Source organism: Lygodium microphyllum, chromosome 23 (genome assembly GCF_053477565.2).
Source record: "Lygodium microphyllum isolate KBCC chromosome 23, Lygodium_microphyllum_v1.1.10, whole genome shotgun sequence".
In the NCBI taxonomy this organism is placed as follows: Eukaryota; Viridiplantae; Streptophyta; class Polypodiopsida; order Schizaeales; family Lygodiaceae; genus Lygodium; species Lygodium microphyllum.
In genome coordinates this window covers 111,007,645-111,079,733 of record NC_141157.1, presented here as the reverse complement: position 1 = coordinate 111,079,733, position 72,089 = coordinate 111,007,645, and the positions used below count along the sequence as shown (strand labels likewise).

General features: G+C 38.3%; 1 protein-coding gene and 1 long non-coding RNA gene across 3 annotated transcripts; one reads left to right on the top strand and one right to left on the bottom strand.

The window, feature by feature from the left end:
- Positions 1-40,015: 40,015 nt before the first annotated feature.
- On the top strand, positions 40,016-42,375 carry LOC148016617 (uncharacterized). Its single transcript, XR_015688169.1, has 3 exons — positions 40,016-40,147; positions 41,870-42,008; positions 42,244-42,375. It is a non-coding gene; the product is annotated as an uncharacterized LOC148016617 (long non-coding RNA).
- Positions 40,133-64,255, bottom strand: LOC148016616 (kinetochore protein NUF2 homolog). 2 transcript variants are annotated; one of them, XM_087664687.1, is made up of 11 exons: positions 63,983-64,252; positions 42,971-43,189; positions 42,805-42,895; positions 42,211-42,390; positions 41,977-42,066; positions 41,768-41,875; positions 41,391-41,444; positions 41,180-41,291; positions 40,952-41,097; positions 40,767-40,862; positions 40,133-40,638 (listed from the first exon to the last, which is right to left on the bottom strand). In XM_087664687.1, exons 1-11 carry the CDS (start codon positions 64,147-64,149, stop codon positions 40,507-40,509), a joined length of 1,395 nt encoding a protein of 464 aa, XP_087520813.1. In that variant the 5' UTR covers positions 64,150-64,252; the 3' UTR covers positions 40,133-40,506. The 2 variants fall into 2 exon arrangements, with proteins under 2 accessions (XP_087520813.1, XP_087520814.1); XM_087664688.1 differs by having other exon boundaries at positions 40,496-40,655; positions 63,983-64,255.
- Positions 64,256-72,089: the final 7,834 nt, after the last annotated feature.

Below are 72,089 nucleotides of genomic sequence, written 5' to 3'. Positions count from 1 at the left end.
AGTCAAAGGGAGAATCACATTTTTAAAATGCAAAGGTGTCACCAAAATTTTGTAAAAGAGTATCAAGTTCCCTCCTATGCAAATTGTAAAAGGTAGAAGAGCATGGGTAAAGAGAAAGAGCAACTAGAATGGAATGGGAAAAGAGGGCCTTGCCATGATGGCCAGTCATGTAAAAAGGGGGATGGGTGCCCAAAGGAATGAGAGCTTTGTATATAAACTCAAAAAAGAGAATGAGAAGCTCATTCTTTGGTGTGTGGCAAAGTGGACTCTTCTTCTTCTCTCCTTCTCTTCTCTTGCTTGCTTGCTTGTGAGTGCTTGAGGGAGGGAGGGTGAGTGAGTGAGGAAGTGAGTGTGGAAGGGTGAGGGATCTTGGAGGTGAAGCCCTCCACCATCTCCTCTTTTCTTCTTCTCTTCTCTCATCTTGCACATGGCTATGGAGAAAGAGACTTGAGGATGCTTGAGCCTGCATCACAAATCATGGAGCTATCGAAGTGCTTGAGAGAAGAAGAAACTCAATCAGGCATCAAGGTAAGCTCACTACACTCATAGAGATGGATAGCGTGTTGGCTACGTGAGAGGTAGCCATTAGTGTGTTCTTAAAATGCTTGAAGGAATAAGTGGTCCCTGTGGGTCTTAGCGGTCGCCTCTATAGGGTTATACTCTAAGCACGCATGACAATCCATGTTTTGAGGCCTAATGCTTATGTGTGTAATGTAGGTCAGGACATCATCTAGGAAGTCACCAAAGTTCATCCTACTAGTGATGTCCAAACTCTTCCTCAATCAGGAGTCGATCCAAATAGGAATGGCCATAATATACACTTCTAATGGCCAATACTCTGAATGAGGTAGAAGCCACATAGGTTAGATCATACTTAGAGGTTTTGATTGTGCATCTCTACTCAACATTGGTCATAATTTGGCAACCCTCTTACTCCCATTGGAGACAAAGAGCAGACCATTTTCACAAAAAGGAAGAGTTAGAGTCGACTAACCATTTCAGCTCTTCTAGTTCCTTGGTTGTTGCAGAGACTTTGCTCTTGCTATAGGAGATGAGAAACTATTGTTTAAGAGCTTGCTCTTGAGGAATCTCAATGGTAATTAAGTCCTTGGCAATCTCAAAAATCTTGATGGACATGAATTCATATTCCTCCCAAATGCATGACAAGGAACATACTTTTGTTGCTAATGGCTCATTGAGGAGGCCTAAATCCAACCGTTTGTAGCTTCTAGCAAACATGGTAAAGGTGGCGTCCAAGCATCTGATGCAATTGATTAGGTCATCCCCTGTATTTGCAGCTAGGTCTAACACTAAAGTAAGGATAGATCTCCGCTTATAGGAGGGTTTAAGGCCTATGGGAGGTTGGAGTTTGGTTAGTAGACTAGATAACTTAACTATTGATGTCTAGTGCATGGGCTGGTCATAGGGGGGTGTTTGGCAGCCATTTGCATGATGGGTTGATCTTGTAGCTCAATTGATGTATTGCTTTCTGCTTATGGAGTAGCTCAAATAGTAGAAGTGTTAGATTGAGTTAGTTTGAATGCAGCAGATGGGCTACAGTCTTGGTCAATAGATCTACTGAGGCTTGATGGGTTTGGTTCCTTTCGGGTCAACTTGATTCTCACAGCTAGCTGGCTTACAGTCTCATGGAGATGGATTGAAAGGCAGTTGCTAAGGGATATGCATACTACTTGTGGTCTTGGGCAATCAAATCCCAAGTTTTGCCATCGTAGTAGCCTTGTTGACCGTGGAATAGGGCTTTGGGTGCCCATCACGGCTTGATCATTCGTCAATTCCTATAGCGCAAGCTTTTTCTCCTAGGTCTAGGACATGAGGTTCTAGGATTATGGGTTCGTGTGGGCTTCCAAGTGATTGGGATCATCATTTGGGTATCCATTTGAGCTATTGCTTAGTGATTTTGGAAGCATTTTCCTAGTGGTTGTCATGGCCAGTTTGTTATGGTGGGTTGGGATAAGTCACAACCCCCCTCCTTATGCTTAGCACTAAGTTGCTCTATCAGTGGCACTGTGGCCTTAGATGGGACCATGCTACCCTTTTTTGAGATGGCAAGCTCAACACATGCGAACATTGATGATGGATTGCTTGGCTAGATGGGTCTGCATGTCTACACTTGGCATGTCGGTAGTCATTATGATACTCACATGGCCACTGACTTATCACTTATTATATTTAGTTTGTTACACCTACCTACAGCTGGCAAAGATATAGTGCCGGTCTATTAGTGTAGTCTGTTACGCATTGTTTGACTTAGTGGGCCATTTTTCTTTATGTTGTATCTTATCTATACGTTGCATACATTATATAGTGTGTGGAAGAAGAAGAAGAAATTAGTAAGAGAATGTTTTGGCCTCCATCTCTCTTCTTGTGTTCTTGAGTGAGCTTCCTCTTGTGTATACAGTGTGTATTTGGTGCAGCAGCTCAAGCAAGTCCCCCCACCGCATGGACAATTTTTTAGAAAGGCATGAAAGATTCAACTCAAGTAAGAGTTGAGTACCTTGAAGAAAGGGAAAATGTTTGCCAATGAGTGTGTTTTGAAGGTGAGGAGCATGGAAATCATTTATCACTTCTGTTTACGTACGGAAGCCATTTCTAGATTTTTATGAGCTGGTCTCTCTCATGAAAACTGAAGAGATTAATATGCAAGGTGACTCATCTGAAAAAAATGGTGAACAATCCCAAGCATTTTACTCAAGCTCAAGAAGGGGACGTGGTAGATCTTGGTATGGGACATGCCGGCGATAACTAGCAAAACAAGTTCAATCAGCAATTTGGTGAAATGCAGGTTTCAAGAGACCAACGAAACTTTAGAGGCAAGAAGAGATCTAGAGGAAGAGATAGATGGCAATACAGAGGTTCTGAAAATTCTGCTATTGTTTGCTATTATTATCGTAAAATAGATCATATTGTAGTCCATTGTTATGTTAAGAAGGATGATATTTGCAATGATAAATTGCAGCAAGGAAACTATGCATCATCTTCATGACAAAATGAAGACAAAAATGAGTGTTCGTTTGTTATGCAGTATATGTTGAATGCAGTTAAAGAAAAGGGGACACATGATAATGTATGGTATGTCAATTCAGGTGCATCTAATCATATAACCAATCATGTTGAATGATTTGGAGAGATGCAAGACTTACAAAATCTAGGTTATGTGCAGACGACGGGTGATGATCCATGCCACCCAATTTCACACACTGAAAAGATTTCCTTGCCCTTGCATGATGGCCAGACAAAGAGTCTCATAGATGTATTACATGTGCCATCAATCACAAAGAATCTAGTGTCTATTGGCCAAATGGTAGAGCAAGGGTTGCAGGTTTGATTCAATGCAAATGATTATTTTATAGAAGACTTTAATGATAAGTGCAGAGGTTGGTTGCAAAAGGAAGTAGAGTTGGCTGATGTTCACTTTAGATGCTAGAATTCCTACAATGGATGTTGCTATGTATGCTAAAGGAAAAGGAGTGGTTGTTGCAGACATTGAAATATGGCATAAACATATTGGACATGCAAATGTGCAAAGGCTAAAATTAATATAGTCCAAAGGGTTTGTTACAGGGTTACCTTCTTTTAGAATTGTAAAATTTTATAAAGTATGTGAAGCATGTTAGTTTGGTAAAAGCAGGTGAGACAACCCTTTTCGCATGACAGAGAAGTGAGCAAAAATATACTTGATGTAGTGCATACAGATGTTTGGGGGCCTACACAAAATGTATCTCTTGGTGGCAGTAAATACTTTGTCACGTTTATTGATGACTGTTCAAGGAAGCTATGGGTATATTTCATGAAGGAAAAGAGTGATGTATTTGAGCACTTTAAATCTTTCAAGGCAGCTATTGAAATAGAAATAGGCTTGAAAGTTAAGTGCTTGAGATCGGATGGAGGGGGAGAGTATCTCTCTAATGAGTTTAGTGGCTTCTTGAGGACTCATGGGATAAAGAGGCAATTCACTTGCAAGAATACCCCACGGTAAAATGGGATTATAGAAATAAAAAATAGACATATTGCAAAAGTTGCACTCGCATTAATGGTGGCAGAAAAGAATATGCCAAAATATTTTTGGTCTAAAGCTATTCATACTACTGTCTTGAACAGAACTCTCACAGCTGTAGCTCATGGGATGACCCCTGAAGAATGCTTTATAGGCAAGAAGCCCGATGTATCACACTTGAAGGTATTTGGTTGTGTTGCATATGTTCATGTGCTAGATGAGCTGCGGAAGAAGCTTGATCCAAAGGCTAAAAAAAATTTATTTTTATTGAATACTCTTTAGAACAAAAAGGGTATCGTTGTTATAACCCGTCAACTCACGTGAGTTTAGAGTGAGCAAGAATGTTATTTTTTATGAGATGAGTAGTCGATATGCACTTGCTCTAGTGATGTATTAGATGGTGATAATGATCATGATAGCTATGTGCAAAAAGAAAAGTAAGAATCATGGAGTCTTAGTGGACCAGAAACATCATCTGGTAGCACACCTATAGTGAGGCCTTGGTCTAGGAGACTAAGGAGTAGCCCCAAAGCTTCAGGTAGATCTATAAGTGTTGCAAGCAAAGACAAAGGAAAGAAGAAAGTGTTGGATGGTAATGATGTATCTACTAGTCATTTGGGACTTGATGAAGATTCTAGTGGTTCAAAGAGTTAAGATGATGAGCTTGATATTCCTTCGGTCAGGACAACAGGTGTACAGAGAGCTCATAGTAATGTAAAGGCTCCATTGAGTGATCCAATGGTATGCAGGTCTAGCAGGGTCAAATACCTTGTTAAAAGATTTGGTTTTTAAGGTTATGCAACTCGCCATTATGCTTATATGGTGAAGGTAGTTGAGGATGTTGAGCCAACTTGTTTTGAGAGGATGCAGTTGGTCATGCTCATTGGGATGCAACAATGGATGAGGAGATGGTTGCATTAGAAACCGATAAGACTTGGGATTTGTTACCCTTGTCTAAGGGTAAGAAATCTATTGTCTATAAGTGGGTTTACAAAGTCAAGCATAATGTAGATGGTTGCTTTAGCAACACGTATAAGGCTAGGCTAGTTGCAAAAGGCTATGCTCAAACATATGGCATAGATTATGAAGAGACATTCAATCCAATTGCTAGGATGGCAATTGTTAGATGTGTGATTGACTTGGCAGTAGAGCCAAAGGTTGGAGTTTGCAACAAATGGATGTTAAGAATGCCTTCTTGCATGGTGAATTGCATCTCTCTCTCTCTCTCTCTCTCTCTCTCTCTCTCTCTCTCTCTCTCTCTCTCTCTCTCTCTCTCTCTCTCTCTCTCTCTCTCTCTCTCTCTCTCTCTCTCTCTCTCTCTCTCTCTCTCTCTCTCTCTCTCTCTCTCTCTCTCTCTCTCTCTCTCTCTCTCTCTTATTTTGGATAGCTGGACCTCATCAGTTGTATCACAGTTTGTCTCATAGGCCAGTTTTGGTCTTTAGAAGACGTTAATATATATATATATATATATATATATATCTCTCTCTCTCTCTCTCTCTCTCTCTCTCTCTCTCTCTCTCTCTCTCTCTCTCTCTCTCTCTCTCTCTCTCTCTCTCTCTCTCTCTCTCTCTCTCTCTCTCTCTCTCTCTCTCTCTCTCTCTCTCTCTCTCTCTCTCTCTCTCTCTCTCTCTCTCTCTCTCTCTCTCTCTCTCTCTCTCTCTCTCATATTAGAGATATATTACATAAGTCTCTAATTATGTTTGAATTCCCACTATCAATTCTTATAGGTATAGAGACAAGATGAGAGAGGTGAAGCAAGATAGGAAACACAAAATCAAAGAGGAAAAGCCTAACATGCAAGACAACATTAGAAAACCCTTTAGCTACAAATGGAAAAAGATGAGAAGAAAATGAAGAGGCAAAAATTAAGATGGTTATGTGGCAAAATAACAACTTGCAATCTGCATGCATGAAGGAGTTGAGAAAAATAATTTCTTGTAGCAGAATCCTAATATGGGTCTCACACTTGCCTGTATGCATGAGGATCTATCAAAAATGCACCTAGAATTGTTTTTATGCAGCCATGGCTCCAATGATCTACAAGAAAGGCAAGATCTAGTTGGTTACAGCACATTGATGCATGCCAATCCACTATTTGAAGGTGGATTTCAATGGCACCTACTCCTATCACATGGCAATTATGATCTGCCGACTTCAAGCAACTCTGCCCTCTCAAGGCAAGATTTCAAACAATGCAAGTGTCTCATAATATTTGCAAGAATAATTGTAAACCATATGTATGGAATTATTACAATTTATGAGCTAGTGAAATGTCACTCAAAGTTAACACCATGGGCATAGGGTAGGCCCAAAAAGGGTTAATAATGAGGAAATAATGCATGAAGGGAGACATCTGACAATATGTAATGCAAATGGGAGTAAAAATGAGAACAAGAGGACATGAACGAGATATGTGGTTGGAACAAAATTAAAAGATGGCTCTTACCACTTAGATTTATGGGATGTCTCGTTATGGTCTTTCTTCTAGTGTGATGTCCCACAAAGGATTACTACCCAAGGGTTCCTTAGAAGGGTAACTTTTGCAGAGCCATGACTTCAATCTCATTGCAATGGTAGTATAGTAGCTCATGGCAATTGAGTACAGAATTGGATTGCCTCAATATAAGGAAGGTCATGAGAGTAAATAGCAAGTTGTTCTTTTTCTCCTCTTTCATATCTAGAGTGAGAGATGCACTCGGAATAGAAAAGAAGAAAAAAGGATATTAAAAGAATTAGCAAGATTAGAGGACATAGGAGGAATACATGATGACACATAGATAATAAAGTAGAATTATTGCTCCTTTGTCCATAAAAAACATCTTGAGACCCTCAAGGAAACAAGTCCATTAAAAGCAAGTTTTTTTGTATGCCTCTCAAGATCCAATTAATTGAAAGAGTAATGGATGAAATTTGAAGCACATACAATTTCATTGCACACCCAACACCAAGCATTGCCCTTGAGAAAAATACATCATGATGGCTCCTTTAATAGTTTAGAATTCTCAGTCAAAACAATGGCATGCTCAATTTGTCAAATCTATGTTTATTTCACACAAGATGCATGAACTCTTGTGGATTTCTAAGAGTTGGCATATCATCTTGTATGGGATAAAATGTACCCGCAACCCTTGTTTTCTTCTAAATAAGATGTCATGATTTGGACTTTTTTTTTAATTAATCCCTATCAAAGCTTATTATCCATCTTCCGTAAAATCTATTCTCATTTATCAAATTCATGGTGCCCTTGTTGGAATCTTAGAGGGGTGTCACCTTTCTAATAGTCTCTTTAGTCCCTTTTGGGAATGATGGACTTAGCTAAATGTGAACGCTTGAGTCCTACCTAATAGGGAACAATGGATGATCACCCCAACAACAATCTACCACCCATGTAAAAAATATCACTTTATAATGAAACAAAGGCAAAGATGAGAGTGGCTAACATTACACTTGATTCAAAGAGTGTGAAACAAGGGGGAGCTAAGCATCAACCCCTCTAAAATTGTGTAGTTACATACCCAATCTCTTAAATTAATATTAGCTCAAGTTTTAATCCACTATGTCAATGTCAAAAGCCACCCAAATAGTCATGTACAACCATCCATATGGGGGAGTTATTGGGACCTCCATCCTCCTTGTTTTCACCTACTCATAGCATTCTTAAGTTTTTTATTTACTACCACACTATGTTTAACAAACATGTTTCTTCATTACATCCTTGACACTAGTTCACTAAAGCACTACCCTTAAACAAAGATGCACAAAATGATCCTTAATAATAAGATTTTTTAATAATAAGAATCTTTACAAAATTGGCAATCACCATTGGTTATACAAAACTTTATGATAATCCAACTACTAGTCTAGTATTGATCTTCCAATCTATCAATGGGTATATCCTAAGGAAACACACACCTCATCCTAGATAGTCATTAAGGCCATGACTTGGCCCAAATGTAAAGAAGAGGAAATATAAATGAGAGCTGATTTTTGACTCCGAGAAGTGCTTAAAATTAGTCAAAGATCCAAATTTCAAGGGAAAAATAGACTTCATCGAAGCTGTAGTTAGTATGATTTTAAGTGGAAATTCGGTAATTTTTTACTCCAAGAAGTGCTTAAAATTAGCCAAAAAATCCAAATTTCAAGGAAAAAATAGACTTTGTCGAGGCGAAAACTGCAATCAGTATGATTTTAAGCGGCAAGTCAGAGACGGGTGCCAAAAGTGCTTTAAAGACCCATCGAGTGATGGTTGGGGAATTTTCATAATTTCCCATGATTTTATATTGGATCCCGAGAGATGCCATGCAATGCAGGACCTCGAGACAGACACCCTAAATTTTTTAGAAGTCGATTCGGACGCTGGACACGAGAATGGGGGTGCCCGGGGTCCAAAGCCCAAAAGAAATCAAGTGTAAAAGGACTTGGTCGGAAGGGAGGTGACCCTTGGGGTCTCCCAACCCCCCAAATTTTCACGAAGGGGGGGGGGAGGGGGGCCGTTTTCTTGATGGTGTGAGGAAAAATGGAGGCGTTTTGAGATAGGGTGCCGATTTTTTGTTGTGGAGGGGGCTATGGAGCTTCAACACAACCCCCCATACCGATTACATACATGATCTACACTCTTTCTTTGCCTTCCATTGCCACTCTCCACTCCTCCAATGGTTGCCTAGATGAAGAGATCATGTTTCAGTCTTTCTCTCTCCTCCCTCTCTCTCCCCTCTATGGGCTGTTCACCCACCACATAGCCTTGCAGCTAGGAGCATCATCTGAGACTCACTCTACACTAAATGTTAACGTCGATTCTACGTTTGTATTAGGTCATTGTCCAACTTTTACCATCCCTTCTCCTCAGAGGGGGATCCCTTAACATATAGGCATAACACCTTGTAGCACATAGGGAAGCACCTCTCGGCTGACTGCCGCGGCTCCACTATGACTCTCCTACACCTCGGGGATTGTCCCCAAGATGCGTCACCCTAACATAAAGTACACATGATACAAGCTCCACTCTTTCATTTTGAACGTATTCTAGGAGATACCATGTGTCCTTACCAAACAATTCCCAAAAACGATAGACTAGCCTACAGATTAAGTTGTCTTCCACACTCAAGCATAGGTCATCATAACAAAAAACAACTGCTATGCATCCAATTCTTCATATTTCAATACCATGGTTGATATGCACAAGAAAAAGTGGATGATCCTAACTTGCTCAAACATAAATTTCAATCAGAAATGTGTCATGCACAATCAAGCTTTCCAATGCTCATTTACTAACTCATTGCAGTGAAGTAAGGATAGCACCGAGACAACACTCACGCTACTATCCCCTTAATTAAAATACAAAGAACCCTATATCATGCTATGCATCAGCAAAATCAGCAATAATCATCATCCAAATCGCATCATTCAAACACCCACCCCCTACTTTTAGGTAGTGCTTCCGTTGCATATGTGTAGGGGTTCATTTTGTCATGTTTTGATGTATGAAAAGCGATAAATCACAAACTTTGACAAAGAGATAGGGAAAACTGAGGCTAAACCTCATGCTCCACCACTACAATACATTCACAAACACTCATGATATTTTTCTTTGTTTTTATGAAGCGTATTTCTATTTTTTTTTCTATTTTTCTTATTTTCTAGCAATTATTTATCAATAATCACTATTATTTTCTTATTTTTCTTATGCCAATCATTTCAACATACTATAATTCAATGTTATTTTCCATTTCTCCCCATAAGAACACATTTCACCCACTCGAAACGACAAAACCATCATTTTACCTTTAAAAACCGCATTTCGGGTTTGCGGGAGTTAAATAGCGCATGTAAATCATTATGAAATCAGAATTTTTTTATATACAACAATTAAACATGATGCAACCAGCACTCAAACAAATTTTCATCGCATAAGAATAGTATTTCCATCGTAAAATGTCAAAAAAGCTTTATTTTCTTCATAAAAAATAGTCATATCATGTTTCTACTAAACCCGAGACGCATTAAATGACTGCATGCGGCCTAGCTAGTGCCATAGCTAGTGTCGGCCTATTTTAGGTCCAATCAATAAATATCCACGAAAAATAGGGGAAGACATTGGCTACACGGTCAGGTATATAAGATGTATAGGGTTTCATTTTTAGATCACCAATTAAGACAAATACCCTTCACCTTCATCTTCTTCTCCTTTAGCTTTCATGGCTTCCCCCTACCTTCTCTCCCGTCTTCTTGACATTCTTTGTCTTTCTCTCTCTTCTACTAGTCTTTCTCTCTCCTTTTCTTGTCTCTTTCTCTCTCTTTTGCTTATTCTCTACCTCTTCTTAGCCTCCTTCATTACAATTGGTATCAAAGCTTAGTTCTTTGGTCCCTTCTTCTTTCCCTTTTTTGATTTCCAACTACCCCAAAAAAATTCCTAGTCAAATAGGTACAACAAGGACAAGAGCTCTAAGGAGCAATCATGGAGTATCACAAGGTGTTGGAAACCTTTCTTAGAGATCTCGCATGAGCCATGGCTAAGTTGGAGGTACTCATACCATCTTTAGCAACTTGTCACTAACCTTGAGGTAAAAGTTTAGGGTTCTTGGAAAAAGAAGGCTCACGAGACTTGGAGAGGGTTTTATCTATGGTTACTTTCCAAAATAGGATTCTTCTTCTTCTTCTTTCAAGCTTTTGGAGACCTCCCATGGAGTTTGGCATGAGGAAATTCTAATTATATCTCTCCATTCTTTGATCTTTGGGAACAATGGCATGCTCCTTGGAATTCTTGGTAACCTCTAGATGACATAGGGGACCATTCTATTGGCCACATTTTTAGTGATCCCTCCTTATGACGTCCTCTTGGCTTAGGCTGTTTACATTGAAATCTACAACAATCTCTATGTTCTAAGGATTTACATTTATGACTCCATCGAGAGAGGGAGAACAACTAGTGAACTCAAACACAATCAGCATGCTCTTTTTCTGACATGCCATTACTTTGTGGGCAACTGTTTCTAGTTTGGTCATAGTTGATTTATAATGCAAGTGCCGATAAAGGCACCTTCCTCCATTGCTTTGAGCTAGTTGGAGAGCTACTTGGATAAAGGCCCTCAAAGACACTACCACTACAATAGCTACTTCTCTTGCATTGGCTTCAAGTAGAAGTCAATGACATGCTTGTTTGTGACAAGTACATGCTACTCTTATGTCATAAAGTCTGATTATAGCTTATTTGACAAAGATACATCAAAACCTTAGATCTTGTTCTCTATAGACAAGGGATGGAGAAGGCTACTAAAGTGTTGTTTCCAAAAGGATAGATTGAGATTTCTTGAATACACCAATGCCAATAGACAATCTACGCATCAGAACAATGCACATTTAGCTAGTCTTACAACCACCTCCTATAACACGTAAAGTGCCAAAATCGACACCAGTTATTGCCCATCGTGTGCATATGAAAGTGTCTACATAGTCAAAGAATATACTCACATCCTAGACCATTTGTTGAAGAGATGGAATGTTGGTGGATACTTAATTGTGAGAGATGTTGTTGGTATGGAGTGTGCATGTATGCATAACGAGGCAGGACACATTGGTATCCAAATATGTTGGTGGCAAATGGTGAAATTTTGAGACCTGCATGTTGTTCATATGCATAAGGTCGTTGTGCCATTGGTAATGATGTTGTGTGTGTGATAGTTGGATTTTGTGACAAGTACATGCTTTTTATGCAATTTTTAGTAGCTCAATCTTTATATTCTCCCATTTAATTGGCTAGAAGGGTGGCATTGACATCGGGGGAGTTGCTCACTTTCTCTCTCTGATAAGTGAGAAGTGAGAATCTCCTTTCCTTCTCACTTTCTCTTTCTTCTAATGATTCTCTCTCTCTTCTTAGCCTCCTTCATTACACCAAAATCCTCATTGGGCCTAAATCTCGATCCTTTTTCTCCTCTAAGAGCTGTCACACACTAGACTTGGGCTTTATTACCAGCTACATTGTGCCTATGATACTAGGTGATTAATATAGAACCATAGCTCACTCAAAGTGATCATACAATCCATACCACCAATAGTCATCCTAATCTTCTTCTTCACTATATGAGTCTACTGAGAATAAGAGAGAGTACAACATACATAATATACAAGCAGTCCATAGTGTGGACTACTTGTATATGAGTCTACTAAGAATAAGAGAGAGTACAACATACATAATATACAAGTAGTCCATAGTGTGGACATGAAGAGTAAAATGATAACTAGATAGATATCCTGTAACTCATATAGGTAGACTAACTGATGTCCAACTATAACGTATCATTGGAATGATATGCCAATGTAGGTACCAAGCACGTCAATGATATGAATGTAGAAACAATCATCCAAGTATGTGAGTGTCAACTTGTATTGAGCTTGACATCTCAACACTCCCCCTCAAGCTCAACTCCAACAGTAAAGTATCGTTGGAATGATATGCCAATGTAGGTACCAACTACATCAATGATATGAATGCAGAAACAGTCATCCAAGTACATGAGTGTCAACTTGTGTTGAGCTTGACATCTCAACACTCCCCCTCAAGCTCAACTCCATGACCTGTAGTCCAAGTAAGCTTCAAAAACACCAAAGCTTTTCTACTCCTAGGGCCTTGGTGAAAATATATGCAACCTACTCCTCTATGGTCACATATATGAGATCAATGTTACCTACCAAGACCTACTCTCTAATGAAATGGTAATGAACTTCAATGTGTTTCGTGCATGCATGAAACACTGGGTTCCTACCCAATTGTATACTACTCATATTGTCATAATAAATGAAAACTCTCCTATCTATATGTATCCCCAAATCATCAAGTAGCTTTCACATCCAAGCTACCTCATAGGCTGCCATAGCAACACCCTTGTACTCTGCCTCTACTCAATAATGTAACGATGGGCTATTTCTTATTGCTCCTAGTCACAACTCCACTCCTAAAGGAAAATATATAGCCAATGGTGGACTTCCTGTTAGACACTATTTGCCCAATTTGCATCAGTGTAACCAAATGACTACACCAACAACTCGGCCTCATAAAAGATATCATAATCCAATGTGGCCTTAGGGTATTGCAAGGTACATCTCACACTGTCCAAATGAGGCTAATGAGGTACTTGCATAAACTAACTCTCTAAGCCGATCGTGTGGTTATAATCTAGCCTAGTAATAGTAGTGAAGATCAAACTTCCTACAATCTTCATGTACATTGTAGAATCCTCCAATATCTCAGTCAGATCAGCACTTAGTTTCACATTTTGATTGAATGGCACTAAGATTGGCTTGCAATCACTCATACCATACTTTGCCAATATATCTAAGATACTTCATGAGAGCCATATCTCCTTAGATGTTTGTATCACCTCAATACCAAGAATGTACTTCTGCTCTCTTGAATCTTTCATGTCAAATTTTTGCTTGAAAATACTCTTCACATACCCCACCTCTTGCACATTATCACCCCCAACAATCAAATCATCCACATATAAGGTGATCACAACAATGACCTATCACTCTGATGACAATAAATCAAGTCATATGCATTTCCAACATGGAAACCAATAGAGATAAGATATTGTGCTATCTTTTCATGCCATGCTCTAAGTGCCTATTTCATCCCATAAAAGCTTTGTGTATCTTACACACATAGACGGGGTGAACCATGCTCTCTTAACTCTATGGCTGCTCCATGTACACTTCTTCTTGCAACTCACTATGCAAGAATGCATTCTTTATATCCATTTATGCAAAATCCAACCTTTTGTTGTAGCACAAAAATGATAGCTCTTATAGTTGCCATATTTTCCACTCGAGCAAACGTCTCCTCATAATCAATTCCATGTCTATGTATAACCTTCGATAACCTGTCTTGCCTTATTATATTTTACTTTGTAAATCCACTTGTAGCCTATAGATTTCTTCCCCTTAGGTAGTGGCACCAAATTCCAAGTCTAATTTACATCCTATGTAGCCATTACTTCATCCATGGCTTTCTCCTAATGCACATAACAAATAGCTTCCTCAAAGGTAAACATCCTTCACACACGTGTGCCTTTTACATCCAATTTATATCTATTTTTAAAATCTTCGCCATTATGATTGAACTTTACTTGCAATCCCTAGTCAACCACACCAATGGAAACCAAGTTCTTTTGTTAGGCACATGCAGCATATCAACCAGATACCTCACTTTTCATCTTGCATAGACAATGGGACACTCCCAACATGAGCAATAGGATGCATTATATTGTCATCTATTTCAATAAATTTTGGCATTTTTGAATTTTTCATTTCTCTAAACTGTTGTCCAAGAGACGTCATATGGTTAGAGACACCTAAGTCTACATACCATACATCATCAATCATTACAACGGATGCATCTACATTTAGTGCCTTCATCATGTACTGCGTAACAAACAACTTCTCATTATCAACCTGATTTTACTAGTAGATTCATAATTGTTATGATGTCTTCTCCCATTCCTATTATTTCCACCTCTTCTCTTTTTTGGACAATTATATAAAATATGATCTTTCTAATCACAATTATAGTATTCTCTATTATTATAACTTGCATTATGTCTGCCACATCCTCTATGGCTTCCCTTGCCTCATGACTAGCCTCTACCACCTATATGTGATTACTCTTGTGGGTCATGAGATTGCCCTTGATTTTGTCCATAGTAGCCACCACTGTAGCCTCTACTACAATGACCTCTACCTCTACTTGTATTAGAGTAGAGAACTTGTTCTAGAACTGTTCTTGCTTTGTGACAAAGATACAACAAGGCCCAAGTTTTTCTCTTCTAATATCAACATTGATATTAGATTTGCAAAATCAAGGATGGTGTCTCGTGTTGATGGAGGTTTGAAACTGCTTGTACCCATCACCCAAGTCATCCAAATACGCAGCCACTATATCATCATCGACCTACCTTTAATAGATCAGAGAGCTTCAACAATGCTCTTAATCTTCGATGCATAGTCATTAATAAACAAATTGCCATGCTTGACATTGTTTAACACAGACTTCGATTGCAACTTTCTAGCTTTGGTATTTGTACCAAAGAGTTTGACCAGGTTATTCTATGCTTCTACAAGACTACTTTCATCTTGCATATGCCCAATCATATTGTCTAAAACACTTACGAAAATCCAATATATAACTTTATGAGCACCCTAGTTCCATTCCTTAAATAACTTGGCCTACCCAAGCATGGTATGTTTATTTTAGTAATGATTGAGCCTCAGCATTATCTCCTTCAATATAGTCCCAATAACCTTTATCCATAAGGAAATTGATCAATCCAAACTTCCAAGTATGGAAATTATGCTTCTCAAGCTTGTCGCTAAAAATTTGATTAAATCCCTTAGGGATTATGTAGCAAAATCCACAAATCTGCATTTATCAATAACTTGATAATTCAATTAAACTGTCACCTATACTTACCTCAACACATAATCATACCTTGAGCAACACCTATAATGTTTGACAGTATCCAAATGTTGTCTACCACACCCAATACTTGCAACTTGTTTGCAAAATGACAAGGTTTGCAAATTTCTCAAATCTTACCATATTCACATACGAATAGCCTCAAACTCTCAAACAAGAGCTGAAACATGCCAATAACGTGAATCCGAACATACAACTGTAGATCGGAGGTCTACAACACTCCCTCAAGCACTTAAAGCTCACAAAGGTAGCTTGTCAATCAAAGATCATATGAGAGAGATCTCCACAGTAGGGTTTCCTTATAGACTCTTGTGCTTACAACTCATAGCTTCTTACTTGAACATTGCTCTAATACCATGAAAAGATGGGGGGGAGAGAAGGAGCTTGAGCTCTTGTAAGATACAAAACACACAAAGAGAATGCACACAAGATAGGAAGATGAAACCCTAGCCTTTCTTATTCTTTTTCTTCTTCTTCTTCACTATATGCGTCTACTAAGAATAAGAGAAAGTACAATATACATAATATACAAGATATCTATAGTGTGGACATGCTAAGTAGAAAGATGACTAGATAGATATTCCATAACTTGGGTAGGTGGATGCAAACCTTGTCATTTTGCAAACATGAGTTGACACCCAATACACTTGTAAAGTATCACTAGAAGGATATGATGATGCAAATACCATTCACATTAGTGATATAAATGTGAAAACATTCATCTAGGTACATGAGTGTCAACTCATGTTGAGCTTGGCATCTCAATAATGCACATTCCCTTTCATATGAAAAATATCCCTTTCCAAGAATTTGCTCTCAATTGTAAATTTGGGATACTCCCTAAGATTACAATGCTAGATCGTTATCCTATACAATGCACATTCCCTTTCATATTAAAAAATCCCTTTCCAAGCATTTGCTCTCGATTGTAAATTTGGGATAGTCCCTAAGATTACAATGCCAAATTGTTATCCTATACAACCGGCATTCTGTATAGATGGGGGTGGCACAAGTGGATCTTTGATATCCAAGCTTGATACATCATTCATGGAGGATCTTGCCTTTTTCTTGAGGATGAAACACATGTGGGATGAGGCTAAAAGATCATGCAACAATCCCACTTAAGCTTGGATTAAGTAATTATTGTGCCTGCTAAAAAGCACAAAACACTATTGCATAATAAAAGGAGAGCTTTTATGGATAGTGCTTCCTAAACCTAACTTTCTCTTCTATCTACTATCCCCCTCTCTTATAGCCTTGTGTTGTGCAATGTGATATGCCCTAATAAATCCATAGTGAACTTTTTTGTGATGTGTATAAATTTTGGAAATGGTTTTTGGTCAACTTGAGTGTATTGACAAATTTTGGTCAAAATTTTTCTAACACAGGGATATGTCTTATGTTTGAGCTTAATTTGTGATCAAACGGACCAAAATTTGGCCAAAATTCCTCTCATAGAGTTTAAAGAGGGCATCAAGGAGAATATTTTGTACTCTCGCTACCTCAATCAAATTTCTTGCCATTTTCAAGGTACGAGCCTTTGAAAATGAAAAATAAGATTTTTTTCAACACTTTTTATAAAAAACCCTTTTCATGCTATTCATGCTTTCTTTCCATTTTTAGTAGGTTTGCATGCACGTCCTAGTTAGGGAAGATTGCATCAATGTTTTATGTGTACTTTTCTTGAAAAATGTGCCATTCATGAAAAATCATCTTTGAAACGCATAGATTTGTTTTCTAGATAGTTGATCGAATCAAATTCTTCTTCCAAAATTTTGAGATTGTGACTATGAATGAGAGTGAGATCCTGTCATGTACATGGTATAAGCTCAAGGGTGGTCAGGTTGAACGAGCTACTAATTGGAGTGCATATTTTGATCGCATCATTGGCTATTGCTCCTTTGTCTCCCCATCATATTGTATAATGCAAGTTCCTCTTTTGCTCTTTGCTTTGTGAAGAAGGCAATGAATTTCTCTAGTTTGTGGATTATCTCCACAAGCCATTGTCCACAAAGCTCTGATTCCACTACCTTAAAGAATAAGCTAGGCCAAAATCCTAACAATAGTAGAGGTCGGAATACTATACAAAGAGGTCCTATGCAAGGTTCTCAAAAATACTAGTGCAAAATCAAAATGTCTCTAACAATAACAACACTTAGGAGAAAAGACTGTCTTTCCTATGACAACAAGACTCAAAATTCCTTGAATGAGTAAGAAGAATGGGACTGTGCTACCATTGTGGGGAGCAAGGCCATCATACTTTCAAATGTCCGAATAAGGTGGTGAACAATCTATTGCAAGCTAAGAAGACTGAGACAAATACAATGATTGAGGAAGCGAATGAACAAGGGACTAAATTCTCCCATCATGTGCCCACGATTTCTTCTACTCAACATCTTAGGGCTTCCGTTATGATAATTTCTAGTAAAATTGACAAACATAAGGTAAACTTTATTATTAATGCCAAAAGTACAAATTGCTTTGTGTCCCTAAAACTTCTTAAAAAGTAAAACCTAAAATTGAATGAAACAATAAAAAGACCTACAGAATTGGCTAATGGGAAGATTTTAGAAAGGGCTTGATACTGATGGGACCTAAAATGGGCCGCCACTGGCTATGGCACTAGCCAGACCTCATACTCATGACACACAAACACCCTCACAGCCTCGCGGACCAAGAGCGTTAATCTAATGCTAGAGGACAAACTGCCCTAAAGCCTAATCTATGCGTTTATAGTTTATAGTCCAACGTTCCCTTTTTATAAACTCCTCAGAGGGAGAACCCATACACATTGGCAATGCCACGATCACATACATGGAGGCAACCTCTCGGTAGAAACACCGCGGGCCCACTGCAGCTCTCCTATATCGCAGGGATTAGCCCCTTGATGCGCTGCTCAACATATAACACAAACGAACACAGACTCCTCTCTTTTATAGTTCTCGTATTTCCAAGAGATATACCATGTTTCCTCACTTAACAGTCCCTTAGGAAACCGCCCCTCTATCCTACAACAAGGGATAACCTCACACTCTCAATCGTGGGTCAAATTCCTAAGAAAACAATTGCTATGCAATCCAAGAGCTTTTCCTTTGATACCATGAACTATGCATAGTGCGTAATGTGAATGGTTTAGTGCACAAACAAAAGAAAATCAACATTGTGCACTGTGCGAAACCATTCTTTTCATGACTTCCAAGCTAACGTTTATGCATTGCAAAGACACCGAGCCTTATGCTCATGCTGCCTTTCCCTTTATTTTAGAACAAAGTCCTATAGGCATGATGCAACACATAAATCAGGTTTTTATTTATATTTTGATGCTCAACCTCCCCTCTCACCCTACCATTTAATGTTTTGCATTCGTTGATAGGTATAAGGGTCATTTTATGTGTATTTCCTTACAAGGAAAGCGATAAACACAAACGAAAACATAGAAACGAGGGTAAACCAAGGCCAACCTCATGCTTTACCTTCATTATACGTTGCACAAACACACATGTAATTTTTTGGAATTTTCCTTTTACCGTTTCCTAATTTTCTCCCATTTAAAACCCATTTTTCACCATTTTTTGGTATAGTTCCTCTATTTTCTTCAATAAAAAATGACTAAAAATTAAGATTGATTGTGGGCTGTGGCCCTTAGGTTCCTTGATAGCAAAATTTCAGGTTTTGTAGGTATTATGTCTCATATTTCCCATTTATTTTGGAAAAAACCCATTTTTACCCCTTGAACACGTGTTTTACGGGTTTTATGACATTAATTTCAGCCATATCACTTATGATTTTCTGATTACAAACTATTAAAAATCATGGAAAACAACATCATAATGCATAATCAACCCATGGGGACAATCTTTCATCAATCAAATAGCATAAAAACTCATTTTTTCTTCATAAAAATTGAATTACCGCTTAGGCTTCATGTCTTGGGATCTCGGTTTTGGTGCAGGACTGCGGGTCAGCCCTCATTCAATGTCCAGCATCTTCACAATCAGCAATCTTCATGTCTACATCGATCCGGAAGCAATCCGATTCCAATTGAATAAGCTTTCCTTCACCATTCTTCATTTTCCTCTTGCACACAAGAACAGCCCCTTAGGGGAGAGAGAGGGAGGAGAGAGAAAGACTAGAATTCCATCTCTGCATTCAAGCCACCATTGGAAGGGCGAAGGATGGTGATATGATCAGCAAGGAAGGAGTAGACAAGCCCCATTGTCAATTGGGTAGCTTGCTTACAGCCAGCCATCTCCACCATCATGAGAGGGGACACAAATTTCGGGCGCAGACAGGCATCTTCTTCTCCACGTTTTTTCCATCTCTCCATTCACCATGATTTGATTTTGGCATAAAATGTCCCCAAGGCCCCAAAGGTCACTACCCAACTTGGCCAAAACAAGTGTCCACCCTTTCATATCTTGATCGATTCTTGGCTCCTTCCCCGTCCGGGCTCCGATTCGAGTGTTGTAAATTTCTGGGCGTCCGGCTTTACATCCCGCATTGACTGGCAACTCCCGACAATCCGCACGGCAGTCTGAAAATTTATCAAAAATCCACAAGTGTCACTCGGGTGCCTTTCAAAAGTCGTCTTTCACTTGGTGCTTAAAATCGTCCTAGCTGGAGCCGCCGCCTTCGATGTTAAATATTTTTCCCCTAAATTCTAAATTTTTTGGCAAATTTCAGGCATATCCTGGGCTCAAAGCTCCGCTCTCATTGGCGACCATGAGATAGGGCGACTCAACCCATCGAATCCCACAATAGACCTGCACAAAACAACCAATGGAAGCATCAAGCTGATACAAAATAGATACATACTAAAACACAGCACAATGCTCAACCTACCCCCTTACAAAACCAAGGCATGAAATCCACAAGGAGTAGGCCTAGCATAATCTGATAGAAGGTCTGAAGCTAGCCACTAATCGACTGCTCCAACACGTCCAACCTAAAAAGAACTATCAAAGAGGTTGCCCTAAGTGGTGGTCTGAACTACCTACCTAACTAAGGACAACACAACCAGGAGCTCCGACTAGGCGAGGACTCCTATAGCCTGATCAAGAAGTATTTTTTTTCAGCACATTTCTTCTTTGAGATTTTTATTCTTCCATACTCGGGCATATAAAAAGGAGGGAGCTGAGCGTAGTGACCCAAGGATAACAAGGCATCCGCCTCAGATCCTGTCTCGGTACCCAAGAACCTACCAAGCCCTCGCAAGGCGACACTTAATCCTTTTCTGACGCTCACTTTTATTTTCGCTCCAACCTTCCTTAATTTCGTCTTTTTTCCAACAAGACGCCACCCCCTAGGAAGACAAGGCATCGGCCCCGGGTCTGACTCGTCCCCAGGAACCTACCAGGCCTTCGCAAGGCAATGATCAACTGCTTATAGATTTTCCTTTCTTCTCTTTTTAATTGTTTTAGGGGTTAGAATCCCTTTTTACACACCTCCGTATATATCTATTTTCTTTAAGATATTCAGGGTTTTTTTCCTCTATCATCATTATTTTCTTCTTTCGGCAGGCTTCTCTAACTACCTCACAACTAACAAGAACTCCTAGAATGGCTGTCTAGCAGGCTAGCAGAACAGGGTCACTAGAACTATCTTCTAAAACAGGTCTTCCAATGCTTGGCAATGTCTTTACAGGAGGCAACGACTACTTAGACCTCCCTCAGACATACCTAACCTAAACCTGGGACTTCATGCCTTGGACGCTAGTCCCCAATAAGAAAAGAGAATCCCCCACAAGTACATAGACACATATAGCATAAAAACACAGTACTCGTAAAGGAGAGATATCACTTGGATAGGGCCACGAGAAGCTCCCACGCAACAAAGGCTCCTTCCAAGCTCTTCTTCGAACCTGTCTAGCACAGAACTAAAACAAGAAACCATTAACCGCACATGTACTAAACAAACAACTGGTCCTCTTGGCCTAACGAAATAAACCATTTCACTACAAAAACGGATCGGCCCTCTTGGTCTAATGAAATAAAGCATTGCACTGCAAAATTGATCGGCCCTCTTGGCCTAACGAAATAAAACTTTTAAAGCCTCACAAAACTGGCCCTCTTGGCCTAACGAAAACAAATAGAATAGCCCCTACACATCCCTCCCCGAAAGAGTATAGATATACAATAATATGCTCCTTTCCAAGGAGGAAAAACCAGGGCTCACAGTCCTAAACTAAATGCATAAGGTTATGACCCATCTCTCTTGCATATATAGCAAGAGGCGTACGCATAACATGTTGTCTAATCAACCTATGGGTCCAAGATAACAGCAGTAGATTGGTCTCGGTTACTCTTTGCATCACCCATATCAACCATTGTCTGCCATATATTGCATGCTCTGATAACATTCCCCACAAGCGACCGGGTCCTGTCTCATTATTGATAACAATATCTAAACTAGGACCACAATTGAAGAAAATGTCTTCTTCATAAGCAAGATTTGCCAGTGAATCCACAAACTGATTCCAGTAACATGTAATCAGCTGAAAAGACACTCTCTCAAACTCCTCAAGTAGGGTCATGGCAGTTCGATGATACATACAAAGAATGGGATTCTGCACTGTGCAGGTCCCATCTAGCTCATTCGAGATCAACTGGGAGTCCCCTTTTACTAACAATCGCCGAATACCAGCTTGTTTGGCAATATGCAGTCCCACAATCAAGGCTTTATACTCCGCCATATTGTTAGTAAATCCTACCCCGAGATAAACAGCTAACTTCATCATAACTCTACGTCGAGGATCTCGGATTACTACTCCAACACTCCCTTTTTTATTAGGGCCCCTGGACGCTCTGTCAAAATATAATGTGTACGTCCACAATGGGTTTACATAGCCTGCCATCACAAACTCCTCTATTCGTAATTATGATAATCGAAATTTAGCATGTTCAAAGGGTGAACTGACGGCTCCCTCCCACCTTCTTCATTAAACTCAACAGGGATACTTGTCAACAGTCGTAAGTAGTGATGGCAGAAGACTTTGATCTCCCACACAAAGGTTCCGTCTTCTTGCTCAATCACTTTGTATCCTTTGCTCCACCAGATAAGTCTCCCTTGATGGTATCTCTGCTCCAGATATGGGTGCTCCAAATAAGGAATTAACCGCCCCATCAACCAACTTTAAGCTCTTTTGTAGGTCTCAAATCAGCCCCCCCAACATGGACCTGCAATGTATTTTCCTGTATTAGCATACTTAGAAATAATAAGGTTTAATCTTATTAAGATTAACCTTATTTTTAAGCTCTACTCCCTGATGATCAACTAGTAGAGCGGTAGATCTATTTTCCCCTATCCTGACAATCTTGTAGGGGCCATCCCATCTAGGTTCCAGCTTTCCTGGAAACAGCTCCCTACGCGCATCGTAATATAGAACTAATTGCCCTTTTTTAAAGGTATACTTCTTTGCTTTCAAGTCGTGCAACTGCTTCATCCGACATTTAGCTACCTCCTGGTGTAATAAGCTTTGCAATTTCAGTTCATCCAGGTGGGCTATAGTCGTAAACCGCTCAAAGAGCGAATAATCATCTCCCAAAGAGTGGTTAATTGCAAACCGTATGGTTGGCAGCTCAATCTTGAGGGGTAACACACACTCTTCCCCATAAACTAATTTAAATGGAGTATGGTTGGTAGCTCACTTGAATGTTGTATTGTATGCCCATACTGCCACATACAACTTCCTGTCCCAGTCTCGTTTCTTCTCAGAGACTATTTTAGACAAGATACCCACAAGCTTCTTATTAGTACTTTCAACTTGTCCCTTGGCTTGCGGATTATAAGGGGTCATTTTATTGTGCTTGATTTGCCAAGCTTCAGTCAGCCTTTTAATCACTTTATTCAAAAAGTGGGTTCCACGGTCCGACACTAGTTCCTTCGGTGGACCGAAACGGCAAATAATCTACTCTAATAAAAAACTTGCAGACTCTTTTGCATTGTCCTGCCTCGTCGCCCGCACTTCTGACCATTTTGTAAAATAATCAATTGCTACTATAATATACCTCTTCTGGGTAGTAGACGACAGGGTGATAGGACCTACAAAGTCAATGCCCCACTTCTCAAATGGAAGGATAGCCGTAATAGGCGTAAGTGGGCGTTTCCTATTCTCTTTGCTGCCATGTCTTTGACAGGTATCACATCTCTTAACATACTCAAAGGAATCTTGGAAGATGGATGGCCACCAATATCCAGCTCTTAAAGCTTTCTGTGCCATCAACCGTCCCACGAAGTGCCCTCCACATGCAGAGTCATGGCACTCTTCCAAGATGAAAGGAACCTCGTCAGGCATCACACATCGGCGATAGATATCATCAACACCCTGTCGATATAATGTTCATGTGATCAAGGAAAACTTCAAAGCTTGTTGCCTAATTTTCCTCTTTTCTGATTTTGATAAACCAGCTCCAGTCTCTCCTGTTGATAGATAATGCGTAATAGCAGCATACCAGGATGGGATAGAAGCTGTATCAATTTTAAACATTTCTTCAATATCACTTCCTTCAGCCAAAGTCTCTTTCGGCTCCCCGAAATCCACAATGCATTCCACAATCCCCTACAACCTAAGTGGCTTACTCTTAATCTCATAATCGAACTCTAGCAAAGTGATTAACCACTTTGCTAAACGATCAGGTGGTTGTAGCTTGTTCATAAGCAATCTAAGCCCTTCCGCCTTCGTATAGAAAACGACCTTCTCATAGAGAATGTAGTGCCTGAATTTTTTAGTCGCAAAGACCATCGCAAGACACAGCTTCTCCATGTAGGTGTTGTTAATTCTGATATGCCCAATTTCTGACTAGCAAAAGCTATCGGATGACACCACTTTTCCTCCCAGATTTGGGCTAAACAGTAGCTAATACTATGCATGGTGGCTGCTGAAAATATGTAAAATACCTCACATCTTTTAGGTGCTTTTAAAACTGGTGCTTTTACTAGCTCCTGTTTCACATCCTCGAAAGCTACCTTACAAGGGTCGCTCCATACAAATAGACAGCGAAAGGATAATAAATTTGTTAATGGCAACGTCATTTCTGCCAAGGCATTTATAAACCTCTGATAGTACCCTATCGATGACAGAAAGCTATGAACCTCTTTCGGAGTGCGTGGTGGACTCATAGCAACTATAACCTTGATCTTTTAAGGGTTAGTTGCGATCCCCACTGAACTGACTACATGGCCTAGCAGTAGCCCATAAGGCACTCCAAAGACACACTTTCGTGGGTTAAGAGCGATACAAAATTGTCTGCAGTGCTCAAAGCACTTTTGTAAAATAATCAACATCATTTCCCTTACAATGGCTACCCCTAGGTCATTAATAAATACTTTCAACTCATCTGGGGAGATATCACCAAAGGTCTTGTCTGATATTCGTTGCCATGATCCAGGTGCATTGCACAATCCAAAGGCCATCACATGGTACACAAAAGTACCAAAGACAGTAATGAAAGTTGTTTTCAACTTGTCCTCTTCTGCAATTGCCATCTGGTTATATCCTGCAAAGCAATCCATAAACGAATATATTTCCCTACCCGCTAACTGGTCCAAAATCTGGTCAATAAATCGCAACGGGTAGTAATCCTTAACCATCTGCTTATTCAGCTCTCTAAAATCTACACACAATCAGATCTGGTTGTTTTTCTTCTTCCTGATAATAACTTGTGAACACCATTCCGTGTGCTGAACAAGAAAGATTAAACCAGCTTTTTGTAACTTCTGTAACTCCTCAAACAGCCCGTCCCTCAATTCAAAAGGCATACGCCTTACCTTCTGACGCACAGGACGACTACCTTCTTTTATAGGAATAGTATGAACAGCCAGACTGGGAGGAATGCCTCTCAGCTCATCATAACTCCAGGCAAAGATGTCGCAAAATTATTGAAGCAAGGATACATAGTCCTACCTTTCTACTGAACTGAGCATGGAACCTAATTTAATTGGTCGCAAATCATTCGGCGTGCCAAGGTCCAACTCAATCACATCTGTGTCTCTTATCCTATCTTGCGGCTCTATCGGCTCATTTAGAGTTATCTGATAAATATCCTCTATAGTGGACCCCTCTTTAGATTCATCACTGGATGATGTCTCACTACTAGATGGATCATCTATTGTTTCTAATTCAATAGAGGATAAAAGAGCTCTCTCACTCTAAGAAGACTCAAGGTCAGCATCAACTATTACTCAATTAGCACCTCTACCTAGAACCACTCGACCGGCGGGTATATCGACTTGACAGTCTGTTCGTAAGATCCAAGGCCTGCCTAAGCAAGACTCAATAGCTAGGACGCCCTGCAAATCTTATCACCCTAAAGTCCAAGAAGAATTCTACACTTGCAACTATAACATGGACTCTAGTAACGCAACCTTTCGGTTGTCTTAGACTATCATCAGCCATTGTAAGAAGGGTGGAGCTGTCTTTTTGGATGCCTAGACCCAACCTCTCCATCAACTCTGAACTCATGATATTGATGGAGGACCTAGTGTCTACAATAGCATGCTCTACTAATATTCCATCCACATATACTGGAACCCTAGGGCAATTCTTCTCAGCATGATCAAACCAATCTTCCCCTACTTGTGCTATGCCCAAAGGTTCTACAATATACCCAATACGTAGGATCTTCTTGAATTCCTTGCGTACTCCTGGAGATAATTTAATCAACTCTAAGAGGTTTACATCTGGTTTAACTTCGCAAAGAGAACTCGCTAAATCAAAATTATGATAGGTAGCCAAAGCTCTCTTTTCTTGCCAAACCATCCTTTCTTTTGGTCTCGAGACCGGCTTCGGTGCTTCTTTTTTAGCTCTTGCCTTCTTTCTTGGCACTTCCTCATCCTTCTTAGGATCGACTTTTTTGTCAACAGGCCTTAGAGTTCCACCTTCCATGCCAGGATTCAGGACTTGCGTCCCCTTATCCCCTTGCTTAGGGTTTCCCTCGATCGGTTTTGCATTATCTTTGTTAACCTCTTTAGCCTTTTGGCCTCTTGTCACAGCTCATAGGTTAGAGGTTTCTACATCATTGACACGTACAGCCTCGATAAGGATGACTCCATTGCCTTGTGGCAACTCTTCTATAGTGGTCTTTCCCCTTTGCAATATTTGTCTTGGTCCATCATTTTACTGGAGGTTATTACCTTGTGCTCTATGATTAACTGGACCTAGCTGTTTACTCCCTTGTTGGAGGGAACTAATCTTACTCCAACAGGTAGCGACTAAGTGGCCCGACTTCCACAAATATCACATTTAACATTTGGATAGTTTCTAGGGAAATGTTGTCCACCATACCACTTACAACTGAATCTTGAGGGTCCACCCTCTTCAGGGCGTCGACTCTCTATCAAATTCTGCTGCTTCTTCAAAAAATTGACGTCAACAGCTATTTGCCAATATTGTTCAGAAATCATGTCGGTATAATGCTTCATCATATCCTTAACTTCGCCAAGGACATTAGAGGCACTCAACTCATAGCCTTGATCGTCTATCCGTCGTTCCATTGGTCTAACAAATTGATTGGGCATTGGTTGTTGACTCACAGGAACAGCATTAGGGTTCGAAACTTGGCCTCCAACATTTGGTGGAGCCAACTGACTAGCCATAGGCATAGTCACACTGGGAGGAGATGGCAATAAAGGTACATTTTGAACCATGGTTCCTCTCCCATTAGGGTTATTCATAGGCATCCCTTGACTTCCATTCGTCAATGGTAAATTGCCTCCATGTACTAAACCCGCATTAAGATTTACTCAAGAGGAGTAGGCCGTTTGTAATCGTGACTCTACTCCTTCTGCCCGCGTAATGGTGATGTCTATATCAGCCAATGCCACACTGCTTAATTGTACCTGAATATTGAAATCCAATCCATGCAAGAAGTATTGCAATTGGGCAGCCGGCGGAATAGGAATGTAAGCTTGTAACTTACGAAACACTTCCTTGAGCTTCTTGACGTAGGCTTTCACATTCTCATGGGGGTCTTGGCGTGTTACATTCAAAACACACAACCAGTATTGGCCACCTCTTTCAGGGGATATTCTCCTCGAAAAGCTATATAAAATTGGTCGATTGTAGTTATGGTCCCAGACTCTATGCTATGATACCATACCGCAGCCCTTCCTTTTAATGTCATGTTAAAGAATATCATGAGATGTCCCTCATCTTGGATATGATAATTAAACATTAGTCTTTGGAATTCACAAATGTGAAACTCCGCATCTTCTTCAGCTAACCCATTAAAAATGGGCAAAGGAACTCCTAAAGCTGGCAAATCCGACGTCCCTGCAGGAATTGCAAAGGGTTGTGCCATGACGACAATCAGATTCACAATAGGAGGTTGAACTGATTGGATCACACCCCCACTTGAAGTGGGTTGACTTGGTGGAAGAGAGGAAGAACTTACACTTCCTCCTGCACCTAAAGGACTATGTGCAACAGTTGGGTTACTAAGACCACTGCCTCTTATGCGTATCGGGCTACTCCTTTGAGGAGAATAGCGACTTACGATCTCCAACCTCCGTCTAGCCCTCTCAACACGTTCTACTTTTTGTATTTCGTCTTGACGGTCCTTGTCAGAAGACATAAACCAACTTTCTTGGTCCCTAAAAACCCTAGATTCGAGAACCACCACTTATTGGTAGCTCCCGGAAAACGCACTACTGATGGGACCTAAAATGGGCTTGCACTGGCTATGGCACTAGCCGAACCTCATACTCATGACACACAAACACCCTCATGGCCTCGCGGACCAGGAGTGTTAATCTAATGCTAAAGGACAAACTGCCCTAAAGCCTAATCTATGCATTTATAGTTTATAGTCCAACGTTCCCTTTTTATAAACTCCTCAGAGGGAGAACCCATACACATTGGCAATGCCACAATCACATACATGGAGGCAACCTCTCGGTAGAAACACCGCGGCCCCACTGCAACTCTCCTATATCGCAGGGATTAGCCCCTTGATGCGCTGCTCAACATATAACACAAACGAACACAAACTCCTCTCTTTTATAGTTCTCGTATTTCCAAGAGATATACCATGTTTCCTCACTTAACAGTCCCTTAGAAAACCGCCCCTCTATCTTATAGCAAGGGATAACCTCACACTCTCAATCGTGGGTCAAATTCCTAAGAAAACAATTGCTATGCAACCCAGGAGCTTTTCCTTTGATACCATGAACTATGCATAGTGCGTAATGTGAATGGTTTAGTGCACAAATAAAAGAAAATCAGCATTGTGCACCGTGCAAAACCATTCTTTTCATGACTTCCAAGCTAACGTTTATGTACTACAAAGACACCGAGCCTTATGCTCATGCTGCCTTTCCCTTTATTTTAGAACAAAGTCCTATAGGCATGATGCAACACATAAATCAGGTTTTTATTTATATTTTGACGCTCAACCTCCCCTCTCACCCTACCATTTAATGTTTTGCATTCGTTGATAGGTAGAAGGGTCATTTTATATGTATTTCCTTACAAGGAAATCGAAAAACACAAACGAAAACATAGAAACAAGGGTAAATCGAGGCCAACCTCGTGCTTTACCTTCATTATACGCTGCACAAACACACATGTAATTTTTTGGAATTTTCCTTTTTACGTTTCCTAATTTTCTCCCATTTAAAACCCATTTTTCACCATTTTTGATATTTTTCCTCTAATTTCTTCAATAAAAAATGACTAGAAATTAAGATTGATTGTGGGCTGTGGCCCTTAGGTTCCTTGACAGCAAAATTTCAGGTTTTGTAGGTATTATGTCTCATATTTTTCATTTATTTTGCAAAAAATCCATTTTTACCCCTTAAACGTGTGTTTTACAGGTTTATGACATTAATTTCAGCCTTATCACTTATGATTTTCTGCTTTTCTGATTACAAACTATTAAAACTCATGGAAAATAACATCATAATGCATATTCAACCCATGGGAACAATGTTTCATCAATCAAATAGCATAAAAACTCATTTTTTCTTCATAAAAATTGAATTACCGCTTACGCTTCATGTCTCGGGATCTCAATTTTGGTGCGGGACTGCAGGTCAGCCCTCATTCAATGTCCAGCATCTTCACAATCAGCAATCTTCATGTCTACATCGATCCAGAAGCAATCCGGTTCCAACCGGACAAGCTTTCCTTCACCATTCTTCATTTTCCTCTTGCACACAAGACCAGCCCCTTAGGGGAGAGAGAGGGAGGAGAGAGAAAGACTAGAATTCCATCTCTGCATTCAGACCACCATTGGACGGGCAAAGGACGGCGATATGATCAGCAAGGAAGGAGTAGACAAGTCCCATTGTCAGTTGGGTAGCTTGCTTACAGTTAGCCATCTCCACCATCATGAGAGGGGGTGCAAATTTCGGGCGCAGACAGGCATCTTCTTCTCCACGTTTTTTCCATCTCTCCATTCACCATGATTTGATGTTGGCATAAAATGTCTCCAAGGCCCCAAAGGTCACTACCCAACTTGGCCAAAACAAGTGTCCACCCTTTCATATCTTGACCGATTCTTGGCTCCTTCCCCGTCCGGGCTCCGATTCGAGTGCTGTAAATTTCTAGGCGTCCAGCTTTACATCCCGCATTGACTGGAAAATCCTGACAACCCGCACGGTAGTCTGAAAAATTATCAAAAATCCACGTGTCGCTCGGGCGCCTTTTAAAAGTCGTCTTTCACTTGGTGCTTAAAATCGTCCTATAGCTGGAGCCGCCGCCTTCGATGTTAAATATTTTTCCCCTAAATTCCAGTTTTTTTTGGCAAATTTTAGGCACATCCCGGGCTCAAAACTCCGCTCTCAGATACAAAAAACCTATCCTTCATGTTAAACAATCAAACACATAGGGGAGATTTTGATGTACTTAACATGGGGAAAAGAGATGTGATAATTGGGATGGATTGGTTGATTAAAAATCATGCCTTAAATGATTGTGAAGAGAGATCTTTAATTTTCAAAGAAAAAGTTAGCATATTTCACAAAATTCAAGCAATTTGCAAAATTCAAAAACAGAAATTGCAAATCGTTAATTATTTCAACCACAAAATTTCTTAGGAGAATCGAACAAGGATGTGAAACCTTCTTAATCTTTGCTAGAGAGTTAAAGCTAGAAGAGACAAGGAGGAATCCTAAAAACATAAAGAAAATGCTTGATGACTACAATGATGTTTTTCCCAATGACCTGTCAGGTATGCCTCCTCCTAAATCAGTTTGGCCATGCTATAGAATTGTATCCAGGAATAGAACCCTACTCTAGAGCATCATACCAATTTACTTTAGAAGAGCTAAAGGAGCTAAAATTGCAACTTGATGATTTCTAGAAAAAGGACTTTGTCATGCCTAGTATTTCTATTTAGGGTGCTCTTGTATTATTCTAGAAGAAGAAGGATGGGATATATAGACTCTATATTGATTACAAAGGTCTCAATAAGCAAACTATAAGGAACAAATATCCCCTTCCATACATTGACGATTTATTGAGCCAACTTAGTGGTGCAAAGGTGTTTTCAAAGATAGACTTATGATTATGTTAGTATCAAATCCATACAGAATCTAAGGATATTCCAAAGATTGATTTTCGGACTTGATATGGTTAATATACAAATTTACATATTTGTCTTTGGATAAACCAATGCACCTGTCACATTCATGCATTTAATAAATAACATTTTACATTCGTATCTTGATAAATACGTTCTTGGATGATATCTCTGTATATTCTAAAGATTATCACAAACATGAGGTATAGCTTAGGAAAACTCTTTAGATTTTGAGGGAATGTAAACTCTATGCCAAACTACGGAGTAAATTTTTCTTTGCAAAAGATAAGATTTTTTATCTAGAAAGAGTTATCTCTAAAGAGAGAAATCATGTAGACCCAAGACTGTAAAGGTTGTTGCTATTTGTCCTATACTAAAGTGTATGAAATATGTGAGAAGCTTCTTAGGATTAGCTCAATATGAGAGAACCCATATTCAATACTTTTCTAAGATTGCAATTCCTTTGATTGAATTGACTAAGAAGTCTAAGTGTTTTGTTTGGACACATGCATGTCAAGAAGCCTTTGAAAGATTCAAACTGAAAGTGATTGAAAATTGTACTTTAAAATTTCCTAAGAGGAAGAATCTTTTGTATTATCTTGTCATACTAGTGGGGAGAAATTGGGATGTCTATTGACATAAGAGAGGCAAGTAGTGGCTTATGAATCTTGGAAATTGAGGAGGCTTGAGCTAAAATATATTGTACATGACCTAGAACTTACTATTGTAGTTCATGCTCTAAAACATTGGAGACATTCGTTGCTTGGAATGAAATTCAAGCTAAGAACTGATCATCAAAGTATATGATACATTTTATGTCAACTATTGTTGAATAACCAGCAAAAGAGATGGTTTTCATTATTATGTGAATATGAGTTGGATATCAAGCATGTATTTGAAAAGGAAAAGAAAGTTGTTGATTCTTTATGTCGTAGACCTATATGTAGTAGTTTATCTATTATATACACTAACTTAATTGATGATGTGAGAATTGAAGTACAAAATGACCCTATGTATTCTAAAATCTTGTTGTTTCTAAATGAAAAATTGGGGGAAATGTATGATGGAAGATTTCATGTGTATAAGGGGAATATTTATTATTTGAATCATTTGTGTATCCTTGCTACCTCCAAATTCAAGAAAGAATTTCTTAAGGAATGTCATAATTTACCTTTCTATGCTTATCCTATATTTTCAACAACTTACAACAAAGTTAAGAACTCGTTCCTTTGGCCAAGGATGAAGAAGGACATTAGAGCATATATGAGGCGAAGTTTGGAGTGTTGACAAGTCAAAAATGAACAAAAATGCATGCCTTACAAAATGCAACCGTTCGATATACCTAACCAAATGTGAAAATCCATATCTATGGATTTTATCACAAAGGTTCAGCTAGGGGAAGATATGACACTATCTTTGTGGTAGTGGGCAGACTCCCAAAAATGGCTCTTTTCTTTCCAATGAAAAAGAGTAACACCACTTTAATGTAGCCAAATTGTTTGTGAAAAAAATGTTCTATATGGATGGATGGTATGCCCAAAAGTATTGTTTCTAACACAGATTCAAAATTTACCTCCAACTTTTAGCAAGCCACATTTAAGGCCACTAGAACCAAACTAAAAATGAGTATTGCATTTCATCCACAGACTAATGGAGAGATAGAGAGTGAGTCAGGATCTAAAGGACATGCTTAGAATGTATGTGAATAAAAAACAAAACAATTGGACTGAATATTTAGCATTAATTGAATTTACATACAACACTTCATGGCATGCATCAATTAAAATGACTATGTTTGAAGTAATGTATAGTTACAACTATGTGTCTCCTATTCATTTTTCTAATGCTTCAAATAAAATAGAGGTTTCAAAATAAATGCTTAAAACAATGGATAAAGAATTAAGAAGAATGAAGCAACACATTAAAGAAGCACATCAAAGGTAAAATAAATATTATGAAAAGAAAAATAGAGCATTAGAGTTTAGTGAAAGCAATATGTTACTCTTCAAAGTTAAACTAACTTGCTTCTTGGGAAAGATAGAAGGTTGTCTCTACGTTTTGTAGAACCATTCAAAATTCTAAGAAATATTTACTTGCTTGCATATGAACTTGAATTGCCATCTCATGTCAAGGTTCATCCTATTTTTTATGTAAGTCTATTGAAAAAGTATATTGCTTACTCTAATCATGTTTTGCAGGACAAGTTTAGAGTACAAGAAGATGGGACACTTGAAATCGAACCAAAGTTAGTATTAGATCGCAAAGTTAGACATCTTAGAGGTAAAGATTGTGGAAAATTAGAGTTTGTAGCAAGAAGAATGTGCACAAGAGGGAGATGAGAGCTCAAAGTACAAGAACAAAATCTTGCTTACTAAGTTGCTCAAAGTACAACTTGGATACACTCTATCTCACACATGATAGTGACCCATAGGCCATTTATATAACCTCTACCAAGCTAGGGTTAGGGTTTCCCCTGCCCCTTTAGGCCATTCACATCCATATGCCCTCATAGACCCTTGCTTAGGGTGAATTCCCATGCCTATATTGTAACACCCCCCTCAATGTCAGGGTGGCATTGCATCACAAGACATGTTAAAGTTCCCCCCCCCCCCCCCCTTCAATCAAATGGGATGCCTTTATAAATCAGGCTACAAGGATATTCATAGGTAGAGGATGTTACAAGACTCAAAAGAGTCGAGATCATTTGTGGATTAGAAGGCAAAGTTAGCCTCCAATTCCTTAGATACTAGTGGAACACTGGGACACTTATTGGTGATATGCCCGGTCTTTTTCCATTTTTTGCACTTCCTTTTGTCAGGGTATTTCTTCTAGCAATTGCATACAATATGCCTTTTTTTGTGACAGAATGAGCACTTAGTAGAAGCAGTATGGACTAACACTTGCTCACGGGAAGTGACTGTTGACGTTCCTTCAGTATGGTTTCTCTTCTCTTCATCTAGGCAAGACTGGATGGTACTTGCCAAGGTTGGGTTTGGGATATTAGTTAGGGTAGTCACAAGGGTTGGAAAAACCTTTTTCATAGACTTTAGCAGGATGGCAATGGCATCTTCATCATGGATGGGTGCTTGACCGAAGACCGGAGGCAAACTATGCCATAAGCCCCTTCATATGTGAAATAAACTTGCCTAGATCTTCTCCCTGTTTGTATTTCAAGCTGAAAAACTCAATCTTGAGAAATATCTTGGAGTTCTTCCCTATAGCACCATAGAGCCTTTCAAGCTCATCCCACTTCATATGTGAAATAAACTTGCTTAGATCTTCTCCCTATTTGTATTCCAAGTTGAAAAACTCAATCTTGAGAAATATCTTGGAGTTCTTCCCTATAGCACTGTAGAGCCTTTCAAGCTCATCCCACTTTTCCTTGACAGTGGAGAGTTGGTCAATGTGATGAATTAAAGATTCATCTAAATGAAGCATAATGATGGCCTAAGCTCCATCATTTTGTATTTTACCAAGACTTGACAATGATGGAAATCTTTTTCGTTATATGTGAATTTGAGGCCTTACATCTGCATAGGCCATGGCCATTATAGGAAGGACTTACCACTTTCCTCAAGCAATGGCAGTGTCTAGTCCTTTACAAGTGGCCAAGTACAACCGAATAACAGAACTAATAGCCAAGTTTTAAAGTTGTAGAGTTGAAATCGGTTGGAAATCATACATATGCAATATCTCAAGATAGGATTTAGGAGGTTTTGTTCTTCGAATAACCCTTGATTTAGGCTTTACTATTTTTCTAGGTTTCAACGAGGTGAGCTTTGACTGGACTTCAGGCTCTTCCCAATAATGTGGCCTATTAGAGGAGTTCTTGGTGGAGCACGGCTTATAGATCAACTCTACGCTCTTGGATGAATCAGAGGAGAGTACAATAACACTCATATCTCTGATGTACCAACATTGGGATATGGTCTATATGTTTATAGTTGTACACATAGCCTTATAACCAAGCAAGAAGAGATAAATTTTATAAAGTGCTTGATGGATTAGAATCACTATTAGTACTCAGAAATTGAAAATTTTGAAAAATGGAAAAGCTTGAAGCTTCCTGGCTATGGCTACCAAGAAACAGGCAGTTAGGGTTTGACTAATTGCAACCACGACAGGAGGAATTTCACAAAACCCTCTTAGAGGGAGATAGCTCAGTTGGGGTGGCTTTGAAAGCCCTATGGTGGCCAGGAAGATTGTGCTGCCTGCAACTCACACCATGCCCTGGAACTTCACGATGCCTAAAAATGCATCATTTTCTGGAACTAAGCAATGCTACCCTCCACGTTGACTAATCCCTGCGTTTAATGTTCCATGATGAAGCACCTTTTGTTGGAGAAGAAGTCCTCAATTGAAGTCAGGAGCTAAAATGCTCTCCTTTGGCTTCCCCAAGAAGGTCCAAGATGAGAGAATGAAGCTTTTCTTGTGCACTTAGTGAAGCTAAGGTTAGAGGAAGCTGAAAGGATCAGAGAAGGCTCTAAAACCATGTGGAAAATCAAAGTTTGCAACAAGAAGAATGTGCATAAGAGAGAGATGAGATCTCAAAGTACAAGAACAAAATCTTGCTTTACTAAGTTGCTCAAAGTACAACTTGGGTACACTATCTCACACATGATAGTGGCCCATATGCTGTTTATATAGCCTTTGCCAAGCTAGGGTTAGGGTTTTCCCTGCCCCTTAAGGCCATTCACATCCATCTGCCCTCATAGACCCTTGCTTAGGCTGAATTCCCATGCCTATATTGTAACAAAGATATTGTGGAAGTGTTGGTAAAATGGAATACATATCATATAAAGGATGCCCCTTGGGTTCATTTAGATGTTTTGCAAAACAAGAATATCCTTCTTTCCAATTATGAGGATAGATTTTTTAGGAGAAGAGAAAAAGAAATACAAGAAGAAGGTGGTGAAATTCTCTAGTGCATAGGTTATCTCCACTGGCCATTGTCTACAAAGCTCCTATTCTACTACCTCAAAATACGCTAGAATCCAACAACAATAGAGGTCAAAATACTATATGGAGAACCTATACAAGGTTCTCAAAAAGCACCAATGCAGAATCAAAATATCTCAAAAAATAATAATAATCTGAAGGAAAAACAACCTTTTCGATGGCAACAAGACTCAAAATTCCTTCAATGAGCAAGAAGATTTGGATTATGCTATCATTCTAGAGAGCAAGGCCACTGTATTTTCGAATGTTCGAATAAGGTGATCAACAATTCATTGCAAGCCAAGAAGATTGAGATGGATAGGACGATTGAGAAAGCAAATGAATCAAGTGACTAAATTCTTCCATCATGTATATGATTTCTTCTACTTAGACTTAAGGCTTCCATTATCACAAATTTTAGCAAAATTGATAAACATAATGCAAACTTTCAAAAGACCTATGAAATTGGCTTATGGAGAGAAACATTTTATGAAGGGTTTGATACAAAAACATGTCCAATATCTTAACAAATTCATTTTTGCCTTCTTGAATGATACCTTTGTATATTCTAAAGATTGCCAAGAACATCTAGTATATCTTAAGAAAACTCTCTAGATTTTGAGAAAACATAAAATCAATGCTAAATTGAATAAATATTTCTTTACAAAAGATAAGATTGTTTATCTAAGAGTTAACTCTAAATAGGAAATTCATATAGATCCCAAGAAGATAAAGGCTATTATTGATTGGCCTACACCAAAGTGTGTGAAAGATGCAAGAAACTTCTTAAGATTAGCTCTATATGAGATAATCCATATTTAAGAATTTTCTAAAATAGCGAGTCCTTTGACTAAATTGACTAAGAATACTAAGCCTTTTTTCTTTCCCATGCATGTTAGAAAGCCTGTGAAACATTGAAATGAAAAGTGGCTAAAATTTACACTTTAAACACTCTTAAGATGGGAAAAACCTTTGTTTTGTCTTGTGATGCCAATGGGGATCAATTGGGATGTGTATTGACACAAAAGGGATAAGTAGTGGCTTATGAATCTTGAAAATTAAGGAGACTTGAGATGAACTACCTTATACATGACCTAAAACTTACTGTTGTAGTTTCTACTCTAAAACATTGGAGACATTAATTACTTAGAGTGAGCTTTGAGCCAAGAACTGATCATCAAAATCTAAAATACATTCACTCAACCATTGTTAAATAATCAACAAAAGATATAGTTGCAATTGTTATGTATATATATAACTTTGATATCAAAGATATATTTAGAAAGGAAAACAAAGTTGTTAATGCTTTGACTCATATATCTGTGTAATAGTTTATCTATTATACCAACTAACTTGATTAACAATGTGCAACTTGAAGTGTAGGATGACCCCATGTATTCTAAAATCTTGTTATTTTTAAATGAAAATTTTCAAGATCTATCATCATGGTAAAGATACACCAAAAAATGTATTTCAAATTACCTCTAGTATTCCAAATATGCTCAAAAGTTTTTTTTTTACAGATTCAAAATTTTTATATAACTTTTAGTCAACCTCATTTAAGGCCATTAGAACTGAATTAAGGATAAATATTATACTTTTTCCATAGATTGATTAAGAAACAAAGAGTAAATCGAGATTTGAAAAACATACTTAAAATTTATGTATTCAAAAACAAAACAATTAGATTGTATATTCAATATTAATTAAATTTATACATTTATAACCAATATTTTATAACATACATCAATTAAAATGGCTTTATTTGAAGGAATGTATGATTATATATGTGTATCGCTTATTTTTTTTATATACTTCAAATAAAATAGGGATTTCAAAACAAATGCTTAAAATAACGAATAATGAATTAAAAAGAATAAAATAACACATTTTAAAAACACATGCAAAACAAATATTACAAGAAAAAAAAAGCATTAGAGTTTAATGAAAGTAATATGATTTTCATTAAAGTTGAACCCCACCAAACTAACTTACTCCTTGGAAAAAATAAAAGGTGTCTATGTTTCACAAAACTATTCAAAATTCTAAGAAAAACTAGCTCACTTACAATAAACTTAAATTGCCATCTCATATCAAGATTGATTTTGTTTTTCATGTAAGTATATTTAAAAAGTATATTACTAACTTTGATCATGTTTTGCAAGATAAGTTAAGATCTACAAGATGGAACAATGAAGATAAAACCACACTTAACATTAGATCACAAAGTGAGATATCTTAAAGGTAGAGATATTATAAAAGTGTTGGTAAAATGAAAAATATGTCCTACAAATAATACATATTGGGTTCATTTAAAAATTTTGCAACAAGAATATCCTTCTTTCCACCTCTAATATAACAAAGTTTTTAAGAGAAGGAAAACATGTGATATCTTCATAAAGCCATAGTTATCTTTTCAATGACATGTAAATAATGTTTAAAAATGATTATTAGATCATTTAAAGTGTATCAATAAATTTTGATTATGGCAAATTTTTTATTGAATTTTTTAACACAAACATATGTCATGTCTTTGAGCTTCATTTATGATCAAACATAGTAAAATGTAACTAAAGTTTCTCTCACAAAGTTATAAGAAAATATCAAGGTCAAATTCCTCATCATTTTATAAATAAGCCTTCAAATATTTTTTTTTAAATTAACACTTGTTTTTCAAAAAACCCTAGTCACACTTTTGCACTTTCTTCTCATCTTTAGCAAGTTTGTATACAAGTATCATTTAGAAAAGATTGTCGAATTTTTTTTTACACTTTTCTCAAAAAACATACCACTGGTAAAAAGCCTCTTCCAAACACATGAAAATTTTTTCAAATAACTAATCAAAATAATTCTTATTTCAAAAATTCAAGCTTACAATTATGAAGATTGGAACTCCTTTCATGTACATGATATAAGCTCCAAGGTGGTTTGGTGAAACAAGCTCTAGATTGAAGTTCATATTCTAATCGCACAATTTACTTCTACTACTTGGTCTCCGACATATTATGATAAAAACTTCTCTTCCACTCTTTACTTCATAATTCTCTATCAAAAACCACATTGATTCATGTCAAATTGTGACTAATATTTCATGTAATTTATTACAATAGGTTGACATAAACATTAAGACTCAAGATAAGATATACATGAAAACTCAAGAGGTCTATTAGATTCAAGCTTTAAAAATAGAATTGACGTCAAAGTGAAAAGCCATAGATGATACCCCATCTACATTCTACTTTGATAAGTGAAAGAAATAAAAACAAGCAAATCAATTGCATTGAGAGCTAAAGGAACAACAAACTTTTGGATGACATGAAGGTACTACGAACTTTTGAAGATCATCTAGTTATTTTTGGGGGCCAACATTGCAATAAAGCCATGAGATTTTGATGCAAAGGATATGGATGCGAGCTATCCAAAGCGCAAGCTAAGAGGTTGCAAGCTCATTTGCAAAGGATGAGCTAAGTATAACCTCAAAAGCATGAAAAATGGGAAATCTCTTGGTGTGGATGGCATGTTGATTGAGTTTTGTAAGTGCATTTGGAACTACTATGGCAAAGATTACACAATTAACACCAACTAATACAAAACAAGTCATTTAGAACAATACTTACCACAAAGCAATTGCCCTAAGAATTAAGAGTCTCCTATGAGTGGTCCATCAAAGACACTATGGGTTCCTTTACCAATAACACATTCATAATGCAATTGCAAACTTAATAATTGGCCACAAACTAGGCTATCTCCAATGGTCAAACGGAAATGCTAGTTGATGAGGCATATGATTATGTCACTTAGGGATTCTATCACAAGCACTTTAAAATCTATGGGTTGCAAGAGTAGCTTCTAGCTACACAAGTTAGTGTAAGTGGTGCTTTATCAAAGAGGGTGCCCCCTTGGCGGCGCCACTATTATTTACAATTGTGCTTGAACCTCTTCTTCATAAGTTGGATTGGCTAGTCGAGAAGGGCTCTTAAACCACTAAGGTTACCAAGCAATAATTATTTTGTTTCTTCCAAGATTTGTATGATCTATGAAGCTCACTCATAAACCACCACAAAGAGTGTGGGTAACATCTCTTTTGGGACTGTAAAAATGGGAAGCATTTAGAAAGCTCTCAACAAGTGGGTCGAGAAGGCAGGACTGCAGGCAAAGACCGATGCAAGAGCAGTGTTTACAAACTATGGTCAACTTCAAGAGGCGAAGGTATGGCATTGGAGTATCATTAGAGCCATAGGAATCAGGGCTCTGTGGAATCATAGGATCGCAAAGGTTTTTGGGAAAATAGCTAGAGACATGTGCCCCTTAGTTTTCAGCTTTGTAAATCAGAGATTTTGACTGTCTTTAAAGGTTTAGGTGAAGAAGGGTGGTTGCTGGTATTGTACAAACCATGTCATGCTGTGTACAGAAGATCACAAAATCACAGCACATGACATGACAAGCTGCTGGGCAACTCTGTGTAGGCATTGATACGGAGTGGGAGTGCAGGAGTGAGGATGGTGTGCTACAAGAGTCTTTTGGATGGCGTGATTGTTTCTTGTTGCCTGTTTGTCACCATTCTAGCTCTATTTTCCTTCTATATCCATTGGTTCAATTTGTGATTGAGGCCCTGCTCTTGACTCCACTGCCTGCGGCTCAATTTGTGATTGAAGCCCAAGCCCTGTTCTTGACGCCACTGACTGTGAAAACTTCAAACCCTGAAACACCATGGACCCTATCAGACATTCCAACAATCAATGTATACTACGTACACAAACTAGACTTTCTGCAACTTTCTACTCGATTAAGTGTAACACCCTTCTGGAGTGTACTCAAGAGCCATTACCACTTCCATTAATTTTGATGCGCGATCTTGAAGTTGGTCTTTCTTGTCTTCTTTAAGGACGACTAGATCTCTGCTTTGTCTTTGCAAGGCTTCTATCTGCTTGTCGAGTCGTCAGAAATCCCACATTCATGTCTAATTCAGCATTAATTTCACATTAGTGAACATGTCAAGTCCAAAAAACTCACTTGCTTCTCTATCTCGGCTACAAGTTGACGCCTCGGTCCCTGTTCAGCCCTGCATCGCTCCTGCTTTGCCTTGATGTTCTCCAGATCTTTCGAGGCCGCATTGCACTGGTGAACATTTTTCTCCACAAGCTCCTCCAACCTCTGCACTGTTATGCAGAACATGGGAAGCAAATCGTCAGAAAGGTTGATATTGATGATCTTCAAAGTCCACGGTGTTGTACGAAATACCTTCTAGATTTAGTTCCACTCTCTGTGCTTCAATTGACCATTCTTCCTTCTCAATCGCTTTTAGTCGTGCTTTGCGCTCCTTCACAGTTTTATCTGTGTTCCGATCATTTACCTGAAGAGACTCTGATTTTTAAGAGCATTCAAACAGAAAGAAGATAACAGAGTTTTATACTGTTATCTTCATCAGTAAGGAATCTCAAAAGTTCCAAACCTGTTCTTCTAGAGATTGCAACATTCTTTGATGCTTCAAAAGCTTTTTCTCCGCCTGTCAAACAACAGTCTACTGTTACAAATTAAGCAACAAGTGTACCAGACTCCATTGAAAACTCTGAACAGTGAGGACCTATGTCTTCAACATAGATTCCGCATTTATCTCGTTTTCTACATTAACAACTTTCAGAAGGGTTGAACGCCTATAATGCCTAATACCGAGAAATGTTTCGAGATTGAATGATCATCTTTACAGCAGTTAATGATCTATTACATGATAAAGGAGTGCATACAGATGGAAGGAAGCATCTTGACAGCAGGTAATGTTCTACAACAGGATAAAGGAGTGCATACAGATGGAAAGAAGCCAATGCTCACCTTTGCAACAACTTCCGCTTTGGCCTTAAATCTCCGGCTGCTCTCCAATGCATTCTTCAGCAAAACTTCTTCCTCAGCTAAAGCTGCTTTTTTTTCTTGCAGAGTTCTCTGCGCATGGACAGACGCTCAAAAACAGCATTAGAACACAGTTCAAGCTGCTCCAGGGACAGCTTCAGCTGCTTTTATTGACTGAAAACATGGACAGACACCTGAAATGCTTGAGGATTATCCACAATTTGAGGTCTTAATTGAGCTTCTTCTTTTTCTTTCTGCATCTTTTCAAAGTCCAAATTTGCAATCTGTATAGCAAACAGACATTGCCGCAGGTAACCAACTAGATATCCAACCATTTGATAAATATGATAACTTGTCATACTGTCTCCACACAACCAAATGTGGTCTAAAATGGAATAATTTAAATAGGGATCTGAGTGATTGCATGCCTTTTCATTGAGACTGTTATCTTCTTTCTTCAGATTGTTGATGTCAGATTGAAGAGCAGCCTGCTGCTTGTTCAATGCCAAAATCCGGTTATTCAGCTCTTTTATCTCCAGCTCTAGAGCCTGCACTTGAGGCTGCTGTGCAGCTCTATCTTGCTCTATTAGTGCTATCTCACTTTGAATCTGTATCAAAACGCCAAAAACTGCTGTTAATTATTAGAAACAGTGTGAAAACCTGCAAAAGCTGGCAGCCTTTCAAATACCAGCAAACGCTATCAATATAAAGGACATCTCATTGTGTGACTCCATATATTCAAAATCACAGTCACACATAAGTTGCTGATCCGCTCACTGGAGAATATTTTACTTTCTGATCCACAATCTCAACTCTTCGTTGCATCTCTTCTCTAGAGCTGTAAGTTGTCCGTACTTAACTGTCTCTTGAATCATTGTGTCAGACTAGAGTCTTGACGAATCACAGTAAGAAGCCACCTCTTTTACCGAAAAAGGTTTCTAAGCCATTCTAAAAAACCAGCAACAGCACTGCAGGCACTAGTGATTAGAACATTATGCAGTAATTTAGACTGAACAGTTTACCTTCACTCTCTCCTCTGCAACTTCCGTTACCTTCGCCAGCTCTGCATCTCGAACAGCATTGAGCTGAGCAATAAATGCCCACTTGTGATTGCTGTTTAAAAGAGTCCCATTATGGACTTGGATACAAAAGCAGAAGAAAACAGATGTTTGTGATAACAATTCTTACCAATACATGCAGAAATTAATTGCAGCTGATAAAAATCGAACTGTTCGCTGAGGTTCTGGACGGAAGAGATCTACAACGGAAAGATCTTCTGCCCCTGCAGCTGTCATGAACTTCTGCAGGCGACGAAACGATCGTAGAATTCCGATTGACTCGGCATGAAGTTCCGGATAATCTCCCAACATCTGAATGGCAGCAAACGGTGGTTGCGATGATTCTTCCCTGGGGAAGAAGTGTACCCAAAACTTTAGATTTGTTAACGTATGAAAGTAAACTCGTGAGCACCTTGAACACCTAGAAATCTATGGCTTTGAGATCAATCAAATAATTGAAATATTATAGAAACATTGCTATTGCAAGCTTTGAAGTGCGGAACTGAGGTGAAAATCTGATTTAGAAGTGCAATGGGCTACACACTAATCTCTAGGGGCAAATATGTTCACTCTAAAGTCAATGTTTGAAGTGCTGAGTGTATGTTCCAATTCATCAAACATACATCAAGCAAACATCAAAATGATGACAAAGTTGTCATTGACACAGCCAAATTAGAGGGAGATAGCAATCAAACTCAAACATACCAAGCAATAGTTGGTGTGTCAACTGGTACAAGGCAAGTTTACATGTGCTGATCATGTTACCTAGAGGCAAGTGTTTCTTGCTAAATCCCACCCCTTCTAGAGAAATTTGCAATCGAGCTGTTACAAAGGGTTGTTAGGTAGGCTGATTCCTAAGCATAAAAAGGTAGAAGGTTGTCTTAAGCTTTCCTAAGAAGTTGTGCGGCGTGGCAAATCCCAATATATGGCACAAAAATTCTCAACTTTTAGAACCTACGAAAGGTAATGAAATAACATGTAGCATGGAATGGACATGTTCTTTTTGAAGGAAAATCATTTAAGAATAGTATAGCCTGATCATCTTGCTTTGGAAGCCCAATACTATTGAGTCAAAAAAAGCATTATACACTGAGTAGCTTTTTTTGTTACAGCTCCAAAACTTTACTGTTACCAAATATTTCTGGAGTGAATCTATGCCCATAAGCCAAATCCTTATTTGGCTAGATCCACTCATGTATAACTAGGAGGCAGCCTGTCTACTCAGTCTATCGTCACTACACATTCATTATCAGTTGGCACCCAATCTACACTACTCTTTACAGCCCTCCTTGGTGGATACCTTAGTTTGTGTTGCTGCCAGCTCTTTCCCAGCATAAGCCACCCCCTAGCAGCTGTCACCATCACTCCTATTATGAAGAAATGCTCTAAACACAAAAAACACAAAACCAATCATACAACAAAACACAAATTGATAACACAAAACACAGTTAGGGTTAGGGTAACTCAAAAACAATGAACACAATGAATAATGAAGTGAATGACTATTGAATACAAGATATGCATCAAACACACTATGCAATCAATATTGAACCCCGAACTCTTGTATCTCTAGGATCAAGACAAAGGTTATGAGTTGGAGAGTGTGTCGTACTTTGAAATGGATCCAAAATGCAACAAGGCAACCTCCCTGTGTCAAGCACGAACAAACGCAACCTAAGAGGCTAGGTCTTATGCGAACTGCAATAGAGGAGAGAGAATATACAACAAATGCAAACTGTGGAGAAAAAAGAATACCTGGCGATAATTGGAAAGGCAGACGCAAACAATCTGATGTGGACAATAAGGTGTAAGGTGCAGGCGATAGTGTAAAAGATCTTGTGGAAAAGAGAAAAAATCAAAACTTGGGCTGTCAGATATGGGTGACATCACCTGGATGATGGCGACAACTCCAAAGGCCCCAAATGACAATAATGCAATCTAGATGTCGTCACCTACAACTAGAAAGGAACGCTTGGTAACAAACACAAGTCTGGCAGTGACTAGATCAATAGCGATAGCTAGATGTGGACGATGGAGACTCAAATTAAACACCACATGGTAGCAAACAATGGAAAGCTCCAACCACAATGTCCTTTGCGAACGGAGTGTGGGCAACAAAGATACAGCTCCTGAAACCTACAAAAACGAGATTGAGATACAGTGATAGGCAACATGCCCATTTATAGAAAGTTTGGAAGCACCCAAATTAGGGTTTCACATGTGGAATACAATTACTCTCTAGAATCACTTTTTCTTAATTCTTCATTAATAAAGCATATTTTAAGACTATTTAAATCAAGCTAATGCATTTTTAGCTCGACACCTCCTCTTAGATCCAAAAGTGAACCACAAAAAGTAAACAAGCCAAGCCCCTTCATTTATATTTCTTTTATCCCAAGGCATCCACTCCAATGCAACCAAGGCATCAAGCAAAGGATACATGACAATTGCCTAGTAGCCTACCAAGACTACAAAGACAATGGTTATCTTTCCAAGAAAGCCCAAGTGATCACCCTAGAGAGGCTGGGGAATCGGACTAAGGGTGCACATTGACTGCCTAAGGATCTATCAAATCATGCAAAAGCAGATGGAGTGAAGGTGAATAAATTGATCGAACAATTGTGCATAAAATATGGACATTTGAGGCTATAAAATGTGGGTGAGTCCAAGAAGTGTCAATTGATACAAAGGTACCGAACTGTCATGGTTCCATATGGTACCGTAGATGGAGGTGAAGCCTAGTTGTCCACGTCCGATGAGTGGGTCAACTCATCCAATCTGTCCCATCCAATACGACACATTCGATGGCATCCGATGAAAATTATCTGACTGTTTCAAAGTGCCTTTCTGTGACCATTTGGGATCACTTTTGGGGTAATTTGTAGGCGTTGTTTAGGCTTCCTCTCCATGACACACCTATACCTACCCATGCCCCCTATTCTAGCAATATATTCTTCCTCTCCCTCTCCCTCTCTAATTTCAAATTTAAATTTCAAGCTCAACTTTCAAGCTCTCTATTCTCAAACTCTCTCTCCTCAAGCTCTCCTTCGCCACATCTCTACCCTACCTCCACTTTCAAGCTCTCAATTGGCCATCCTCTCTATCCTTAGCCTCTTAATATGTAAACTCTTGGTATAAAATCTCTAAATTTTTATATTATTTTGAGTCACAACATTAAGCATAGACATTAAAATTATGTATACAATTTTTTTCATCAAACGTAGCATTGAATGTAGCTCTAAGATTTATAAGTTTGATTAGTACGATACTAGTATCGGACGGTACTAATTGGATGTCATCAAACATGACAACCCTAAGGTGGAGACATTGGGACACGATCGCCTTGTCCAAATATCGATTGAGACAAACATAATGATCAAATGATCCAATTTAAAAAATAGAGATAAACTACAATACCAAACAATCCACACTCAAGTATATTTGGGATACACTCCCAAAGAAATAACCTGAAAGTGTTTGGGAGATCTAGTCTCCATCATAGGTACACCACCCAAAAACGAATATGTAGAGATCTTAAAGGTCGTATCTAAGTGTCTAGAACCACTATCTAGTGTTTCCAAAGCTTTATAGTGGTTGCATAGAATGGTCAAAGCCTTACAAATGACGAAATTGCTAAAAAGAAATATTTCTCACACGTGTTTTTAAGGAGAGATGGGTTTCTCACGAGTGCTTAAAGGATAGGCTATTGATATTATCTTTCCCTTGGAGTGGAATTTCTATTATCTCTATAATCAAGGCAAAGATTATGAGATGGAGAGTGTATTGTACAACCTCTGTATATCGAACACCAACAAATGTAACCTAAAAGACTAAATCTCATATAGACGATAGTAGAGGAGAGAGAATATACAACAAACGCGAAGTATGGAAAAGAGAATACTTAACGATAGCTAGAAAGGCAAATACAAATAGTCTACTGTGGATGAGTGGATTTAAGATGTAGATGATAGGATGAAAGACCCTTTCAAGAAGAGAGAATATCAAAATGCAAGCTGTTAGATGTAAATGACAACACCTAGATGATGGTGATAGCTACAAAGAAGCTAGATGACAATAAATGCAACTTGAATGTGATCGCTCTACAATTGGAAAGGAACACTTGGCAAGAAACACAAGTTTGGTAGTGACAAGATCAACAAGCAAAAGCTAGATGTGGATGATGGAGGCTAAAATTAAACACTAGATGGTAGCAAACAACTATGGAAAGCTATGACCACAATGTTCTCTGCGAACGGGGTGTGGACAACAAAGTATAACTCTTGAAACCTGCAAAAATGAGATTGAGGGAGAGTGGTGAACAACATGCCTATTTATAGAAAATTTAAAGACATCCAAATTAGGATTTGACATATGGAACACAATTACTCTCTAGGATCACGTTTCTTTTAAAATAATAAGGTCTTCAAAGACACTAGAGTTCAAGATTTAGTATTCACTTTGTATAGTGTGTCAATTGCATTGAGCGTTGTATTTATTCATTTATTCATTCATCTATTGTATTGATTGTCTCTGACTTATCCTAACCCTATTGAGTTCTATTATCAATCTATACTTTGTTGTACGATTGTGTTTGTACTTTGTATTTGAGTATTTCTATATATGGTATCAAAGCTAGAAACCCTCTAAAGAAACATAGACCCTCAAAAAACTCATCATCAAAAACAAAAACTCTCAAAGGAAAGATGACTTTGAAGACTTTCTCACCACTTCAATCTCATAAACAATGCATCTTGAGAATCAAGCAAGAGTAGGTCTCTCAACTTACTCCATAAGATTCTGACCAAGAAGAAATATATGGTACCTACAAACTACATGAGTTTTTATGAGCCAAGTACAATTTAATCTTTATGGATTTAGCCCAATAACAACTACAAGGTAACATTGATTATTTACCCTTATATTTTATACACAAAACTATTGATTTTACAAGAAGGACGAAATCTCCATTTGAAACTAGTCATCCTATCAAAAAAACCAATATGCAATACAAACCTACATTCTCTTCTCCTCCTACTCCAAAATCAAATACATGTGCTTTTACTTCTATATCAACACCGTTGTTTTCGTGAAACTGTCCTTCCTCCTTGAATAGGATGATACTAACTTGATTTAACACTAATTACAACAAATAATTAATTCACATAAACTAAATATACAAAGTTTACCACTTAATCTTGGACGATGGACAGCTTGTTGACTCCAAGATTGACATCCCTTACAATATTTCTTCCAGTTTAATTGCAAATGAATGGAGTACAAATTGAGATCCTCTAACCTTCTCCATTAATTGAAGTGACACTTCTTGTCAAAACTAACCAACAAGCTTTCAAACCAATTTGCCCTTGATTTTGACCTTTACCCTGCTCCTTGAAAGATAAATTCAATCCCAAGTTTGATATTGGATGGCTAGTCTCTTCAATCTTTCTAAAAGTATTCAATTTCGACTGCCAGAATTCAAGTCCTAGACTCTCAATTGTAAGCATCCATCTTAAGGTGGTTGTCAAACCCTACTTTCTATTGTAAGGGTTTATAACAAAGATTGACTAAAATCTCTTTCTCTAATACCCAAAACTATTGGAAAATGCTGAGATGACTTCAAAGATGATGGAAAAATGAGAGTGAATATTGTGGAGAGAAAATTTTTAGAGTTTCATCATAAAAAATGCTAGAATTTTATTGTTAGCCTACTCAAACAACCATGAAACTTGTTACCTACAACTTAGGTCTACCAAAAAAACTGTTGCCCCCTCCTATATGCTATCATCTGCACGAAAAGGACCTTGGACTACTATCATCTACTCATGGAGACTTTCAAACTACTGTCACATGTTGTAAGATTGATCCTTAGTATCTGCAAATCACATCAACCACCTCTCCTTGCTCTCTAACAACCTTCTATCTCACAATGTCTAAAATAGATTTCCACCAACTCCTAAAACGTTTTTCCTTCTGCCTTACAATAACTAGAATAAACTTTCACCAATCCTTTAAAAAGTTTTTCCTATTTGAATGGACAAGTTTTATCAAGTGACAACCTTCTAATCCCATTTTTCAACATTATTCAACTTATTGAATTAATTTTTAAAATATTAATTTTAAAAATTAATTTAATAATTATTCTAGTATCCAAAAAAATCATTCCACCAACCAATAATTAAATTGGTTAGGTAATTTGACTTTCAACTATCATTGAGTAATTATTACTCTTAGATTGGTATTAATTAATTAATTAATATATAATCTCTAATATCATCAGGGACATCAATGGCCAATAAATTAGTCTAGGCCTAAATCGAACACCAAGTATCACCTTATATCTATCAAGTATAACTTATTATAACTTTTATATTTGGCACCAACAACTGATATCTTGGGGTCTTGGGTTCCACACTATGAAATAATTAACTTGCATCTCACATGTACAAGTGATATTAACATATTTGATTAACTTTTAATCAAATGCTAAGCAAAGTAATAAAATTTCACATCCTCGTAACAACTCTTCTCTTTTCTTCAAAAGCTCATATAATCGAAATCAACATCAAGTTCTCTCTAAGATACCTAGGTGATAGCTTAATCACCCATTGCTAGAATATCCATGGTTCTAGTCTGGTGATTCTTTGTTATATGGACTATGATTAGCCTTTATAATTGTATCCTTGTATTATATCAAATCACCCATGATATAAGAGAAAGTGTTAGTAATTTAAACAACTCGTGTGAGTAAAGCGTGGCTAGGTTATAGGTGAGAGAGAAGTAGTACACCTTCTTTCTCTGCCAAACCTAGCCAAAGACTCAACATCCATTTAGCCTACATCAACACGTCTACTGCTTGCATGTCAATTTCAACCTGCGTTTTAGTGCCTCTATCTCTCCCCCTGGCTAGACAACTGCATTATCAAGCTGTTTTTGTTGTTTTTGGCAATTTCTCACTGATTTTTTAACTTTTCACAACAAATTTCTTCTTGTTATGATCGACTTTTGGTGAATACTTGTTGGGATAAAGGATAATGTTCGTACTCGCCCATAAGGGCGAGGTTGTACATAGTACATATGCCTATCTAAAATCATTATTAAGATACACTCTTCAATACCACAAATCGTATGTCTCTATCTCTTCTCTCTCTCAACCTGCATCTCTACACAAAAGCTCCATTGTAGCTAACTCAACAAAGAGGTATAAGAGCTTAATTTAGGCAATCAAGAGCTTGTCATTTCTTCAAGTGCAAGAGCTTGAAGTTGAAGAAGAGTTCATTGTGAAGAGTCTACAAGCAAGGCAACAAGGTTTGAAGCTTCTTCTTGAAGCTTGAAGCTTCCCTCTTCATTTGAGCTTGTTGTCAGACATCATTAGCCACTTGAAGACCCTCCTCGTCATCGTCAACACTTGGACCAACATTCCAATCTCTTCAGGGCTGAAGGCATGAACATGGATGTGCAAATCTGGTTTTCAATATGCTCTGGATCTACAACCACTGCTCCTCTTCATTTGGCATCATGATTGTGCTTCAAACTTTGCATCTAATGCTTAGCATTGAGCATTAAAATATAATATTACACTTGGGATTGATATACATTCAACTTCAAGTCTAAAATACACAATATTCAAATCTGTAATAAACAAGATAGCAACTATTTTGAGTGAATAATGCTTATGATTCACTTATGTGATGACTATCTGATATCCATTTGGTACTACAACTTGGAGATGTTATATCCATGATTAAAGATCATTTTAGGATGATTAGAGTCATCATTTTACTTGGTTTTGACAAAGATTTGGCTGCTGGAAAAACAAGGCTGAATGACATTTTGACTGCGTATGCATTATATCTTGCTTCTAGACTTGGTCTCGAGCATTCTAAACCAAGTATTCATACTTATGATTGATGTTACATGCTTGGATTTGATTCTAAAATGCATTTAAGCAATGATTAAAGCTCATTTTTTAATCAACTTTACCTGCAAGTCTATTGCTATACATTCAAGACAGTTTCTTGCATATTCAAGACAGCATATCTCACTGTCAAGAAATTTGATATGTTTCTATACAAGAATATTATGGTGATGTTTTGAGCAGCTTTCCATGATCTTTGAAGCTCAATCTCAATCAATCTAAGAGGTTAATTCAATTCCAAATTTTCACGACAGATTTTTCTTAAATGTCGAGATTGCACTCCTGAATTACAAGACAGTCACATGTATTGTCAAGAATTTCAAGACTACACTCTTGAATTGCAAGATAGCCATCTGTATTGTCAAGAATTTTAGGAATTGCAGGACAGCCGCCTGTATTGTCAAGAATTTCAAGATTACACTCTGTTTTTATCAAGAAATTGGTATATTTACTGTCATTGAATACTTTTGAGGCATTTTGGGCAATGAATTGATGTATGTTCTTACTATTATATACTTGGGGATATTCATAACATATTTCTAAGTGGATTTTGGAGCTTCCATTGCTTGGCACTAGCTATCATTTACAGTCATACAATTAATTGGCTATGAATCATGGCTAGCAACAATGACAATCATCTTATACATATCAAGAAGCTTGAAGGAGCACACACCTTCGCAGTTTGGCAAAAGCAATGCTATAATATCTTCTTGCAAAAGAAGCAAGCAAAGCCGATTAAAGTAAAGAGAGCAAAACCAATTGATGTACAGCAAGACAACTCGGATGAGTTGAATGAGCTTGCACGCTCGACCATTGAGCTATTGATTTCTGATGCCTTGTTGTTTAACATTGAAGGGTTGAATTTTACTTATGACATTTGAAAGTGACTGAAAGAATTGTATACCCAAAAAAGTGCTACAAGCAAAGTCTATTGATTGAAGAAACTCATGGATTTACATATGAAAGAGGATACTACAACGTCTACTCACCTTAGTGAGTTTAACTCCATTTTCAACCAACTTGCCGCTTTGAAGTTCAATATTGATGATGAGTTCAAAGCTACATTTTTGCTTTGCACTCTGCACGCCAGAGAGCTGAGATACCTTTAGGACTGCTATGAGCAATTCTAATAATATGCTTTTATATACTGATATAGAGAGTGCTCTACTCATGGAAGAAATGAATCAATAAAATAATGCATCCAATAAGTCTTCTAGGGCTTTGCATACTAGAGACACATCACAACAAAAAGACAAATTTGATAGCAATAAACACAATAAATCACGTAATAAAGATGTTGAATGCCATCACTGTGGCAAGGGTCACTTCAAACATGACTGCTATAAATGAAAAAAAGAAAAAGGAAAAGACAAGAAGACGAATGACAATAAAAAAAAGAAAAAAGAGAGTCATATTGCTAAGAAAAGCAATGTAAAGATCGAAGAGGTGAATGTAATTAGCCATGAGAGCGACAATAGGAATGATGTACTCTTTATCTCTTCATGTTTCAGTGCACATGCTTGGATAGCCAATACAAATTATGACATGCACACTTGGATTTTGAATTCGGGTGTCTCTTTTTATATCACTCCTCACCGTGAGTGATTTACAAATTGTACAAAAGGTCGACATGGTGTTGTCCATCTTGGGGACAATTATACATGTGACATTACAAGCATTGCCAATGTGCAACTACAGTTTCAGTATGGATCTGTCTTCACTCTTCAAAATGTAAGACATGTATCTCAACTCAAGAAGAGCTTGATTAGTACTGGACAGCTAAATGACGACGAATTTCATACCGCCTTTGACAATGGAAAATGGAAGATCTGCAAAGGATCTAGGGTTATTGCCAGAGGCTCAAAAAGTGATACTTTATATCCTCTCCATGTATCTAGTGTGCATGGCCATGTTATTGCTTTGACCGAGCAACCAAGTGTTTTCTTGTGGCATGGCCGGTTGGGACACGAGTCAAACAGAAATGAAAGTATTTTCTCGTTTGGGTTACTTGCCTTATCTTCATTATGCTAATTTTGAGCACTGTGATCATTGTCTTTATGGTAAACATGCACAAACATCTCATAAAAAGTCTCTTTCACTAAAATCTTTACCTCTAGAGTTAGTACATTCCGATGTATGTCAAATGCCAAGGTTATCTCTATGAGGAAGAAATACTTTGTTACATTTATCAATGATGCTACACGAAAGGTATGGGTTTACCCTATTCATAGCAAGGACGAAGTGCTTGATAAGTTTTAAAAATTCTTGGCATTGGTAGTAAATCAAGCTAATAAGACACTTAAGTATCATTGCTTTGACAACGGTGAAGAGTATATGTCCAAAGCCTTTCAAGCATTTTGTGACAAGGGGATAAAGAGAAAGCTCGCTGCCCCTCATAATCCACCCCAAAATAAAGCTACAAAGCACATGAATTGGACTATACAGAATAAAGTCCCTACGATGTTGTATCATGCTACATTACCCCATGGCTTTTGGGCAAAGACTGTTATGACAACCATTCATCTAATTAACAAGTCACCGAACAAGTCTTTGGAGGGGAGAGTCCCTCAAGAAGAGTGGTCGGACAAGCCACATTCTTATGCTCATTAGCGAGTGTTTGGCTACGAGTTTTTTGTGCACATATAGAAAGAAAAACGCAACAAACTAGAACCAAAGTCCTATTAATGCATGTTCCTAGGATACAATGACGAGGGTGTGAGATGGGGGATAGACTTTGGGATCCTGAGAAAAAAGATAGTACGCAACAATGATATCATCTTCCGTAAAGATCGCATGCATAAGCAACCCGAGAAGATTGAGAAAGTCAAGAGGGTTGTTCTTAGGGAGGATGTACCTTTTAGACAGCCATTTATGCCCAATGGACAGCAATGTATACCTACTATAAATACTCTTAAAAATGCAAGAAATAGTGCTAGAAATGACCAGCAAGGTATTGCCCATGATACACCACAGTTTCAGTCTGAAAACATGCAATTAGGACAGCCTAAACTGTCGAGACAGCATACTGGAGTTTCAAGATAGCAACCTGTACATACAGAATTGTAGGCTTATATTTCGGGACAACAACCTATACTTGCAAAATTACAAACCCGTATTTCAAGACAACAACCTATAATGCAAATTTGCAAGCCCCCCAGCAAATGCAAAACCTTCGCTACATAGGTCAACCTGACCTTCAAGACAACCAAATAAGTTTGTTCCTAGTAGACAATATGCTCAGATTATGTCATGGTTACTGATTGTGGTGAGCTATCGTACTTCAAGGAAGCAATGACTAGACTAAACAACAAAAAGTGGTTCAAGGCCATGCTATCAAAAATGAAATCACTTGATAAAAATGGTACTTGAAACTTGGTGCAGTTGCCTAAAAGGCAAAAACTCTTCCATGCAAGTGGATTTACAAGATAAAGGTCACTTCTAGTTCTTCGCCAAAGTACAAAGCATAGTTAGTTGCAAAGGGATACAAGCAAGAACATGGAATTGACTTTGACGAGATCTTTTCTCCCGTAGTCAAGATAACTACTCTAAGAACCATTTTGGGCTTGGTTGCAATTGAAGATACGGAGCTCATACAGATGAATGTAAAGACTGCATTTTTACATGGTGATCTACATGAGGACATATATATACAACAACCTGAAGGTTTTGTTACTAAAGGCAAAGAGACAATGGCCTGTAAACTAAAACGGAGTTTTTATAGGTTGAAACAAGCACCAAGGGAATAGTATTATATGTTTGATACTTTCATGCAGTCTCAAGGCTTTCAAAGAAGACAAGTTGATCACTGCTTGTACACCAAGTATTAGAGAGTCATTCCTTGGACAGTAGTGTGCAAAGCAGTACAGCCAAAGTGCCACATCAATAGTCGCAAGAGCCACATCAACAAGTGCAATACGACCAAACCAGTTGAACAGTTGCCACATCAACACAATCGATCAAGTACAACAACAATCAAGACTGTTTTATGTAATCGGCTGCATTAATTGCAATCGACTTGCTTCTGGCCATTTTTGTGATATTTTTTCTATGTTATTTATAGCAGTCTTGTCCAACAATTGGACACACACATCTGACATCTGACAAAGATAGCCTGTTGGTGACTGGCAACCCGCAAGCTGACAAAGATCAAGATCCTCAAGGCGGAGACATACGTACATATTCTCTCTACACCCGTGTATATTTCTACATTCCTATACAACATTCTACATTGCAGATTTTTTGTGTTTTACTGTCGTTTTCTCTCTTCTCTCCATATTCACTCTCTCTCAGTCTTAGTCCCACACTTCCGCATCGCTGCACTCTGACATGGTATCAAAGCGATGAAGACAAACTAAAAGATTGAAGAACCTACCTGAAGAGGAGATTTCAACGTGGCACAAGGCTACGTTTCCAACATTCGAGGGCGAGCGGGAGGGCTATGTATCAAAACTAGACTGAAGCAAGTGTAGACGTGTGAGAAAGGAGTCCAGTTGGTGAATTTACTACAGGTTGCTGTTTGAAGAAAAGAAAGGCTGTGTTTTAGACCTTCCATTGCAAATTTTACCTTTTCATCATCTCCAACGACTAAAGAAGGTTCGAAAAGCAAAAGAAAGAGCCCTAACAAGCTATGTTTTCACAATCAAAGGCGAGTTGTTTTTGTATTTGTGCAAGCATTGCAGGTAAACATGTCTACAAAGACTGACTTGGAGTTCTAGGTGATCATGGACAAGAAGGTGCCTGTCCTACCAACTCTCCCATCAAATCAAAAGCTATTGAACATTCTCAACGGCCTTCTCATGTTCCAACCATAGTAGCAATGAAACAAGAACAGGAACGAGAACGGAAACGGAAACACGGCGTCCTAAGGGAACGAAAACAAAGCCCCAAGAGAAACGAAAACATAAAGGAAATGACTTGTACTATATATATGATTTGTATATATTAAACTATTCGTTTATATATTTCATAAAAGCTCTTTAAAAAACACATGCACAATTTGCAAAATATGATTGTCTTTTTCATAGATGAAAGGATGATTACATTGAAATAGCACATAACTTATAAGATCTAAAATAGATGACAATCTAGGATTATACTACATAAAAGAGTCAAGAAGCATCAAGTAACAAGTATAGTTAACAAAATATGGCAACTTGGAATTTAAAAGTCTCTCAAAGTAACCATTGGATCATACATGGCTGCCATTAGCAACAAGACTATCCAAAGACTATCATCCACATTGTCTAAGAAAGCCATATCATCATCAAAATCAGCATTTGCAAGTTCCAAAGCATCTTGATCATCGGCCATATATGTAGACATAGGTGTCTCTCCATCCTCATCATCAAAGGACTCTTCTTCATCAAGAGCTATAAACTTTTCTACCTTGAGGGAAGCCACATCTGCAAGTAAGCGCAAGTTTGCACTAACAAATATCAAGTCATTCACTTGTTTTGTCCCAAACCTATTCCGCTTTTAAGATACAACATGCCCAAATACACTCCATAGTTGCTCAATGGGAGAAGGAGAGGAGCTTGCACCTTGAGACAAAATCCACACTGCCAATGTTTGAAGCTCAGGTGTACGTGCCCCATAATCTTTCCACCACAAGGCAGTCCCAATCTTAAACCAATCTATTTATGCATCAGCTAACCCAAACCTTTCTAACTTGTTTCTATAAAAACCAAGCTGATCTTTCACCAATCTTCTCTTAGTATCAATGGGAACCAACCTAGAAAGCACTATCTCCCAACCCTACATTACCTCTTCATCCTTCTCTTGACCACACCCTTGGAACTCTGGATCTAATACATATGCCGTTGCATGCATAGGTGAGTGATAAGCATTCCATCTTGCCTCACATAAATCTCAGACTTTTTGATACTTTGCATCATCCAAACCAAGCTGTCCTAGCTTCTCAATCATGCGATCTGCCCCCTCATAGACCTTTCCAATGCATGGCTCTTGTCCATTTGCAATTCGCATCAAGCACATGATTGGCTTCATGACAATATTGATGCTTTTCAATTCATTCCAAAATGCATCTTGTATGATGTTCTCCATTGCTATACCAACCCTTGATCTAAAAGTAGCCCATCCCATCCACTCATTACTTACCACCAATTGCTTCAGGGATAAGCTTACCTTCTCAAGTCTCTTTATCATAAAAAAGTTAAAGTCAAAGCGCGTCTCAGAGTACTTTAAGAGATCTTTTTTAGGTGATCTACGAAACTCACTAAGAATGAATTGATGGCTTTGGATGAAACCAATTATATCCTTGCCCTTTTGGATAAAGGAATCGATCCATGACAAGCTACCAATGTCTTTCAACAAATTGCTCAAACAATGAGCAAAGCATGGGCTGAATGTGATGAGTGGATATCTCTCCTCAAATCTCATACCTACTATCCTATTTGTTGCCTCACCGTCAACAATAAACTGAATTACATTTTCAGCCTTGACTTTTTCAACACCTTTCACCCATTCCTCCACAAGTTGATCTGCACTTTTTCCTATACTTGAGGCATCATGTGAGGAATGAATTGCATCTTTCCTCAAGAATAAGCAACCATCCCATGGATGGACCGTTTCGAGTATCACTCTACCCATCTGCTATCAATGAGATACCATTCTTCACCCAACTTTCTTGCACAATTGTCAAAGCACGTTCAATTGCATCATTTTCCTTTTGCAACAAAGTGGTACACAATGTCTCATATGATAATGGCTTATAGGTTGGACCATACTTGGCAATCTCTTGGACCATCTCAAGGAAGTAGGAAGATCTTATAACATTGAATGCAACATGATCATGGTAGAAAAACCCTGCCATAATTGCATCCACCCTATTCTTCTAATGAGAATCCCAAGTTGTTCCCAAGGTTTGTTGCTTGCTGCATTTTTAATCATAGGATTGTGAGAATGCAAAAGTTCCAAGTCCCCCATGCATGCTCCATCACCCATGACTATATCATCAGCTTGTCCACTAAAAAAAGATGCATCAATTGCTTGCTTTTTCCTTGCATATGCTTTGTCTTCTTCACTTGGGTACTTTGCCAAGAGCTACCTTCACATTTTGAATGTGGTATTTACGCAAAAATTTATTTGGGCTCCGATGTCAACATGACACAAGTACTGCTTACACGATTGAATCCTCCTATTTTCAATTGCTCACACCTTTTGCATTTCCATTTCTTTACACCTCCCTTTGATGTATAATGGTCCACTTTCTCAATCTCGTCCCACCAACTAGGCTGAGATCCCTTATTACCCAAACGCTCTGATCCCAAGGAAGCGATGACTTCTACAAATTCATGAATCAAAAGCATTAGTCAACCCTCCATGAGACTCAACCTATTTTAACAGAGAGAAAGAGACTTATGAAAACAGAGTTGTTTTAGAGAGAGAGAGCTATAATTAGTAAAAGAAAAGATTAATAACTATAAATAATAAAATCTGAGACTCTAAGCTTGTTTTGAGAGAGAGAGAGAGAGAGAGAGAGCTGTAAAAACAAAGCTAAGATAAAGAAAGAAAAGAGCTATAATTATTCTGAAATGGAAGGGAAAGAGAGAAAAAGAGAGCTGTAATTATTCTAAAATGGGAGGAGAGAGAGAGAGAGAGAGAGAGAGAAGACTTTAGTCCAGCGGACCGTTTTCTCTTATCTAGAGGCTGAAACAAATGCACGCAAATCACAACACATAGCACCTTGCTCCCAATAGTCCGATAGTTTGCACACCAATCGCCACAATCCGAACAGCTTGTGGGTCACTTTCAACAGTCCCAACAGTATCCGTCACTTTTTCAACGTTCCCCTTTGGGAAACGACAGAATCCATGTTCCCCTTCACGTTCCCCCTTCACAAGCATCCCCACAACGTTCCCCACATTCCCTCGACTGTCCCCCCTTCACAGGCATTTCCTGTTCCTTTGGCATTTTTTTAGTATGGAACACGTTCCCATATTCGCAAGGGGATGGAACGGCATTCCCTTACTACTATGGTTCCAACTAATTTTGATGAAAATAACCATGAGAAAGCAGTGCTTACATGGAATTCGAATGATATATATACTTGGCCTTGCTTCAATGTATTTCCAAAGTCCCACCAACAATTACCCTCTTACAAGATATCTTTTGAAGTATAAACAAAGTTGCAAATAATGTGCACAACCTCTTCCACCATGAGAACAATTACTCTTTATGAATAGCTCCAATAAATTTCATTCGAGGCCAAAGATACTATCCGATTTTTTCTACTTTATATGATCCAAATCCAAGACTAGCTTCAATAAATACAATCTATCCTTCCAAAGGCTCATCTTATTGGACTCATACTCTCCAAACTCCCTTCACTGTTTGATGGAGTAGCAAATGCTTTGAGGGCACAAACATCATCCACTCCTATCAATTTTACCCATATAACCTTGATGCTACTTGAGCATGAGATATATTTACAATTACAAGGGTGGCTTTTATCAAGTTTTAGTGAGACTCTTACAACTTTAGAGAGGGGTTCGAAGAAAAAGAAATCAAAGACCCAATGTTACCATTATGAAAAGAAAGGTCATTTACAAAAGAATTGCAAAGAGTTAGTGGCTTTCAAGAAAAAGGAACAGAAGAATAAGAAGCAAAATGAGAACTCCTCCGATGAGTCATCTGCCTCAAACTCAAACTCCTATCCTCCAACCAAGGAGAAGTTCAAGGTACAAATAGAATTAACTTCCTCAGATCGCAAAAAGGGATTGATAGCCCCTTCCTTGATTGCTTTCTAGTGGTGGTGTTGACGACATTCCTCACAACTCTCCAATGCCAAAGAAAGTGTGAGAGGGTGGTGGGATGAGACAACTACACCTCATCTATACATCGATACAAATGCACAAGATCCATAAAGAGACTTTTCCGACGCATCGATTGAAGTCTGGCAAGTTTAAATCCTAGAGCTAGGATTAACATCTAAGTTCATGATAGGCTATTTAATTGATAGAGAGCGAACTTAGCTCCTAATCTTGATCTCACATCAAGAAACACTTTGACGATCTAGCCAAAAGCGAAAAATCCATGGTCACATATGTTCTAGAGACATTTATTTTGACAAATTGGTCATGCATGCTATTAAGAGACATTGGAATAAATACAAAGATATGCTATGATCCCTATTTTTAAAAGCTAGTACATTCAATATCAACATCAAGTTCTCTCTGAGGCACGTTAGTGGTGGCTTAATCACCCACTTCTTGGATATCCATGGTTCTACTTGATAGCTCTATATTATATGGTTTAGGATTCATTCTCATTGTACCATTGTATTGTATGTTCTCTCTGAGGCACCTTGATGGTGGCTTAATCACCCACTTCTTGGGTATCCATGGTTCTACTTGATAGTTCTATATTGTATGGTTTAGGATTCATTCTCATTGTACCATTGTATTGTATGAAATCACCCGTGATCTAAGAAAGGGTGCTAGAAAATATATCAACTCATGTGTGAGTCTCTGCATGCAAAGACTAGGCACATTATTTAGGATGTTTTAGGCAATTTTTATGGTCTTAATTTTGGTCATACTTAACATTTATTATTGACCAACCAACATTAAATACCAACCAACCTGATCATATTGAGAATATATTTTTATCATATATATTTAGGCTCCTCCTCACTCAATCACTCATCTGCCATTAAATGTATAGAGACTTTGTGGAGAGAATACCCACACAACCAATGACTCACTATTGTATACGACTGTCTTGTGTTGAATATATGGATTCCATTTCTTAAGCATACACTTGAGTTTTCATCTATATTGTGTTCTTCAGTGTTTTTTATTTCTCTTTCTCTTTTATCTTGTGTTTCAATAATTTATTACATCATATATTTATGCTTCCATTGCTACCTCCACTTTTGACAATTTACAACCTATTGTAGTCCCCAACCTCTATTAATCCTTAAACTAGTTTTAATTATTTAATTAATGCTAGTCCCTAATGTCACCACCAACACTTATTGATCAATTATTTAATTAATGCTAGTCCCTAATGTCACCACCAACACATAAAGAGTCTTAAAAATGAAGCTTGATGGACAAATAGAAACAAGATGCTAAGACCAATAATAGAAACCGAAGAGAGGTCACGAGCAATGACAATACCCTCTAATACACAAAGATCCTACAACAAACCACCTTAAGGAGTCAAATGACTCAACACACCATGATCAATGAGCCAAGGCTATTCATATCCAAGGATAGAGACGACCTGATGCAGAGCAAAGAGAGCAAGCAATAAACACAAATAAATACTAATCATCGACCTACACTAAACACAGCCAATCCAACGATTGGTAAGAGACCAAGAGTGCCTGAAAGTAAAGTGTCTGCAATACACACAGATCTATCTTACTTCAAGCCTCACAACACCAAGACAGACCACCCAACACCAAGAACAAGTTGTCCAAGTCACAAAAGACGAACCAATATGCAACATAGCAAAAGAAAGAGTTTGTTCACCAAAAATCAAGCCATCCAACTTATAAAGATATTGCTCAATAAAGAATAGCTATCACCGAAACTGAAAGAAGGCTATCCAAAATCCAAAATGCAAATCAAAAATAGCTACCTACTCTAAAATACAAACCTATATCTATAAAAATGGTGCCACCTAGCTTGTCGAAAGCTGCCCCAAGTATAAGAATAACACCACCTAGCCTGAATGATAGCCATCTGAGTCAAAATGTAAATCTAGCCCTTAGTAAACGTAGCTTATAGGGTTGAAAATAGACTATCCTAACTTGTTTGATGACAAACGCAAGGGTTCCAACACAGATGGCACCTAGTTGATTTGACCATGAACAACATGCTCCTCTTTAAGGTCTCATGCTTCCACACATAGTTCTAATAGCATATGAGAACACAACAAAAAGATAAAAATGAACACAGAGGAAAGGAGACAAAGAGAACATAAAAGAAGGAAGAATGTGATTGCAATGGTTGAAGATACAAGGCTGCAACAATCAATCCCAACACATAGCTATAGGTGTCAATGATAGCACCAAACAACAGCAAGGGAATGAGAGAATGAGAAGAGCTTGCCGATTATAAAGAATCAATGATGAATAGTAAGTAAAAGAGCAAGCCACCTTTTTAAAGGCAAATTGGGGCTAAAAGTGACCAAATCCTAAATAGGGCCCCCAAGATAGCCAAAAGTGCCCAAAAAGAAATGCACTAATGTACCCTCCATCTAAAGTATCTAAAATGCATAAAATGATAGGCATACAATGTCTAAGCTCCTAATGTCCTCATCTAATTTAGATTGAAGCTCATAGGCAAGAGATGACCACACAAAACACAAGACTACTAACATCGATTGCATATGAGGACTATTCACATCATATTCAACTTTCTTTTGAAGTTTAATATAGATATTTTTATTTCATCCTCTTCACATTCGTGTTCTTCCGTTGCGCACTCCCATAAGAATGGACACCTACACTGATGTTGCTAAAATGACCATGCAAGGCCTTGCAAAATAAGCCCTATTAGAGACATATAAAGAAGCAAGAATAAACAAGGCTACACTGACCTTCTCAATCGATCAAAGTTGCAATCTCTTTTCAATCTTCACAAGGATCTGATTGGTGTGTGTTCATGTGTTCAAAAAAATGGATCGACTTCTCATCAGCATCATCAAATGCATTGAACCAAAAACCATAGCTCTTGAAAAACGTGTACAAACACACAATAAACTATTGTGTTTTGGTGTGTGCCAGCCTGTTTTGCTGCCCCTTCTATGACAGATTGCTGCTGCATGTTGCAATTGCCCTCAAAGATCAGGTCACTAGCATCCTCATGTTGCCTGCTACTTGCATTTTCAGTTCACATTTACAGCCAGTTTGTGCAGTCTTCTCCATGCAATTCTTTTGTTTTTGTTTTTTTTGGCATGCACGTGCACACATGCACGCACACGCACACGCGCGTGTGTGTGTGTATGTGAAAGTAAAAAAAACACTTTTGGCTAAGTTATCAAGACCTGTACAGTGTTGTACTTTGAAAAATATGAAGACTCATTGTACATGGTCCATTCATCCTTACAATATTGCACTTTTGCCATTAGGGCAGCCATGCATTGGCAAATTGTATTGCAAGCATTGGACAAGGAGAATCTCAACCTCACACTATACATGCACGCTCCATGATCATCCCATTCTGAACGTGGCTGCATTAAGTGTGGCTTTGTGCAAAGTACCTTTAACAACATTGGTTAGTAACCCAGACATGCAAAACACATGGCAAAATTTGTGCCTAGGCAGAATAGCAACAAAATGCAAGTAGGGGACAGATGTGGACCAGTCTCACACAGAAGTAGGTCAGAGACAACTATATTTCAGCACATGCTATCTGATGAGCGTACACAAAGAAATGTGTCTATAGTCCGCATAATTTCATTAGAGAATTTCCAGGTCAACATCAAAACTCTAAGCCAACTGCTTCTGGTGATGGTAACCGTGTGGTTGTGGCCTGTGGGTATACCCTGTAGACATTGTGATTACCGTGTCTAGAATTGCTATGTGCATGCCATTTAATCCTGATCTGTATGCTGTGTATCGTTTTTTATGTTGGGTGAATTGCAGAGCAGGCAAGCATGTACCTCTAACTAACTGATCAAAGGCACAGCCAGATTCTGCAGATATATGTTCACAGCAAGAGGATGTGTACATTTGCTAATAAGATGGCTAAAACAAGATGCTATCAAATAGCACATTCCATCTGTTCTCTCCCTTTCATACACGTTTATGATAAGAATAGCTGCAACAACAATGCTACTGAACAGCACACTCCATCTGCTCTCTCACGAAGAAGTTTCAATTAATGATTTGAAATATTTACAAAGGGTCTTCTGGCCAACCAAGCACGTGCACACGCTTGGTGGTGCGCGTGCCCACGCATGCTCTCTCTCTCTCTCTCTCTCTCTCTCTCTCTCTCTCTCTCTCTCTCTCTCTCTCTCTCTCTCTCTCTCTCTCTCTCTCTCTCTCTCTCTCTCTCTCTCTCTCTCTCTCTCTCTCTCTCTCTCTTTTTTTTTTTTTCGTATCTCTCTCTCTCTCTCTCTCTCTCTCTCTCTCTCTCTCTCTCTCTCTCTCTCTCTCTCTCTCTCTCTCTCTCTCTCTCTCTCTCTCTCTCTCTCTCTCTCTCTCTCTCTCTCTCTCTCTCTCTCTCAAAACAAACAATGATAAATGCTAACCTTGGATCGACAGCTGAGATGGTGCTAGCGAGCTGCTCATAGACAGGAATAATAACCTCTGCAGAAGGAGCGTTAAGGTCCTCCATGGACAATTTCACAGACGAAAGCTGCGAGACGAATCTGCAAATCTCCTTCTTTTCCAGCAGAGGGAAGGAGAAGGTAGGCATGGCGGCACGAGCGCGAGCAGCAGCAGCAGCAGCAGCAGCAGCACTTGAACAATGCCCCTCTCGTTTCTTCCAAATTGAAACTGGACCTCCCGCCCTTTTTCGGGCCCCAAAGGGGGTGGGCCACGTAGCGCGACACTCGTTGTTCTGTGACAAAAAGTCACCCTATCAACACTCCACAAAAATTTGAGGCTTAATTGTAAAATAAATTTTCAGAATTTTTAAAAACCTTTCAAAATTTAAGAAAAAATGTCTATAGTTTTGAACTTCTCAAGGCTTTTTGTTGTAAAAATGACAAACATATGTAATTTGATTCAAAAATCCCTCCAAACTTTTGAGTTAATGGTTTTTGTATCTACTACTACATATGTTTTTTTGTGAACGTTGTTTGTTGGCCATTTCAATGGCGGGATCATTCTCGAGGAGTGTGAATGATAATCATAACATCTTGATTATTGCTACTCGAAATGCATAACTAAGAAGACGACAAGATCTTACCGAAGCATCGATGCATGTCCACCCCAAAAATGGGGTTTTTGTTCATTGAAAGGCTTCAACAACTAGGATCAATATCCTTGTCTTCAATACTCAAAGGTAAGAGAATTGTTTTGAGGTGGGGTCTTTCATATGATTTGATGTTTGTGTTTGCTCTCATGAATCTATGGTGTTTATGGTTTCTATCGATGTTTGCGAACATTTCTTACATGTTGTTGATTTAATCCGATCATATAATTAAACCATTAATATTGATGATATGGGATTCAATGTGCATGCTCATCGTAAGTAATCCCTTCTATCAAAGAAGGGATTATGTGGAATAAATGAAAACTTGCCATATGATATGAAATAGGAGAAGAGGTAGCTTGTAGCCATGGCACTATTTTCAAGCATTGGACATGTCGAAGGTTCGAACGATCTTTCATAAGATATATTAGCATAAGCCTTGATATGAAATTGAAATTTTCTCATTACAATAATAGTGTATCTCTTGTGAGATTCTTAAAATTAACTTCGGAGTAGTTGTAAATTGGGATATGTCTAAACTCTTAGCATTTTAGAAGGTTCAATTTAGAGATGTTAAACTTCAATGCACATGTGTGTATCTGCACGATAGGTTATTATTATGCCTTAGGTAGCTCAAATGTTCAAGTTGAATGAGATTAGCACTCCAATACAATTTTCGAATATTTGTGGCTTGAGGAAATTGTTCAAAATTTGAATATGTAATAGTTGTCAATTGGCTGAAGATGTTGAAAAGTGCATTGCAAGTAGATGTTAGTTTTGAGGGTGGGCAATCTAGGAAAGTATTTGGAAATAGGGTGAATGATTGTCTCTATCACTGTGAGCGTTTTTTTACCACAATAAAAGATTGTCTCAATAGTTACATGTGTTTCATGGCCATTGGAGGTTTGATTTGATGGAACAATTGAATATTTGCATTCTTTTTTGTCATTTTTATCAACATGTTGGATCAATGGATCTTCTAAGAGATGCTTGGATGTGGATCAAACATTTAAGATCGTCTTTTGATTCATGTAGCTAACCTAAAGAAGTGGTAATATTGTCTTCATATTTCGATATGACATGGAAGGGTTATAGTCTCTTGATAGCATATAAAAAAGGCTCTCCAAGGAATGACAATTGCCTTGCTATATCAAGGATATGGAAAAAAGAAAGCTTAGCTTGTTTGGCTCTTATTTAAATTCTTAGGTTATTCTTCGTCGTCCGGCTTTCTTGTTTTCTATTTGTAGAGTTCACTTGATGTTCTTGTCACACTTTTTGTTTGTCTTTGTCAACTTTCCAAAGGTGTAAAGTAAAAATGTCATCGTCTTTGGGTTCTATTTAATAATTCCCAAATGTTATTCACCTTGGTTTTTGGTTTTATACACTTGAAAATTTGATATTCTCTTTATGTTGTGATTGTTATTTTTGGCTTTCCATATTGTATGTAGCCAATATGTGTGAAATTGGGTCTACACTTGATAAGATGGATATTGAGCCTCCTAAGAATTGAGATGGTTGTTCCCCCTCAAGAGCATGTCCCATCACTTAAGCTATTACTAGTTACTTGATAATGTTAGGGTTTATATTTGCACTAACTATATGATTATTAAGAGTCTAGTGTTACTATATCATATGTCTATGTTAAGTAGACGTGGCTTCTTTTGTGAATCAACAAAGTTTGCCAAAGAAAACATTGTAAGGTGTAGAAGAATTTGAGCCTTTAATAGTAGGAAACGTTGGATCTATTAGCAAATTGGTATTCATGCTTAGATTCCAAGTTGATATGATTTCAATCATCATGCATCCATTCAAGGTTTGTGATTTAAAATAGGATAAACAACAAAATATCCATCTTAACACCGCCTTAAGCATTATCTATTGGCTAAATTTCAATGGGAGATTACAAGCTTGCAACTAGCAAACCCACTCCCAACCATTGAAAATTATCAAGCCCTTAAACTTAAAGTTCACTCTAAGTTTAGAACCATACCAAAAAAAGGTCTAAAGAGATTAGATATGGTTCAAGGTATAGAATATCTCAAAATGTGGTTGTCTAATAGTCCTCAAAGGTTAAACAAACTAAGCCATAAACTTAGAAACCGAGAGTGTTGGCCTCGATACTCAACAACTAGACATTGGACAAAACTGTTATTCTTTTAAGAGCTTCAACCTTCCATGGCTCAATCACCTCTCACCTAGTTGGCTCTTACTTGACTCGAAACCAACCAACCACTTTCCTCTCGATCCTAAGAAAGAAAATAACATCACATGTCACAAATCGCATGGTGGGAGAACTTGCTTGAACTAATGTACCAAACACATAATACATACAAGGAGAAACTCCCTCAAGAATACAAGAAGAGAGATGGAGGGAAAAACATTTTCTTATTGGTTTTTCTTTCTTATTCTCACACGATAGAATATACACAATGTAGAGTTAAGATACAAGATAAAGGAAAGTGGCCTACTAAGTCAAAAAGTGTATAGTTGGCTATACTAATTGACTGGCATTATAACTACAACAATTATAGGCAAGTGTAACTAACCAAATATAATAAAGGATGAGTGTGAGGATCATAATGATGATTGACATGCCAAGTGTAGATGTGTAGACCCATCTAACCAGGCAATCCATCATCAATGTCTGCACATATTGAGCTTGCTCTCAATATTTCCCCTTAAGCTCAATTGCATCTTTGCAATTGTAAGCAAGCCTCAAAATGTTCAAGATTCTCTACATTGAATACCTTTGTGAAAATATAAGTACGATCCTATGTGTTGACATACACCAAGTTGAACTCACTTCTAAGTACATTGTCTCTCACAAAATGATTAATGCACCTCAATATGTCTTATCCTAGCATGGAAAATGGGGGTCCAAGCCATGTTGGGGATAAAGGCGCATGTATCTAGCCACATGTGTATTACTACACTAACAATGCCCGCACATTTATACACTACAGGTGGCTTGACGCCCATCATTGTCACTTCATCTTCATTGTTTGTTCTTTTAGTGACATTTGAATAGCCACACATTATAGCTATTGGAGTTTCCACACATCTCTCTCTCTCTCTCTCTCTCTCTCTCTCTCTCTCTCTCTCTCTCTCTCTCTCTCTCTCTCTCTCTCTCTCTCTCTCTCTCTCTCTCTCTCTCTCTCTCTCTCTCTCTCTCTCTCTCTCTCTCTCTCTCTCTCTCTCTCTCTCTCTCTCTCTCTCTCTCTCTCTCTCTCTCTCTCTCCACCATAGCTATTGCTTTCACTCGCGTGCTTCCACTCCGCGCTCACTCCCGTCAACTCTTATCAAAGCCAACTATTTGAGGAACTCTTTCATCCTTTGCTTCAACCCGGATTCAAAGCTTCAACTTAAGGTTTCATGGTAGCCATTGTTTCTTTCTCTCAAAGTATGCATTGAGTCTTTTCTTATTCCGACTTTGTTTCAGCTTGCTCCATACTTATCGAGAAGCTTCCCAACAAGGCTTAGCTAGGCCTTGTTAAGTTCTTATTGAGCTGAGCAACAATCATTTTATCCATTTTTGAGTGGATACTGAGTATGTTGTAGAAGTCATGGATGGTTATGGTAGCTTGATAACACTGTCATATTTTAGTCATAACTTTTGCATACGGTATCGGATTTAGGCATTCTATAGCTAAAAACAAAGAGCACAATGAGAGCTACGAATTTGGACACTCATAGAATTAAATATGTGTGTTTTTATGTTCTCTGTTTTTATCAAACAATTGTTTGATAAAGACTATGTTCATCATGCTTTGAAGCTACTCGGGTACCACATATTGGATGTACCAACACTTTGGTTATCATGTATACCTATGGATATATTTATGACATGATCCTAAGCTGATATTGAAGCTTGGATGCTTTGACATTGGCTGTTGTTCCTGTCCTTGGATGCTACTGTCAAACTCTTGCAGACTACTTGGGTTTAATACTTTAGGATGTATGCTCTATGGATCTTGGATACTCGGATGTCATTCACATAATATTTTGAGCTTTGCTTGCTCATTTGGCACTTGACTTTTACTTTAGTGGGAGCTACTTAGCTTGTGACAGTCTTCAATGTTGGTTGTTTCTAGCTTCTTCATTCTTAGTTACTCACAATTGGTTGTTAGCATATTGTTGCAATTTATTACAACAACCTGTCATTTCAATTCTATGCATTCTATTTGATGTAGGCACCTCGAATTGACAGTCTTTTGCTTACAGTTTGTGGATTGCTCATTACTTTGGCAGTATCTCTTGTCTCATACTTGATTTAGTAGTGGTTTTGGGGCTGACTTGCAAGGTATTACAATAGCATGTCTTGCTCCTTTGTGTACTTGCTTGGTCTCATTATGGCTAGTGGTTCTCACGACAATGCTATCTTCAATATTGAGAAACTGGAGGGAACCAATTACAAATATTGGAAGACCCAGACATGGCAAGTCTTTGTATAAAATTTGCAAGTTAAACCACTCAAAAATGGGGTGTCAACCCTAAAAACATTGTAGCTGAGGATAGGGATAAACAAGATAAGCTATGCAAGTCAATATTCATTTTATCACTCTTTAAGTAGGTTTACTACAATGTTGTAACTAGATATTAGACTACATGTAAGCTTTGGACACATATTAAGAATCTTTATGACAAGTAGAGTCCAGCATCTCAAATGTATTGGTGGCTGAAACAGTTGATGGACGTTTGCATGAAGGAAGGGACTTATATGTATGTACACTTGAATGAGTTTCACCCCATCATCAATCATTTAGTTTTGTACGAGAGTGTGTTCAAGGATACTTTGCATCCCTTATTTTTGCTTAGTACTCTACTTGAGTCGTGGGATACTTTTTGCATGACTCTCAGTTGAAATTGCAAAATGTTGAGAGTGCCCTCCTCGAGACAGAAGAGATGAACATAAAGAATGTGGATGCTTCCCATATGTCACATGCATTGATTGTGAGAGGTCGGTATGATGGAAATGGATGTGGTAGAAACTCTAATAAGTCTTAGTCTAGGACACATGGATAGACTCCCAGTAAGTCCAGTGGCCATAAGTCTAATATTACTTATCACTATTCTGGGAAAGCAAGTCATATTCGACCACAGCGCCATAGAATGTGCAAAACAAGTGTAATGAAAAGGAAAAGGGTGAAGTGCAAGACAAGAATGATGATCACAACATTGTGCTAGTAAATCTAGTGTCAAGATTGAGAAGATTAACATAGTGCAACTTGATATATCCAATGATCTTATCTTAGCAGCTTCTTCTTTGGATGCTTCATAACTGACCGAAGCTTTGTTAAGATATACTCAATGTTGATTAATAGATTTAGGGACTTCCTTTCATGTCACCCCTCATAGAGAGTGGTCTCACTCCTATCATAGTATGACTGGATCTATCCATTTGGATAATGACATTGCATTGTAGATTATTGATATTGGTGATGTCTAGCTATATTCTAGTTTAGGCAACATATTCACTCTTCATGATGTGTGTGGCTCTACAGTTTCACATATATCTCTTTGGCATTATCGCCTTGGGCGCATATCTTTTAAAGGAATGAAAATGCTTACCAGTTTGTAGTATCTTCTATCCCTAGACTATAAGTGCTTTGAGTCTTAGCATCATTGTTCATGTAGCAAGCAGATATGTAGTACGCATAAGAAGTTTGGCCTAAAGCACATGAGTGAGCCTTTGGATCTTGTCCATTTGGATGTATGTGGTCCTATGCCCTGTTAGTTGCTATAGATGCTGTGAAGTACTTTGTCACATTCATTGATGATTACTCACATAAGGTCTGGGCTTTTCCTATTAAGCATAAATCAGATGTCTTGTCTACCTTTCAAAGTTAGCTTGCTCTTGTTGAGAACTAGTCCATGTATAGGCTGAAATGCCTAAGGTCAGATAATAGGGGCGAGGATGACTCAAAATCTTTTGAGAAATTTTGCAATGAGCAAGGTATTAAGCATTAATTGGCCGCCGCCTACACCCTCCCTAGAATAGTATTGCAAGATGCACGAACATAACCATTCAAGAGAGAGTCTATAGTAGTATGCTTAGCCAAGCAAGCTTACCCCATCACTTTTCGATTGAGGCAATTACTATTGCCATACACTTGATTAACATGTCCCCTTGCACTACTATTGATTACTAGGTTGCAAAGGAGGTATGGCATGGAAAACCTCCATCCTATGCTCATTTGTGCATCTTTGATTACAAGGTATTCTGCCATGTTCCCAAGGACAAATGCAATAAGTTGGATCCTAAGTCCATGAAATGTATATTTCATGATTACAGGGATGCAAGTGAGGTGGGCTATCAACTACAGGATCTACTAGCTTGCAAGGTTATCCACAGTCCTGATGCCATTTTCCATGGCAAAAAGATGCATAAGAAGCATGAATAGGTGGTTGAGATACGTTCTATGATCTTTCAAGAGGGTCCTCTTACTCTCGTACAGCCAACTAGACAACTTACTATAGTTGATGCTCTAGTGGCCCCTATTGTGTAGGATTAGTCTACTTTGAGATGCTCTACTAGAGCTAGATGTTGAGCGCTTTATGCTCTCCATGGATTATGCTATGGTGATAGATCGTAGGTGAGTCTCTCTTTTATGATGAGCCACGCATAGAGATGATAGTCACTCATGGGACAGGGCTATGCAATCAAAGTTTGACTCCTTATAGACTAACCATACATGGGATTTGGTTTCTTTGCCTAGTGGTAAGAAGGCATTGCTATGCAAGTGGATATACAAGTTGAAAAGTATCCTTAGATGCTCCAAGCCTACTAATAAGGCCAGATTGTTAGCTAAGGGTTTCAAGCAGAAATATGGTGTTGACTTTGATGATGTATTTTCTCCTGTGGTAAAAAAGAAGATCTTATGCTTGGTCCTAGCATTGGTTGCTCAACTAGATCTAGACCTTTATCAGATGGATGTAAAGATTACTTTTTTACATGGAGACTTGCATGATGCTGAGATCTATATGTAGCAGTCCAAGGGCTTTGAAGAAAAGGTAGGAACACCTAGTATGCAAGTTGAAAAAGAGCCTTTATGGCCTTAAGCAAGCACCTAGGGAATGATAAAGTTTAATTCTTTAATGCATTCACAAGGATATATCCGTAGTGCTATGGATCTGTATTTATACACAAAGAAGGCTTGTGATGGAAGCCTTATGATTTTGGTACTCTATGTGGATGATATGCTTATTGCTGGGAGCGCTCATAATGAGCTAGATGCCTTGAAAAATCATTGCAAGAAGATCTTTGAAATAAAGGACATGGGACAAGCCTCGCATATTCTTGGTATATGCATCACACACGATCACTCTAAGGGGCTCCTTTATATGTCACAAAAGGAGTATATCCAGAAAGTCCTTGAGCGGTTTCATATACAGGATGGTAAGCCTATTGGCTATCCTCTCCTTTCTCATGTGAAGGTTAG

What these genes read in the sequence shown, in the direction of transcription:
- LOC148016616 (XM_087664687.1), bottom strand. Translation starts at nt 64,149, where the DNA reads ATGCCTACCTTCTCCTTCCCTCTGCTGGAAAAGAAGGAGATTTGCAGA. An exon ending in ATTAATTTCTGCATGTATTG is followed by an intron (nt 42,896 to 42,970) that starts GTAAGAATTGTT and finishes TCTTTTAAACAG; the next exon opens with CAATCACAAGTGGGCATTTA. An exon ending in AAGCGGAAGTTGTTGCAAAG is followed by an intron (nt 41,445 to 41,767) that starts GTGAGCATTGGC and finishes GTTGTTTGACAG; the next exon opens with GCGGAGAAAAAGCTTTTGAA.